Source organism: Daktulosphaira vitifoliae, unplaced genomic scaffold, assembly GCF_025091365.1.
Source record: "Daktulosphaira vitifoliae isolate Bord-2020 unplaced genomic scaffold, ASM2509136v1 Scaffold_1, whole genome shotgun sequence".
NCBI classification, from domain to species: Eukaryota; Metazoa; Arthropoda; class Insecta; order Hemiptera; family Phylloxeridae; genus Daktulosphaira; species Daktulosphaira vitifoliae.
Genome location: NW_026099572.1, coordinates 20,962,770 through 21,034,858, shown reverse-complemented (window position 1 = coordinate 21,034,858; position 72,089 = coordinate 20,962,770). Strand labels below are relative to the sequence as shown.

General features: G+C 25.9%; 5 protein-coding genes and 1 long non-coding RNA gene across 17 annotated transcripts in view; 4 read left to right on the top strand and 2 right to left on the bottom strand.

Moving 5' to 3' along the window:
• Positions 1-8,041, top strand: part of LOC126893519 (guanine nucleotide exchange factor subunit Rich) — a 14,402-nt gene extending 6,361 nt beyond the window's left edge. The window contains exons 11-21 of the mRNA XM_050663814.1: positions 1,532-1,760; positions 1,865-1,974; positions 2,031-2,162; positions 2,443-2,685; positions 2,786-2,900; positions 3,356-3,480; positions 4,106-4,233; positions 4,315-4,727; positions 4,859-5,024; positions 5,111-5,299; positions 7,506-8,041. Coding sequence (XP_050519771.1) covers positions 1,532-1,760; positions 1,865-1,974; positions 2,031-2,162; positions 2,443-2,685; positions 2,786-2,900; positions 3,356-3,480; positions 4,106-4,233; positions 4,315-4,727; positions 4,859-5,024; positions 5,111-5,299; positions 7,506-7,845 — 2,190 coding nt within the window. The 3' untranslated portion in view covers positions 7,846-8,041. The remainder of the gene's footprint in view (positions 1-1,531; positions 1,761-1,864; positions 1,975-2,030; positions 2,163-2,442; positions 2,686-2,785; positions 2,901-3,355; positions 3,481-4,105; positions 4,234-4,314; positions 4,728-4,858; positions 5,025-5,110; positions 5,300-7,505) is intronic.
• Positions 8,042-15,358: 7,317 nt separating this feature from the next.
• LOC126893525 (uncharacterized) lies at positions 15,359-21,069 on the bottom strand. Of its 2 annotated transcripts, XM_050663831.1 has the most exons (4): positions 21,000-21,069; positions 19,668-19,826; positions 18,441-18,597; positions 15,359-17,057 (listed from the first exon to the last, which is right to left on the bottom strand). In XM_050663831.1, the coding sequence occupies exons 2-4, from the start codon at positions 19,720-19,722 to the stop codon at positions 15,920-15,922; spliced, it is 1,350 nt and encodes a 449-aa protein (XP_050519788.1). In that variant the 5' UTR covers positions 19,723-19,826; positions 21,000-21,069; the 3' UTR covers positions 15,359-15,919. The 2 variants fall into 2 exon arrangements, with proteins under 2 accessions (XP_050519788.1, XP_050519787.1); XM_050663830.1 differs by lacking the exon at positions 21,000-21,069 and having other exon boundaries at positions 15,361-17,057; positions 19,668-20,017.
• Positions 21,070-21,954: 885 nt separating this feature from the next.
• LOC126893520 (protein lingerer) lies at positions 21,955-34,931 on the top strand. Of its 6 annotated transcripts, none has more exons than XM_050663817.1 (19): positions 21,955-22,116; positions 22,686-22,883; positions 23,803-23,880; positions 23,978-24,082; positions 24,294-24,381; positions 25,093-25,251; positions 25,323-25,580; positions 25,708-25,931; positions 25,991-26,135; positions 26,209-26,714; positions 26,943-27,308; positions 27,367-27,505; positions 29,265-29,431; positions 29,612-29,788; positions 29,852-29,971; positions 32,659-32,922; positions 33,004-33,174; positions 33,494-33,523; positions 34,304-34,931. In XM_050663817.1, exons 2-19 carry the CDS (start codon positions 22,752-22,754, stop codon positions 34,418-34,420), a joined length of 3,246 nt encoding a protein of 1,081 aa, XP_050519774.1. In that variant the 5' UTR covers positions 21,955-22,116; positions 22,686-22,751; the 3' UTR covers positions 34,421-34,931. The 6 variants fall into 6 exon arrangements, with proteins under 6 accessions (XP_050519774.1, XP_050519772.1, XP_050519775.1 ...); XM_050663815.1 differs by having other exon boundaries at positions 32,659-32,928; XM_050663816.1 differs by lacking the exon at positions 21,955-22,116 and adding an exon at positions 22,212-22,423 and having other exon boundaries at positions 32,659-32,928.
• A 5,815-nt stretch (positions 34,932-40,746) lies between these two features.
• Positions 40,747-45,033, top strand: LOC126893546 (uncharacterized). Of its 2 annotated transcripts, XR_007701207.1 has the most exons (4): positions 40,747-42,244; positions 42,510-42,560; positions 42,635-42,824; positions 44,681-45,033. It is a non-coding gene; the product is annotated as an uncharacterized LOC126893546 (long non-coding RNA). The 2 variants fall into 2 exon arrangements; XR_007701206.1 differs by lacking the exon at positions 42,635-42,824.
• Positions 45,034-45,491: 458 nt separating this feature from the next.
• On the top strand, positions 45,492-61,514 carry LOC126893524 (UDP-glucosyltransferase 2-like). Of its 4 annotated transcripts, XM_050663828.1 has the most exons (8): positions 45,492-45,633; positions 58,753-58,878; positions 58,933-59,078; positions 59,382-59,696; positions 59,763-59,977; positions 60,470-60,692; positions 60,752-60,971; positions 61,227-61,514. In XM_050663828.1, the coding sequence occupies exons 1-8, from the start codon at positions 45,626-45,628 to the stop codon at positions 61,507-61,509; spliced, it is 1,536 nt and encodes a 511-aa protein (XP_050519785.1). In that variant the 5' UTR covers positions 45,492-45,625; the 3' UTR covers positions 61,510-61,514. The 4 variants fall into 4 exon arrangements, with proteins under 4 accessions (XP_050519785.1, XP_050519782.1, XP_050519784.1 ...); XM_050663825.1 differs by having other exon boundaries at positions 59,382-59,977; XM_050663827.1 differs by lacking the exon at positions 45,492-45,633 and adding an exon at positions 58,368-58,492 and having other exon boundaries at positions 59,382-59,977.
• Positions 61,515-61,567: 53 nt separating this feature from the next.
• Positions 61,568-69,985, bottom strand: LOC126893521 (nose resistant to fluoxetine protein 6-like). Of its 2 annotated transcripts, XR_007701205.1 has the most exons (14): positions 69,379-69,985; positions 67,755-67,996; positions 65,927-66,144; positions 65,223-65,320; positions 64,951-65,132; positions 64,734-64,891; positions 64,508-64,676; positions 64,244-64,437; positions 64,034-64,175; positions 63,305-63,500; positions 63,103-63,248; positions 62,876-62,993; positions 62,552-62,748; positions 61,568-61,615 (listed from the first exon to the last, which is right to left on the bottom strand). XR_007701205.1 is itself a non-coding variant. In XM_050663821.1 (13 exons), exons 1-13 carry the CDS (start codon positions 69,869-69,871, stop codon positions 62,675-62,677), a joined length of 2,430 nt encoding a protein of 809 aa, XP_050519778.1. In that variant the 5' UTR covers positions 69,872-69,985; the 3' UTR covers positions 61,831-62,674. The 2 variants fall into 2 exon arrangements, 1 of the variants encoding a protein (XP_050519778.1); XM_050663821.1 differs by lacking the exon at positions 61,568-61,615 and having other exon boundaries at positions 61,831-62,748.
• Positions 69,986-72,089: the final 2,104 nt, after the last annotated feature.

The window sequence follows — 72,089 nt, the reverse complement described above, 5'->3', positions numbered from 1 at the left end:
GGCAGTGTCAGTGATTGAGTTTGGAGGAATATAAGGGTAGTATGATTGCAAATCAGCCAGAACCTTGAGCAGAAATAATAATTTTCAATAGCATTGCACATTCTCCACATGAACATTTACCCAATTACAATAAGTGCAAACTGGAAAAGATTAATTTGAGTTTGAAGAAAATAGTCTAAGAACATCCCAAACAGTCATGTGCTCAAAAGTTTCATACTGAGTTAGAAGATCTTTCTCGTGGTATGCTATACCGTTTTCTTATGAAAAGATATATTATCAAAGATCATAAGGGGGACGTGAGCAAAATTTAATCCTGAGATTGATCTCCTCCATGATTGAAGTCTTGCCAGAAAGATATCAATAAACATTTGCTGACAAAAGATTTCTTATTTTCTATAGATGGGTGAGTGCTAGTTTTTGCGATTTAACATTACTTACAGTTATTAAATAAAAGCCAAGTATGGTTTCTAAAAGCTGTCTCTTCTTGCTATCTATTGGTTTTGTAGAATCAATATGACACCACACTAGTTGAATAACAATAAAATATTAATCTGAACAAAGGATAGAACAACTGTTTCAACAAAGTTGTAGGAAAAACACATCTAGACTTAAACTCAGCATTGAAAAAAGCAAACTCATTGGCAAAGCATGATTAAGCGCTAGAAAAATGGTGACTGCTTCTAAATAAAAATAGCTAGATGTCCAAACAAGATAGTAAAGAATTGTTGAATCATACAAAGAATACTATGAAGAATACATAGAGCTCAACTACTTAAGGTATCTAGGTTTACAAAATTGAGCCCATGTGTGGTTATTATTTCTCTGGTAATGACAATGGTAGCCAATTTTTGAATGTATTTAAGTCCTTTCTTAACTGTAATAAATTTTGTTCTAATCTACCATACCAAGGCATCATACAAAACGATATAATTTATTACTAAAGTGTATATCCACCATATAGCCCATGGTTTTTTGATTCTTACTTCAATATGTGATTTCTATCTTAGCTTGCTGTCTAGAATATGAGTATTTTACCTCTAACTTAATGCCCATTTCGTGTCTGTTAAGGATAAATGTGTCTAAACTATCAAGTTCTGTTCTTCTTCTGTTGAATATAATTACCTCTGCTTTATTTTGATTGACCACTAGGCCATACTTATTACATGTATATAATGTTGAGTCTCTGCGTTGCCGGCTCTAATATTTTGTCTGTGAATTTACCCATAAATATTCATGTATTAAAACGGATATCTTATGAAAAAAATGTTTCAATTAGTTTTCCATTTAATTAAAACTTTTTTAGTTTCTCATCAAATTTTTGTTACTATTCTACTCCTAGCACTGAGTATACTGATTTTTTTTTTTATTGAATTTTATTTAAAATAATTTTTTTCAGAATTTTATATTATAAATAACAAAGTATTTATAAGTTATAAATTTTATTAACATAGCTAAGCTACTCTTTTTTTATTATAAAACAAAAAATTAAAATTATGTTCATTATAATTATTGTAATTGTTATTTTACTTAGACACAAGTAATTCCGTCTCCTATTTTGTTGGCATCTTGTGTAGAAAATGCTTGGGTGTCAAGTCAATATCGCCGTGATAAGCCTCATCTTACTGAAGCATTATGGTTGTTTTGTGGTGCTCATGGTATGAGAGTTTGGCTCCCCTTATTTCCTAAAAATGGAGATAAATCACACACATTTATGTCAAAAAGAATTATGTTGCCATTTCAGCTTAAAATATACCCTTTAGGTAATCAATAAAAGTTCAAAATATCAATGAAATGTATAAAAAAAAACAAGTTAAATTTAAACCTTAAGGTCCAAGTATAAAGTAAATATGTAATTTTTTTTTAGCAATTCTATTTGAAGATGCTATCATGTTGGGAGCTGAAAATGATACGTTTCTTTATACATCTGATTCATCATCTGTATTTTCACTACCTTTTTGTCAAGTTGAACGAACAGTAATAATTTGTTTATGTATTTAAAAAATCAGTACTTATTGGATATCATCTTTTAGAGTCAAGTTTATTTACATCAAATTTTAAGACAATTGATTCGAAGAAATTTAGGATTTCATGCGTGGGAAGTTGCAAGATGCTGTACTAATTTACCTTACTTTTCTCATTCGTTAGAACTGTTATTACACGAAGTATGTATAATGTTATAAAATCATATAGAATTGTTAACATATCGTCAATAGGTACCTGATATGTCGTATCTCAAAAAATATTTTGTGATTTATACATAATAAAAAAGCAAAGAAAAATAACATACCTTATTAAGTTTGTTTCTAAGAAGTTATAGGTTTGCAACCTTGCTGTTACTGTGTTATTAACCATTTATCAAACATTTTTTCTCTTTGGAAAAGTTGATTTTTGAGATAAAAGGTAATAGTTAGCCATCAACAATATGCTTAAAAATTATTTAAGGTTTTAGAAGAAGAAGCTACGAGTAAAGAGCCAATTCCAGATGCTCAATTACCTAGTGTTATTGAATTTATACAAGAATTTCCTAGCCTGTACTTGGAAACTGTTGTGCAGTGTGCTCGAAAAACAGAAATTGCTTTATGGCCTTATTTATTTTCTGCTGCTGGGAAACCTAAAGATTTATTTCAAGAATGCATGAAAAGACAAAACTTAAATACTGCAGCTTCATATCTGATAATACTTCAAGTAATTTTGTTATAACTATAAATTATTATAACTTATTGAGATTTTAAAGTACATAAAGATTTGGTAACTTTTTATCATATAAATTTTTATTTTGATTTAGAATTTGGAGTCTTCATTAGTTAGCTGTAAATATGCAACATTATTATTAAATTCTGCATTAGAAAATTGTAGATGGGATTTGTCAAAGGATCTTGTCAGATTCTTAAAAGCAATTGGTAAGACAATTAATGGAATTTTTAATAAAATACTATAGTTTATATCAGCAAATTAGTGAATTATTTATAAATAATTGATGATTTTAAAACACTATCTTGTTTAAAAATTCCATAGAATTTTTTGTATAATCAATAATAAAACAACATTAAAAATCATTTAATAACTGTTTCCTATATAAAAATTTAAATATGTATATATATATATATATATTTATTATCTGAATATTTTAATTTTTCAAATATTTTTTTAATTTATTTTACCAGTACATGATAAATAACTTTATCATCTTGTTTACTCTAAATAATAAAATAAGTGTAGCTTATCAAAATATTCATTCAAAGCATATCAAAGAGTCCCCCTTTTTAAAAGTTTCTCTTGAAAATTAAACAATTATTTTACATTTCTTTATATTTTTTATTTATTTATTAAATTATACATTTTGAAATGTTTTTAGATCCAAATGATGCAGATTCTCCAAAAACTTCATGTGTTTTTCCTGCAAAATATAGTATGATGGGACAAGGAACAACTGTGAATCCAAATGAAGAAGACTTATCTTTCTTGATGGGAAATATTCAGGTATTTACTGATGTATATTACCTTTGATAACTTATTTTGATGTTTTGTCATTATTTAACTAGACCTATTAGAGTTTTTTAGTCAACTTTCAAAATATTTCATATTTTGAAAGTCAAAAATTGACTAGAACATCAATTTTTTGTTTGTTAATTAACTATAATATGAAATAAAAATCAGATAAATTTGCTTTCAAATTTTAGCTATGTAATGAATTGAAGTTAAGTATGAATATAAAAGTTTATGTTATTTATGACTATTTTTCATATTTTATTTATGTAATATGGTTAACTATTGTGGGAAGAAACAACTCTTGAAATATTTTTGTATGAATATACATAATTTCATAAGGGAGTAAAAATTAGCTATATTATGGCTAATAAACATTTACGAAAGTTTCACTACTTTAGAATGTTCCTTTTACTTTTTTAGTACATCTGTATCTAAAATTTGAGCTCACTAATGATCTAGAGTCTAATTAGATTAACTGTGACTTATAAAAATATAGAAATAAGTTTCAATACTTAATCAATAATATTTTATTTATCACATCTTTTTTAATTTATTCTACAAAAATAATATAAATCATTCTTTATATTAAAACAAAAAATCAAATGTAAAATTTTAGGTTAGAGGAAGGAGTATAAGTACTAGTACTACACCAAAGGTAGACATGAATTCTACATTTGTAAAAACAGAACCCAACAATGCACAAAGAAAAAAATCTGTTCTTTCCACTGGAAAATCTGAAAATGGGTATAAAATTTTGTGTATCATTTTTTTTTTTATTTCATAATCAGTATAATTTAATACATTTGTTTTGTTGATTATTTATAGTAAAGAAAACATTTATACATATAGTTCAATTTCTGAAGAATTTTTCACAGACACAATTCTTCATAAACATGCAAAAAAATTATTGGTTAATTATAAATTAAGAGCTCTTGGGTACTTTGCTGCACATTTAGATTTTCATTTAGTTGAATGGTTAGCTAAAGAGCGTAATGGTGCTGCCCGAATTGAAAATTATGTTTTAGCATTACGTAGCATATATACAGATTTTTCTTCAAATAATTCATCAAATATTACTCAAAAACGATCAACACCACCTTCTAGTTTTATGAACAATATAGATAAGTCAAAATGGATTGATGGAGGAAGTGCAATTGGTGATAGTGGTTACATGAGTTGTCATGATGTGCCACACTTATCACCACAGTATCCTATTGATGGATTTTTAACTGGTATAGGTTAGTGAATAATAATAAATTAGCCTTGAATTAATTAAGCTATTTAAGTGGCCTTACTAACTTACTAACAGCTCAAAGAAAAACATTATGAATAAATAACATTAAAAAAATGTATTTTTTGTAAACTTTAGATGAAGCTAGTACTGTTAGTGAATCTGAAGAAGCACTCTTATGGAATGATGAAAGGGCTCAGTCTAGTATTGATAGTTGGAATATTATTCCAAATGCTCATATTTTGGAACAATTATCAAATGAACATCTATCAATTAACACAACAAAATCTGAAGTTCAGCTTAGGTAAATTAAAAAAAATAAATAGATTTTTTTAAATATATTATTTTTAATTATTTATTCTTAATTAACTATCATGTTTGTTTTAATAGGTATTTGTTACAATTATTAATTGAAGCAGGATGTTTAGAATGGAGTTTCATTGTTTCAGTATTTCTCCGAGATATTTTAGCAGTTCAAAGACTAGTATCTATATCGCGCTCTCCTGATTATAGTTTTGATTCTGTATCTCGATTAAAACAAGCATTTGTTGTTTTATATCAATGGAGTTGTAATGAATGGTAAATATTAATATCTTTAACTTATTTTGTAAATCCAAACAAATTATCGCAATTAGAAAATGGTTCATTTAGCGCTAGCCATTTTATTTCTCTTAAAATATAATTATGTTAAAAAAATCATGTTTGGTGTTTTTAGTTTCATATATTTCTTGATTTATCAGCTATTAATTACTTTTTTAATTCGTCTGTTATACGTTATGAGAGTGTCAACTTTTTTTTTTAATGGCAACATACATACTTAACTAACTTTTAAAACAAAAAATTTTATAATAAAGAAAGTCATTGATTCAAAACTACATTTGTACTTCGAAAGAAACTAACATTTTTAATTATAAAATGGAGGAATGGGGTGATGTATATTATTTTGTCATCAAACATTTCTCTGATATCCTTTTCTTCCACTCTATATTTTAAAATATTAAGAACTTCCGAAGTACTTGTTCAAAAAATTTATTACCAAAAGTTTTCTTAGTTATACCATTTTTTATTTTATTAGCTAGTTAAATATGTAAAATTTCATTTAAAAAAAACGTCAACATTATTAAATATAAGGGATAAGTTTAAAAAATAATTAATAATTGGTAAATCAAAAAATATCTATAAATTAAAAACATAAAAAAAACCCAGCACAGTGGTGACGTGGCTTAGTTAGATCAAGTATAATGATATCTGACAATGGTTAAAAGCACTATAAAAAAAAACGCTTCGATGCAAATCTTTAGATAGTGTTTAATTTTAAAAAATTGGTGGATTATTCCAAAAGCTACATGATCTGCTATTTCCTTATTTATATCCTAATTAAGATAAAGTTTGTCAAATGAAAAAGAGATATAAATATTATTTCTCATATAAAAATTGTGTTGATCCATACACTTTTCAATAAGTTATAGCATTATAAAGTTAAAAATGTAAAAAATAAAATTGAGAATTTTCACACAAAAATAGCATTTGTAGCCATTTTCACCATGAAGACAAAATAAAGTTCATCATTTTTTTCCATAATAAAGTACATTACATTAGCTTTAATTTAATATATATATAAAAGTGTCAGACTTTCCGGAACACTTTCAAAAGTTAAGTTGAAAAAGTAAATTTTTTGTGAAAAAGTTGTCGTTTTGAATCCCCCCCTATAGGCAGGTAAACGGTCAGATTTATTAAAAAATATACCAAATAATAGATAAAGACATCAAGCATCTATAAAAAATATTTATATTGATTTAGTCATTTTTAAAAAAGTTGTGGCAGTTTTAAGTATAAAATTTCAAAAATTAGCAATTTTTAAATTTGTAATTTTTTTGGAGGTTTCCTCATTTACGGGGAACGAGGGAAATTTTTTCAATATTTGAGGGTAATGTCTTCGACTAGATACAATTTGTGATTTTTTGACGTATCGTTGAAAGAAATCGGTCTAGTGAGAGCTGAAAAAAAGTGGTACAGACACAAAAAAAACATCATAGTAAAACCTATACCTTCTCAGCTTCGCATCGAAGCTAAAATAGGATTATTCCTAATATTTATAAATAACTAAAAAATACGAAAAAAAATTTTTTCTTATTTTAATTATTATTTTATGAGAATCTATTAGCTAAAATTAAAATTTGATCCAATTATCATTTTGTTGAATTTGTTCTTTTTAAATACCTTCTTAGACTATGTTAAAGCATATTTTTTATTATTTATCACTAATAAGAAAAATAAAATAAAAATCAATTTTAGGACAACTGCTTATTAAGTTACAAACATTTTAATATATAGAGTGAGTATGGAAAGTGGGCATAGGCATCGATACATTAGTATGGGTTGCACTTACTCGTGTTGCACAACCACTTTATTTATTAAATGCTTATAACTCAATGAATGCTTGTCTTAAAATTATTATTGACTCATATTTATAGAAAAGGACTAAAAAATGGTTATTTCAAATTTTTTCTTATTTATGACAAATAGTAAAAAAATATATTTAAATATAGTCAAGCCAATTGTTATTTAAAAATAATTCAACAAAATGATAATTGTATCAAAAGTTATTGGTTTGTCAAATCTTTGTGACTACTCTGTATATTTTTTAAATTTTTCTTTACACTTCAGTCAACTATATAGATAGTTTGTATAATATAATTCAACATAAAATACCATTTCTTTTAATTGTAATTTATGTATAAATTCCTTTATATAATATTAATAGAATATGAAAACTTGTTTTTAGTTTTGGTTATAGACCTTTTATGTCAACTTGTCAAGCCCAAATTGGTGCATTAAATCGAATTTTAACATCTAAGCAACCAACTCCTGTCGTAGCATCCCAGGCATCATCATCTTCATTATCTAGTGTTCTTACTCAAGCTTCAAGGTCTAGATCTACGAGTGAAGGAACTGGTGGTAGTCATTCTACTATAGAAATTAATGATCATACACAGAATATTGAGAGCAATCGTCCTTCTATTTCATTAGACTTAGGAGCTGATAATCTACAAAATAATGTAAAAGATCTTGATTCTGTATCAGTAATTAGCCAACAATCTCCAAATAGTTGTTCATTAGCCTAATTTATTTTATTATATAATTTTAAGATCAATAAATAATGTATGAATTCTTACTGTAAGAATAAGTGAAAATTTTTAAATGTTTTTATATAATTTAGTCATTAGACTAAATAATGTTAAAACCAATTTAGCAATACAAACAAATTAATTTTATTCCAAAGAATTATATTTAAATAATAACAAAGATAAACTTAACAAAATAAATTATTAAAAATATTTCTGTTTACATATAATTTTTCTAATTAGTTTACTATTACTGTTTTATACAAAATGTGATATATTTTTACTTTTTAATTTAATTTATACTATTGTTTGTTTTAATAATAATATAATATTTTGTATTTTATCTCAAATAACTCTACTGTTATATAGCAAAGTTAAATTTAACTAGCCTTTTTTTTATAATATTGAAAAATGATTAGTTTGATTAGTATTTCATTACTATTTCATGAATAGCAATCATTTTTAAGATTATTTTTTTTAATTATTTCTGTTTTTATCATTATATGGTGAATTATTTATTTTATTTTTTATAGCAGAACAAATTTTGAAGTATCAATCTAAAGCTTCAAATTATATTTATTCAAAAAATTTTTGAATAAATAAATTCTGAAAATTCTATATATTTGTAAATAATATTTTTTATTAATGTTGTTCTCTGTTCGTACTTTTTAATTTATAGATTTTATTTTATTCAACTGATAATAGCTATTTAAAAATTTAATTTGGTTGATTTTTTACATTTTTTTGTACAAATCATACAATAATTTTTTTTTTTTTTTAATTATCCTGAAATGCTCGAAGAATTAAGCTCATGTAGGCTGTGTTTTTGACAAATATTCTATAATGTATTATACAAATATTATAATAGACAATGAATAAAGTAAGTTATGTTTTGAAAAGCTGATAATCAAAATTTTAATGTGTCATACAAGGTGCTCAATTTTTTTTTTTTTTTTTGACACTTATTTTGACTTTTTCTTATTTATTCATTGTTTTTTTAAGTAAATTATTTATAACCTATTTTGTTATTTTGTTATTAAATATATGTTAATAATGTGTTATTTTGTAGAAAATATTACTTTGAGTTAAACTACTGGTAAAAAAACTTAATAATTTGTAATACTTGAGTAAAATATACAATAATGAAGTTTTCTTTTTACAAAATGCATTTTATTACTTACCTGTAAAATTACTTACTTGATGTTTTACGGTTAGCAAATTAAAAAAAAAAAAGTATATTAATAGTACTGAATATTAAACAGTATTAAATACTAAATAATTGTATTTAAAATACTACTCAGATACTTTTTATTAAATGTATTTAAAAATACTATTCAATACCAATGAAAGTATTTGAATACATTTATTCAAATACATTTATTCAAATACATTTACTCAAATGCTTTACGCCTTTGCAAGTATGTTATATAAAATTGAATTTTAGTTCATGTAGGTTTACATAATTGTGTATAATTTCAAATGAACAACTAATGAACTAATGTTCATGCACTAAATTATTTATTATTCTTCAAATTATGATTTATATATATTTTTAACATCATTGTTTTTTTTTTTTTGATATAATAAATAAATTATTCAAATTGTTTTTTTTTATATAAGTAACCTCAAAGCAGGGTTTGATTTGATTTGAAATTAAAAATTAATACACAACAACACTTTTAGTAACCTTATCATAACTTAGTTGAAATATTTATACAGACTGATTAATTTATCTTTGACTACTAAATTTCTCTAAGTAATAATTTTGACATTTTTATTTTAGTTTTTTATAGTATTTATTGATTTATAAATCGTTAAATATTTTAAAGAATAATTCTAAAAAATATTTAAGAGATAATTATTATCCCTTATTTCTTATAAGAATACCACTTAACTTTTAGCTTCAATGCGAAGCTGAGAAAGTATTAATGTTTTTTTTCTGTCTTTTACCACTTTTTCACAGCTCTCATCTTAATCTCGAACCGATTTCTTTCAACGATACGTCAAAAGATCACAAACCGTATTACATTACCCTCAAAAATTGTAAAAAATTCCCTCGTTCCCCGTAAATAGACGTAATCTCCAAAAAAAAAATTACAAATTTATAAAAAGCTATTTTTTTAATTTTTTAAAAATTTATTTTGTTTTCATGGTGAAAATGGATATCAAAGTTAATAAAAAAATACCATTTTTTAAAAATAAATTCTTTTTTATATTTTTAATTTTATAATGCTATAACTTTTTTGATAATGTATGGGTCATTATAATTTTTTAAGATAAGTACTATTTATATTCTTCTTTTATGCAACATACTTTTTTTTTATTTCGGTCCCTTTCCCTTTTATATTATAAATATATGTATTCATATATTACACTTATAAATTATAAAACTTGTAGTCTGAATATAAATAAGAAATCATGTAGCTGTTGGAATAATCCGCCTATTTTTTAAAATTATCACTATCTATAAATTTGCATCGAAGCGTTTTTTATTATAGTGATTTTAATATAGAATTATTAGAAAATTATGCGATTATGAAAATGAAATGTCGATAACAACTTTTGTTTCAGCATTTTGGGAAATATTAACAATTTCAAATATAAACTAAAGGCGAAGTTTGTATAAGAGATAAATCTTAAAAATAGTTCACCAATTATAAATCTAGAAATAAAATAGGCGTGATATGATGCAATGGATCATACGGGAGCCTTAACAGTGACGACACGCACCTTACTCCCTTACTAGTTCCCTGGGCCACAATGAGTTGTATCAGATCGACAGCGTGTAAAAATCCTGTCAAATCGTGAAGTAGGATCCCAAATATTTAGTGTGGAGGCTAAGAAAGTGATGATAAACTAGAACTGCACTCAGACTAGATTTTTATGTGCACCTTAAAACGACATTCGCAAGGTATCATATTTTTTGTGAATATGGCTGTTAAACGGAGAACATTTTAATTGTGGTCGGTATGGAGAACAGTGTATATTGAGTTTCTCTTATTACAGAAAGGTAAAGCGTATTGACTCTTTTTATGCACTCAAAAAGTATTTAGTCTACACTCTGATACCGTGTGCATAATGTACTATTAGTACAGTACTTAAACACCGACGTAACACGTTACAAATGTTACTCGGGACGATTATATAATTTATTTGATACAATTATTAAACAAATCAGATAATTAATTTTAAAGTTATTGATTTTTTTTTTAACGTCAAAGTTCAATTAATTAAGTTTTATATTTAACTGATCGATTAACATTTTTTAATGGTTGTGTATCGTTGGACAAAAAATAACCGATAATTTTTCAAATATACAAACTTAAGATATTCTTAATTAATAAGATCTACTCTATCTTCACTTAAATAAATTATAATATGCTAAAATATATAATTTAGTAAGCATGAGGGATAGAACCCCGCCATAATGTTTTACAACCGAGTGATAACAGACTGCGTCACTCGTTCTTAATAAATTCTATATTTAACAAGACAAGCTTGAAAGTAGATAACTTAATGTTCCGATGAAATTTCACACACTTTTCTCATTTCACATTATTTTATTTATCCTTGTAAAATTTTAAAAGTGATGAAATCTGCTTTGGATACTAAAAAGACAAATATCTCTCTATTTGCGCATATGTTTAAAATCAAAATACAAAAACAGACAAACACTATATTTTATTTAATAGTAGTACTTTTATAAAAATAAATGACAACTTTTATTATTATCTTAAATTGTACGTGTTGACAAATATTTCTGCTTTTAATTTGTCAATATTATCGTCCAAACTTATGTTTGCTGTTGTATTTATTTTTAATATCATTTATTTACACGTTTTGGTTAATCAGCTAAAATTTTACACATCCTTAATAATTATATGTGGTATACAACTAATATTTATCGTTGACTTTCATTCTAGTGGTCTTGTACAAATGTATCAAATGACTTTCCATAACTATGTCACTAGTAGTGCACATAGTTACTAAATAATTAATTTTATATTATATTCTTCATTTTTACACTTGTTTGAAAACGCAAATTATTTAAAGAACATTATTTTTCAATAAAAGATAATATTAAAATTGAAATTTTTTCGAGAATCTACATGAAAATCATTAAAACTTTTTTTGATATTAGTATTAAAAAAGTGAATGATCACCTTTGATATTTTTCTAAATAATATATTATGTATAGTTTATAATTATATGCATGATTATAATATGTTACATGTATAATTTATAACTATAACAATAACTTTATTGATCATTTGTACCAAACATATTTTTGAGACGTCGATTTACATGTATTATAAAAACTGACTTCATAATCAAACAACACAAGAACATATTTTTAGGTTTAAAGTGATATCATGTATAATATTATATTATTTTAAATAAAATATAATTAATGTGTATATCGATTTAAATTAAACACCAAAACTATATTATTTCTAAGTAAACATATTTTTTAAATAATTTAAGATTATTTACATAAAAAATAGTATAAAATATTCAATACAATACGTATACTTTATTTTCTGTGTATACAAGTAGTTAATAATATTAAGCTAATTACCTCAACGGTTTATAATGTACATTTTACTAGTACAGTTCATTTTTATTCATTTATCTTTCGCTACAACTATATCGAGTTCAAATAACATAAATTTTGACCAGCTCAATGAAATTCTCAGTCAAAGTGGTTGGAAATCGGTAAAAGAATTCAGAGTCACCCAATGCGATGATACAACTAAAGAAAATCAAACTTTTATGGTAGAAGATTTAATTAGGCTAAACGAACATGAAAAAATTGTCACTGAAATTAATGGACAAAAAAAATTAGAGCAATGTTCGATTTTGCTGAGTTCAATTTACTATATCATTTTGGAACCATTATACCTTGTATACAATGAAATGTTAGGTGATTATAAGTCATCGCATATCCATGATACTGATAAAAATGAGGCCTTCCAGCATTTCTACATACTTGTTCATTATTTAAATCCCTTGATAAATTGTATGATTGAAGCATTGAAATTCTTCAATAGCCAAATGCTGTTCTCAAGACACTTAAACAATTGAAAAAATTGCATGATTATATTTACAAATACACTGTAAAAGTAAATTATACTAATTTTGATACAAAAGACACTACGCGTTTCTATAAAAAATTATCATCACTACATATCTTTGATAATTTTTTTCAATTCAAGAATCATTATGAATTTGAAGGTAATGAACCTGAAATAATAAAAATGTTTACATCATCTATTTTAAATAATTTCCCATACAATATTCTTAAGAAAGTAAGCAATGGAGAAGTTGATCAGGATGGCGTTAAAAAATTCTGCCACGATTTTGGCTTCAAAAATAATTCAAATTTATCAAGTCTAAATAACATAAAATTTAACCAACTCAATGAAATTCTCAGTCAAAGTGGTTGGAAATCGGTAGAAGAATTCAGTGTCACACACTATGATAATACAACTAAAGACAGTCAAACTTTTACAATAAAAGATTTAATTAGGGTAGACGAACATGAAAATATTATTGTCACTGAAATTAATGGCCAAGAAAAATTAGAGCAATGTTCGATTTTGCTGAGTTCAATTTACTATATCATTTTGGAATCATTAATATATGTACACTCTAAATTGTCAACAGATATTTGGTTAATGACAACCCGTGATATTCATAAAAATACGATCTTCCGGCATTTCTACATACTTGTTCATTATTTAAATCCCTTGATAAATTGTATGATTGAAGCATTGGAATTCTTAAATAAGCCTAATGCTGTTCTCGAAGCACTTAAAAAATTGAAAATATGGCATAATAAGATTTACAAATACACTATAAAGGAAAAATGTGATTATTTTATTATAAAAGAAACTGAACGTTTCTATAGAGAATTATCATCACTACAAATCTTTGATAATTTTTCTGAATTCAATTATCATTATAGATTTGAAGGTAATGAACCTGAAGTGTTAAAAATGTTTAAAAAATCTATTTTATATGATTTCTCACACAATATTCTTCAGAAAGTAAGCAATGGAGAAGTTGATCAGGATGGCGTTAAAAAATTCTGCCACGATTTTGGTTTCAAAAAAAAAAATCAGTAAGGTAAAATTGCCAGGAAAATACTGATAAATAAATATCTTTGTTTTAATAATATTTTTATTAAAATGTGTTAAGATGTTTTATTCTTACAATTGTATTTTTTTCGAAACATTTATTTTTGATTAATAAATATAAATATTCAATTTAATAAACCATTTTTTTGCTTCTAATATCGGCATTATTGAGTGAAACAATATGATTTATGACATCATTTTTTTTTTTACATGTAAAACAAATTTCTCAGAATTATAATATTATATTCGCCAATTTTTTGACTTTCTAGAGAAATAATAATTGCACATATACGCACATATTTTACCTTGAAATTCAATTCACGGGTATAAAAATAATAATTTATAAAATATTGTTCCAACAGTTGCTATTGACCAATCATTATGTTAATTCATTCATTGTATAATTAATAAGCATAAGGTAGTTAATTATATATGTCGCTATTTGAAAAAATAAAATTGTTTTCCTTAAATTTATAAATTATAAATATAAAATAACGGTAGCACAGTGTAGTCGTGACACTGAGTGTAAAAATTTGGCTAAGTAAAGTATATATTGGTCTCTAATCATTAAAAAATATTTTATTTTACTGTGTAATTCAGTCTAAAAACGAATTTCTACTGCTATTAACTTGGAGATATTTAATACAAAAAAATGTTTTGAAATAGCCATTTTTTACAAAAGTCTAATTTTAAGATATTAGTCTGAATTTCTAAAATTAAAGGATTTTTTCCAATAATTGGTGATTATAAGTTCAACAAGATAAAAATCGTGTTCTTTTAATGTAATTGTTATTAAAATTGGTCAAGTGAGAACTTAGAAAAATTAACAACAGGCACAAAAAATACCATATAGTAAAATATTTTAATATGAATAGGAAATTTTTTCTCACTAGGGGAGACCACAGTTATGTGAAAACATATATGTCAAAACAATCAAAATAAATATAAATTTATATTTAATGTAAGTTAGATTCATGTAAATGTTATAAATATTGGTCGACTATGGCAAATTCTTATAAAATAATACAAATTAAATACAATTTGAAAATAAATAGTATGTTTTTAACTACGGCAATCATTTGCAAGTATAAGTGATATTAATACACCCTCCCAGCTTCACATCGATGCTAAAATGTAAATGTTCACAACAAACAAAATTTGTTAAAAAAAAAAAATATATATACACACATCAAAGTGTGTGATATTAATATATAATTATAAATAATATAGACTTCCAAATAATAAAATAAATCCTGAATAATATATCACTTCAAAAACTTCATGTAAATATATATATACGTTTATTTATTTATGAACTAAAAAAATTTTAATATCAGTGCGTATGTACTTGGAAAACAATGTTACTGTTACCAACGATAAACACATACTGACACACAGATTAAAAATTGCTTCCTCATATAATCAAGTAACATCATCACATAATCGATTGTAATCAGAGGCGTATTATGATTCTGCTGTCTAATGATTACATAGATTAATCTCTTATAAAATTTACACTTCTTTGGGTCAAATATAATTGAACAAAACAAAACATGGTCTGATTAAGTTAAACTTAACTTATCGTTTAATAGGCATGATAAACTTTCGACTTACAAAATCTTTAACACTTAAATATTAATCTACAAAATAAAATATTTGTAGCATTCATTTAAAACAACTAAATTTAAACTTATTCTTACTTAAATAATATTAGTCTTTTTTGTTAATATTATCAATTGATTATACCTAAAAAGTGATTGGCCAATCAATAAGTATTAAAATAAAGTTATATTGAAGAGTTTTAAAGTGCAAGAATAATTTTTATGTGAACGAATAAAAACCTTAAATAGGCGGAGGAAATTTTCGTTGAAATTGATTCGAAGTCACTATATTATAAAGTATCGAATTTTTTTTAATTAATAAATGCTTTCATCTCAAAAATCATTTATCTGTAGATTATCAAATTTAAACTTAGAGTATTTATCTTGTAATCTACGAAGCAATATTTTTACTTTTTGCTTCATTTCTATAATACCTCTTTTCGGAAGTTTTTTTGTATTTTTTATAATATTTTTGAAATACATTTCAATTTCATCATCTAAATCTATACGAGTTAAATACAAACAATCATTTTCGCGGGAAAATGACTGTTTAATGTCTGATGCAATACGATTTTGTTTAGTACAAGTATTATCTTGAGTATATGATGCTAATTCAGTTTCATTTCGATTAAATGACAAAAGCGTATCATTTTCGTATTCATCTTTTTGTACGGATTGTTGTGGAAAATAGTCTAATTGTTCAAATAAATCAGTTTTTCCATGAAATGACGAATCATTAGTTATCTTTTCACGAGAATATTTGCATTTATCTTGAAAATTATTAATCAAAAGAGTATCATACTGTAAATAGGAAAACTTATCTTTTAACCTATGAAGTAACATTTTAACTTCCCATTTCAGTTCTATAATACCTCTTCTCGGCAATTTTTTCGCATTTTCTATAATATTTTTAAAAAACATTTCTATTTCATCATCCAAGTCTAATTCAACTGGAAATAACAAAATGTTTTCCATCCGATTGTGTGTACTATAAATATTGTCTTGTATGAGTGATGCACGTGCATTTTCATTTTGATCTAATGACAAAAAAATATAATTTTCACTTTCATTTTTTTGTATAGATTGTAAATTACAACTGCTTAATTGATTAGACAAATTGACAAAGTTTGTGTTTATATTAGAACGATTAGAAAAATTAATGTCACTATTTTTTGAATTTTCTAATGTACACGAAGCATCTTGAAAATCATCTATCAGCGGAGGATCATATTGCAAAAGTGAATACTTCTCTATTAGTTTATTAAGTAATATTTTTATTTCAAATTTAATTTCAACAATACCAAATTTCGGTAGTTTTTCTACATCTCTCTTAACAATTTTGAAAAAATGTTCGATTTCATTATTTAAATCCAATTGAGTTGGAAACAAACAAACATTTGTCTTCCGATTAATTGTAGTATAAGTATTTTCTGATGTATAATTATCTTTATTATTACTTGGAGATACTTCTCTGAAATTAATTTAAAAATTAATTACGAGTAAATAATAGATAGAAAAAGAAAATACATGTTATCACAGTCTCAAAAAAATTGATTTATTTTATTTTCCAATTTTCTTCAAATGTCTTCAAAAAGTCATAAACTTTTAGAAAAATAAAAAATAAATATACAGTAATGTATTTTTTAATACTTAAATTTCATAGAAGATTTGTTAATTCGTAGAAATTTTCAAACCAAATATTATTTTTATAAATTATTACATAATTATTTAATACAATGATGATGACGATGTATAATATAATAAAAAGTAGATAAACCTTAAAAATAATTGATATTATAATATAATATTACTCAATATATTATATTGAATAATATTTTTATTTTATATTCCAGTTATTTATCACTTCTATCTTTAAAAAAAAAGTGTAAAATATTGAGTAACGTTAGAAACTGTTAGTTACAGTACATACAAAGATAGTTTTAAAGTTTCTTATACAAATGAGATCAGTCACTTTAAGTTGATGAACTTTTTTTATTACACAAAAATGTTCCTACAATAGGATAAGTAAAGGGCATTCCCTGCATTCTCTAATTTAATTCTGAGTATTCCGTTTACTATTTCATAAATTTCGATGCTGTAGTTTATAACTTTAACTCGTTTAATACATTTTTTTTTTTAGTTCTTAGTAATAATTTGTTTTAAAAAATGAAAAAAGATTACGACAAAAATAGTTTTAAACGTAATTAATTATTTTTATGAAGTAATCAAAAAATCACAGCCAAATATACAATTAGGTTTTGACCCATTACTTTTAAAGTTAAAATTTTTAGTTGTGGTTTAATAACAAGACAATTTTATTATAAATTAGTAAACGATTTTTCTTAAACTGAATTAATATATTAATATAATATTATTATTAATATTCCGGAAGTAGATATCCACAGATGACCTACAGGTCTGAGAGCATAGGCAGTTCTTGTCCATAACTTTAACAACTAAAACTAAACAATTTTTCTTTGGACCCACGGCAAAACTAAATATAACGTACTTGCCTATTTTTACCTAAGTTAATTAATTTAAATACAAATTTTTACTTTTTAAATTGAAACTCTTTAACCGTATCAAAAAGATATTTTCTGTTATATAGTTACTTTTAGTACTATTATATATATTGTCATATGTAGGAATGAATTTATAGAATGGGGTTCCGCTCATTCCCACAATGTGGTCATGCGATGATATCAAAATAATATATTTCATGAAACAATAATAAAAATTTCTTCAGCCCTTTCTCCTGAAAAATTTCTATTCTAAATATTTTTGAGATAATTTCTCTTCCTCTATTACTCATTTAATCTTTTATCATTACACTGCACCCATATATTTAACTTACTTTTCTGAAACTTCTGATACTTCCGTGTAAAAAGAAAGTTTATCCCATAAGGAACACATTGACCATTTCGTTTTTTGATATTTTTTATTAACTTTTTTATATTTACTTCTACTTGCAGTAGACCTTATTGACTTCCATCGTTTTTTTACTTCGTTTTCTACAACAAACAATTGAAATTATATTTTAGAGACAGAATGATCGCTAACCACTTAATTTGCTGCAAAAAAAAATAAAAAATTAAGGGAATTTTTAGATTTTATAAGTAGCAATAATTCTTGATTGTTATCTATGTCTAGATATTGTCTATCATTTATATCTTGTATGCACAACTGTTAATAGGTGAAAGTAAAATGAAATTTTTGGAGTACTAAATAAATTTTTTTTCTTATTCTAAAAATATTATTATGTAACAATACTTATAATTATCTAAATATTTGGGATGCTAATTCTTCGATTGTGAGAACTAAGCGCTTTTGTTGCGCTTACAAGTGTATCAACTTTTTTTTGTTAATCGTACAATACATAGGGGAAAGGGTACACAATGAGACACGAATCACAATATAATATAAATAAACTATAGATAACTTAATATAAATATAATATTTTATACTTTGGTAACTTTATATATTATGAGTTATTGAGCGTAACTAATATGAAAAAATGCCTAGGCGTAATAGAAAGGCTTAAAAAAATGTCTCATGATAAAATTAGTCACAAAAAATGATCATAACTTGTTTTTATTTTAAAATATTAAAAACTTTATGAAATATTTGTTCAAAACACGTTTTTGACCAGTCGTTTTCTTTATAACACTATTTTTAAGTTATACATTTCTATCAGACGTCATAAAGTGAGCCATGGAAGCACTGTCACTCCAAAATTAGAATTATTTTCTAAATAATGATTCTCTTAAAAAAAGAAAAAAATAGCTAAAAAATCACTTAAAAAAAAAGGTGAAATCCCCTTCCTCAAAATATTTATCTGGATCCGCACCTCCTAATTGTCTTTAAATAATTTAAATTTGATACCTTTACGAGGCATAAGGGGTGAACTCAAAAATGACATTATATCGTTAATTAAAAAGTCTAACATTAAATATTGTTAAAATTATTTTATTTTTGAAAGTATTTAAGCGATTAATGTTAATATAATCATCCTGTATTGTAGTTATTTTTATTATTAAAATTTTTTAATAAATTTTCTGTTACGTATTTTGTACGTACTAACCTTTTTTATCTAGTTTTTTCGCAATTTCTTTCCATATAAGTTGTTTTTGGGACATAAAATGGGCACATTGATGTGATTTATCTCTTTTAAATAGTAATGAGTGTTTATTTATCTCATTAAGTAGCTTTTCATCATCACTTAATGAAAATCTTGAATTACCTGCCATTATATCAAATCTATAAATATTTATACTGTTAATTATTGAAGACGATTTTCACTTTAAACTTTTCGTTAGAATCGACCAGAAATTAAAATTAATTGATAAACTTATTACATAATAGAATTTAATAAAATAAACACAGGAAAACGGATGCTCTTTTCTTAGGTATTTTTAAAGACACGTATGTGATACAATCTTACTCATTATGTGGGCAGTTATTTTTCGCGCCAATTATTAAGAAAGAATGTCTAGACAACAAATGCTCAATGGATTATACTATGGTTATCATTTACTATTTATAAATAAAATGGATTTTTTACATATTTTTGAAAAAGTATTAAGTAATGGATGCAATCGTAAATTTTAAACGTGTATTTCGTGTATTAGTAACTATTTTCTGCCTTTCAAACTAAAATCATGTTCAAACCTAGACTTAGCTTTTAGATCTCATATATAAAGAAAGTCTAATATATAATTAAACCTCAGTTACTCTTTGCAGACTTATTAAATTTTTATTGATTCTTTCTATCTAGTAATGTCTTTAAAAAAGTAATAGTTGAAAATAACGTATTAGATAATATATAATAGATATACTCTGTACTAATTTCGAGAAACAAAAACAAATTACAAATCTTCGTCAAGACGATATTGTAATATTTTTTCTTTTACTTATAATTTTTAGTTAGTCGGTGTGTTATTCAAAATCAGATTTAAAAATTGAGCTAACAAGGCATCGACAGACATTTGACAAAAGTTATGAGACTAGAGTAATTTAGAGTAAGGCCCGAGGATCAACATATAATAACAATACAAATAAAATTTTGATTTAAAATCTAGAATTGTTTTTTTATGATGGTTTGTTAAAGGAATATATTAAAAATTGAAAAGTCCTTTGCACTCGTGAACATTTTTTTTCTAGAATACTATAACTATGACTATATGAAAATAGAATAATAATAATAAATATATAAGAATATAAGAATACATATAATATTAAAATATAATGATGTACTTTTTGAATATAGAAAAAAATGGTCGAAAAATTACGTCTGCAAAGAAAAAATAACAGAATAATATACTATTAAATAATATTAAATAGAATAAACAAATGATCTAATTATTTTAAATCATTGTCATGCCTTAGCTCTACAACTATTTGGGGTTAAATTTACCTTACGATATGACAAGATTTTTTCTCTGTCAACCTGACACAATCTCATAATGACAGAAAGTCAGTAAGGGGGCAAAATGTGTGTCATGGTTTAGGCTAACCTATGATCACCCATCCGAAAACCAACAGCAAACAATGCAGCTTAACATCAACGCTATGGCAGCGACTAAATGATCTACTGGCGTTACACCATACACCTTATCTAAACAACTTATATACTATATATTATTAAAATAAAAATAATTCAAAGAATACTCTAAAGCTTTTAAAAAGCTCTTATTTTTACTATACTGTTTACTACATTCAAATTTTGCCAACTGTTTGTAATCCACAGCAATTTCTTGACAAATTTTATCAAATGTAACCCAAACATGTTAGGTGATTATGGCTAATAACTTGAAAAACCAAAAAAATTTGCAAGCGCACTTTTTTAATTCATGATAATTCATTTAATATTCGGATATTTTTCCCCATCTTACAATGTGTTTTTATTTTATAATACATAAAGTTTTCTAAATTTGAAGGGAGCTAAGTCGTTTTAAGAATATACTCTTCTCTTCTACTCTTTTAGCCCGTATAATAATGACTTGTAATAAAATAAAAAAATTAAAAACTAATTTAATAAAAAGATGAAATTAAAATCTTATCATGATGCGGCACAAAAAAATGTTTTTTCACTTATAATAACAATGCAAAAGTTGGCATGGATAATCATCGACCATCGTTTCGGTTTCAAAAGCCGGCACTTGTTTACCGGTATACAAAATACATATCAAAATATTCAGAACACTTAACAATCTTAGTAAGGCACCACTGTCGTCATAAAGAGAAAAACAGTGGTATTATTGTTTTTTCCATGACAGTATCGCTCTTACTCGTTCTCACTTTATCCACCGGCAAAGTAGATACTTTATCTCGTTTCAACCCGAAACAAACGCACCAACACAAATACAATATTATTGTACACATTCATACTAAACACTCACACTCGCAGTACAGGCGCTGTATATTTTTATTTTATTATTTACATTTTGTGTACAAAAATAATGTTACTCTGATACTAAGGTTAAATACATTGATCGTGATTTGTGTGTTGTATAAATGTGTATTGTAATTTGGTAAGTATGGATCATTTATTTGACATTAAGTTTATGTGGAACTATTGACCATCATAAGAGATGATTGCTACGACATAATGGGATATTCGGGGCTGCTGATCAGTGAAATTCCGCCGATCCGTGTTCCAAAACGTTGAAATGGCGTCGTCTTAGTGTGCAGTCCCCACCACATGTTCTCGTTTATTCACACAAGATTGTTTTGTTCAGCGAAATTGAAATTTCCTGTCAACCGTATAAAACACCCTAGTCTCGCGCCAAATTTCTGTTCACATGTAATCGCATATCTATTTTTTAAATGCCGGCATTGGTACGTATATTACCATAAGCATGACTTTTGGTTTTCTTACCTATGCTACATTGGAAAACTACGAATGCGGATTTCTTGATATTGATATATTAAATTTTATAGTATTTATCGTGTCTTTTTTAAAAACTGATCACTAGTACCCTGAATAATTTAATAAATTTATCTAATTCATTTTTACACTTATTTAATTACATTGTTGTTAAAGTCATTAATGGTCTTTAAGTTTCTGTGATTATGTACTGAACTGTTTTTTTATTTTTAGATAGCCCTGTAAATACTGTTGTACATAGGGAATAAGTGGAAGACCTGTTAATAGATAAATATTAAGATGAGCGGCGTTAAAGGGGTTGTAAACCGCAGCGCCAAGACGTCCAGCAAGAATAATAGCACAAACACGTCTACACAAAATGAAATAAAAGAGGTAGCACCTCATAAAGTTCATGAAAAAGAAAAGCTTCAGGTATAATATAATTTTTATTAAAGAATATTCAAATTTTTACAATAAGGAATTCTAAACTATAGCTTATTTTAATTCTTTATGCTTTAAAATCTATTCTATTCTTTACCTTTTATAATACTAGTATTATCTTATGAGTAAAACTATATTACACTAAATTTAGCAACTATAATTTAAAAAGTTGAGTTGAATATTTGTTATTACTGAATTGTTTTAAATAATGTGTTCTGACAAAGAAATTTTTTATTTATAGTAGAGTTTTTGTTAAATTTACTTTACCTGGCAAAAGTTCACTTGCTTTTTTTTAGAAATCTACATAACTTATTCAATGTTCAAGTAAAATGTTTATGTAAAATCTAATAAAATAAAAAAGATGCTAAATCTGTTTAAAATTTGACACTTTTGTTTATAAAAATACTTTTTTTTTTAATAATGCTAGTAAATGACATAAAAAAATCTTTGTTTATTTACATTTTATGATAATTGTCAGGAAAACGTAAACTTTTGACCAGTACTGAAGGTTCATTTGTTTTATTATTTTATCAAACATTTTCTAAATAATGATTATTTTATATCTATTAGTTGAGTCGCTAAGTTTTATTTAGTTAAATTATATCATGATAGGTAATTATAAAGAAACTCAACTTTTTCAAGTAATATTACTGTGTTAATGTTTTAATGTTAAGCGAATCAAGTTTTAATAATAGAGTTTTAGTTTTTTAAATGAATTCTTTGCTCCCTTATATCCATTGTACTAAAGTTACTGTGACATATTTTGAAAATATAAATTTGTGTTAAAATATTTATATATTTTTTTAAAAAACAAACACATGACATTTTTAAGTATAATGTTGATAATGTTAATTGAATTTGTCTATTTTAGTTGCAAAGATTAAAAAATACATTTTATATTTTATTTTAGCCTACAGCAGAACAGCTTAGGATTGCTAAAATCATTGATTTAAAACCAGATGATGAAATTATAGATAAAGTAAAACAGGTAAATAGTTTATCTTTTTAGTTAATAGTTTATCATACATTTAATACTATGTTGTAACTTAGTATTAAACATTTAATACTTTTATTTATTAAAATAGGTAATGCAAATAATACAAAAAAGTGAAGATGAAATTGTTATTGCATTACATGATAATAGTCTTGATGTAGCTTTAACTATAGATGCTTTATTGGAAGGACCACAGGTAACAAATTTATTGGCTTTTATAAGGTTTTTAATGCCACTATATATTAGTTCTATATTTCCTAAATTATTCTTTTAGTTTGAAATAAATGTTGAATTGATAATGAAAAATTAAATTTTACAGTTAAATTTAAATTTGTTTTTAAATCCTAAATGTTCAGTATTTTTATTATGCTATTATGCAAATATATTCTATTTATAATATGTTTCAGGAATCGTGGTCAACAACTGGCAAAAAAAAGAAAAATCGGGCTAATAGTGTGAATAAAAAAGAAATAAAAAATGGTGATGTTGATGGAGGTAATTTGATTTTCATTTTATATATTTATCACTTCTTTTTTTCAGTTGTTTATCTTAAGTTTAAACTGTTATGATTTTAAATTTGTGATTAATAAATTGATTAAAGGTAACTAATATTAATAATTTTTGTTTTATTGGAATAATATGGAAATAGTTCTTCTAATAGTTGATAACTATTAATGAGGTACTGGGTTTAGTATAGTAACCATGTTAATTGGAGATAAGCTCTAGTGTTAAACTGCATCTGTCACTATAGGCTCATAGATGGGTATCTATATTCAAATTTTTACAGTGGTATAAAGTACCATCGTTCCAGTGTACTAGACAATAGGACACCCTACTGCATTTATTTCTTCCCTTAGTACACACCAGTTTAAATGTAGTTGGATAGTTTTAAACTATTAAAGTATTTATTAATCTTACAATAAACATATTTATGTTATTAACTTTGTTTTCTTTGACTTAAAATCAAATAATACATATAGTTTATATTATAAAACAGATTTTAAAATTTTGTATATAATTATTACAAAATATATATTTATATTTTATGTATTTTACACATCTAATTATTAAATATTGTGCATCTTTATGAAATAATATGAAAGATAAATTAATGAAATTTATTTATTATGTTTTAATATTTTTTGTACTACAAAATATAACAATTTTTGAATTTAATAAGTTATTTTTTTTTATTGTTCCTTATAGAGGGTGATTGGGATGAAAGTGTCACTCCTGCTACAACTCATTCTGGTCAAAATGTTGGTGGGTTCAGTGAAAGACGGGGTCGTGGTCGTGGAGGACGAGGAGGATATAATTCAAGATCCAGACATAATGATGGTCAGAAATATGGGGAGTCTCGTAAATGTAAGTTTAATTAATTTTTAATTGATTATTTAAATTATGGACTTAATTTTATTACTAAATCTTATTTATAGGGCGAGATCGAGAGAATAAAGAAAATGAAAAAAATGCTGCAGATGATAGTATGGTTGGTGAAAGCCGAAATTTCCGTTCAGACAGCAGAGGTTCAAGAAGAGGCGTGAATGGTACACGTTTCAATGGTCGCTCTAGAGGTACTCGAATGTTCCAAAATAGTGAACGTAGTACTTCTGGACCTAGTCCAGGAAATACTGGTGGTTTTAACCAACCAATTGATACTTGGTTTAATCCTACAACCAAAGAGTCAAAAAAAGGTATTTGTTTAAAAATAAAGTGATTAATAAATAACTAATTAATCTATAATTATTAAAATGAGAAAATTTAAATGACATAATACTTTACTTTTATTTTAAAAGTTTTTCTTTTTTATATGAAAATTAGAGAACTGGGGAGATACATTTCCTTCACCTGAAGACTGGGACAATGAAGAGTATACTGGTTCATTAGCTGATACCAAAGTGTTTACACCTAGCGGTGGTACTGAAAATGTTTCTAACCATGAACCTGAAGCACTTTCAAAACCAAATGAGGATTCCTACTTGGAAGTTAGTGATTGGAATGATGCAGTTCAGGCACCAAGTCAACAAAATGTAGTTATTAATAAGGTAAGTATTAAGTTTAATAATTTTCAGTGAAAATTTTATAATATACCTCTTTGTTTTAGACTACAATTTCTGACAAACATTCAGTTACTAGTAAAACTCTTACTCCTGAACAATCTCAGTATTTATCATCACTGACTCAAGAAAGTCAGTTGAAAAAAGTAACTACTCAACCAGTACCAACTGCATTTAATTCTCATCCTCCAGGTTTGCATAAAATTCATAATTTACATTTTTTATATTGAAACCAATTTTTATTGACTTTTTTTTTAATATTTAGTGGAATTTGTTTCTTCTCCGTATGTTGATAGCTCAATAGGCCCAGGGAAAAAACCTACTTTACGAGCTCGTATTCCACCCCCTTCTAAAATACCTTTAAGTGCTGTAGAAATGCCACCAGATGATTCTAGTGCAAATATTAACTTCTTGGATGTTTCTTTTGGTGCTGTTGAAATATCTAATGATACACATCTAGGAGATAATTCAACAGTAATGGACCAAAATTCCATGCCTGTTAAGTATGAAGAACCAAGTGATCAGCAAGTTGATTCAGTATTAGGGTCAACTGAATATTCATCACTTTCTAACCAAAGTGTAAACCAAAATCAACGACCTTCACAAGTTAACCAAGCATCTCAACCTTCAACCAAGATTGGACCTCCTCCAGGAGTGCCTCCTCCTGCTGATTATTTATCAAAACAAAATGCAGCTGGTAGTCCCTATCAACATGTTAATTCTGGTCAGCCTACATCTCTTTACAACTCAGTTTATTCAAATACCCCACAAGTATGTAACAATTGGTTAATAAATATACAAATAATAAATGTTTACCATAAGAATAAGGTAAAATTACAGTTTTTTAAAAATTTCTTTAAGTTAAAACAATAGGATATTAATTATTGTAAGATAGTGTAATGGTAATGCTTAGTAAAAACTTAAAAAATAAAGTTTTTAATTTAAAATTAATTTTCTTTGTTTTATGTATCCTATTGAATTTAATATTTTATTTTTCAGGGTATTACCAGCCACACAAGTTTATATGGAACAGCTTCATCTAATATTAGTGTTAATAACACTAACCCCCACATTCCTCAGTTGTCACAATCAAATCATTCAATTTTGAATGCCAATTATCCCCAAACAGCTGCACAACCTCAATTTCCATCTTATTCGTATCCAAATCCTGCTCATTCGTACCAGGCATCTGGAATTTCATACCCTCCTTTAGTTTCTGCTGCAAATTTAGCATCAATGTATACACCTTCTACCTATTCAAATTACATCCATCAAAACTTGCACCAGACTGGTAGCACAAATAATTTATCTAAATCAACTGCTGCTTTAACATCAACAACTAATTCTACCACAAAGGATAGCCTGGTAACATAATTCTTTATTATAATTAAATTTATTATACTTATATTAATTTTTACCGTAGTATGAACAATCACAAACATCAAGTAACTCACTTACATCAAGTGCTAGTAATTCAACTGGAAATAATATTAGTGGCACATCATCAAGTATAGGACTGACACAAAATACACTGTTAACTTCTAAAACAACAACTCCAACAAGTAAATATCATAAATTAAAATGTAACTTTGTTTCAATATTAAATTTTAAAATAATATTAGCTCGGTTTGACAAAAGGTTAAAAATCTAAAGAAATAATAAAAATTTTTACCAACATGAAACTTACTATAAATAAGAATATAAATCACTACCATCAATGATAAGATTTGTAACTAAAAATTATCAATTTTTCTGATTATCACATAAAAACATACTTTTTTTATATCTCAGCAAAAAAACAGTAATTTTTTTTTATTAATTGAGTAAAAAACTATTAAACAAAACAAAAAATTATATAGAAGATATATGTTATTAATAATTTATAGTTATTCTCCTAATCAACTAAACATTTTATGGTTACAATCCTTTTATTTGAGGTGGTAGTGTATAAAATACATAGGAAAGCCCACCCTAAAAGAGAACATTTTATTTAAAAAAATTAGGTTCTGATCTTTGAAATAATTTTCTTTTTTGAATTAAATAAAACAAAATTCAAAACTATATGTAATTTAGTTTCAAGGTCATATAATAAATAATGTAGTACCTTGTATCAAGTATTTATCCTAGAATATACAATTCGCAACAATCCATACTATGAAATAATATGTACTGACAGGATTTACTGTGCTTTAAGCTTATGTTTAAACTCAAAATGTAAAACAATGGATTTATAAACTTTGTAAGTTATTCTGAACACATAATAAGCCAGTATAAATTTTTATTGATTGGCATAAATCATAGTAATGTACTGTAACTAGGGGTATAATTTTGGGATGGATTTGGGGTTTTTATTCCCCAAAAATTAAAAGTATTTCTATGCTACTATAAAATGCAATACATTATATTAAAATTATATTGTATGGTATATTGTTACTAAGTTACATAAACTTTGACCCCTTCAAAAACATAAGTTACAAATATGTTCTTAACTATAGTTCTCTTTTTTTTACTTTCTTGATTTTTAAAAAGATAGTATGGTATTCAAAATAAATAAAGTTAAATTTTTGTTGACTTTAAAATCTTATGGTTAATTAAAATATAATTTAAATTAAATTTATTAAAAATTAATGTGTATTTAATTAGATTTACTTTAAAATGAGATATTAGGAAAATACAATATGCCAAAACAGTAGAATAATTTGAATACAGAATAATGTCAATGTGAATATCCTAAATAATATTTATTTTTTTGTTTTCTTTAAAACTATAAATTCTAGAAAATTTTGTTAATAGCTCAATAGAAAGAAAATCTATTTGAGTAAATAATTAATATTAATTTGAAAATATAAAAAAGTGGCCAATGGGACTAATTATTACTATTAAAAATGTATAACTAACACAAGTAAAGATATATGATAAGCTAAAAAAAAAATCTTATCACTTAAAACAGTGGCTATATCACTGTTCAGGATCACATAACACAAAAATCTCTTAATTGTTTTTTTTTTATTATTTTATTTAAATTAGTAAAATATTTTTTAATTCTAATATAAATTGAAAATTTATTGATAATTGCAATTTAGATTGCTCAACATTGTGTACAGTTCTATTAGCAACTAACAAAAAAATTAATGTTAATAGAGAGATACATAAAACAATTAAATTATTTGTATGTTAAGATTAAATAAAGTAATAACATTTTAGTATTATAATAAAAGCTAATAAAAAAAATAATAATAATAAATTTATTTTTTACACTTAATATTTGAATTTCATTCTATTTTTTTTATTTTATTCTTATGTTATGTTTTGTTTGTTTAGCTAATAAAAGTGGCGTATTATCTAGTATGCCACCTGGTGTTGCACCACTAGTTGGTGCTCAATACATATTGAGTCAGCAGGGTATACCTGGATATTACCAATCGCATCCAGTTATGTATAGTGATGAACACTTACAAATGGTGCAATCAAGGTTACCTCATCATATGGTAATGAACAAAATCCATTATATATTTAAAATATATTATCATTATAATTTCAACTGTAAAATTCTTTTTTCAAGATATTGAATTTTTAAAAAATTATCTACCAAAAAAAAAAAATTCATATAACTTTAAAAATATATAGTATTTGTCAAGTATACATAATCTTTTTTATTAATATTTCAGACAACTAATTTCTATTCTCCTGACCCTATGTATCCCACAGTTTCAACTAGTCTTAGCGGAAGAGAAAATGCTGGTGCTGGTATTACAAATGTAGCTGGATATTCATCTCTTACAGATTCTAGGTTTACTCGTACAGATAATAATGCTTCACCAGTTCCATCCACACTTTCACAACAGGTAATAAAAATGAAGGTATGTAAATAACTCATTTAAGTTTACTAAGTTTTTGTTGTTTTGTAGTCTGGAACATTGGCACACCAGCAAACATTGTTAAACCCTACCATTACTCCAAGTTATACGTATTATTATGGTCAGTCTGTGATACCAGCAAATCCTTTCCAATATGGTACTATGTACCCGGTAAGTTTTCAGGCTATTTAAATTTATTTTTTAATTTATTTTAATGCCTATTTTAAAAATTTAATGCATTGTTTGTTATAAAAACGTTTTTTCAAAAATAAAAAAATAAAAATTTAGTGTAATTAACTAATGATTAAAGTTTAATTAGTACTTAAAACCATTATAAATCAGTACATTTTTAAATTTAATTTATGATTTAAATTTGATTTATTTATACACGAATTTTTCATTAAATATAACAACTATGTTGGATACTTTTCTATGATAAACATATTTTTTTACGAAAGTTAAAATATTAAGGTATAAATCAAATATGTATTATACAATAGTCTCCTATGTGTAAAATACAAGGTGGTTTTTTCCACATTACACCTTTTGTATATGCAAAATGTCTGTCTTCAGTTGCATCTATGTCATTATTTAGATTGTTAATATTTTAAAGAAGTAATTTGATATTATCAAATTGTATTATGCTTTTAATAACATAAACATTTTCTGTTTAACATTACTCAATTAATTAATTAGATCAGTTTCATAAATTTCTCTTTTAAAATACTAATATTTTTTACAAGTTTTAATAGTGTCTTCAACATTTAAACATTAAATAAATCCTACCACTTCTTATTAGTATCATTATAAATTAGGTTATAAAATGCATGAAGGAAATTTAACAATAATAATACAAATTATCATGAAAAGTAAACTTTAAGATACCTATTAACAACTAATTTTGTGTATCCATTTTGTTATTCGCTCTAATTTCCTTAGGTCTCAATAAAGTATGTGTTATCTTATCATTAATAAACTTGAATACTTTTTATAAATAGTAAACTAAAGTTTATTTTTGTTATTAATATTTTACTTTTATTTCTAATATAAACAAATTGTTGTTGCTAAACAATTAAGTTTAAAAGATGGGTTATTTTTATGGAATCACATAGGTAATAAAATTGAAAAATTAATAAATGAATAGTTTAAATCTAAACAAAATAGCTAAAATCTTATTTATTTCTCAAGATTTACTATGTAATATTCTTTAAATGAAATATACTTTTTTGTTAAAGTTAGCGCAAAATAACATGTTATATTGTTTGCTATGAATAAATTTCCTAAATAAAAATAGTATCATTCAAATTAAATGAATTACACATAATAACCAAGAATATTTTATTAATATTTTCTTTTAAAAGCAATCCAATCACTAAAAGATATTTGACTATAGAAAATTGTGACAAAATATATTTGATTTTTAAATATTGGAGGATACTCATCTCTCACTTAATTAAAACATTATTTAATTAAAAAATTATTCGAAATTAAAACTTATATTGTCAATTGAATTTTATTAGTAATAATTGGAAATTGAATTGAGAGGCCAATGCTGAATTATCTGTTGAGACTCCAATGAAGATATATGCACTAAAATTTAATAGCTTTTGTGTAAAAATGAAAAAAAAACTTCTTTAAAAATTCATTTTCTTTAAATTTTATTTAATGTTTTAGTTAATATAAAAAAAAAAAAAAGCTTCATTGGTTGTTAATTAATAATATGTATTATTTTATGTATTTATGTTTTTATCTTTACATTTCACTGTTTCACCTCTACTTATATTTGGAAAAAAAAACTTAAGTTTTAATATGTGTATTCTGTTTTTAAATATAATGAATTAAACTTATTTGTTTTGTGAAATATATTACTTAAATTCAATAAAATTTGATAAAGCAAAAATAATAATAATTTGTTCAACCAACATCATATAGGTTAAGCATAATCAACATTAATAAAACAGAAAGATATACATATATATATATATATATATTTGAATATAAAACAATACCATTAAATAATATATAAATGTTAATGAAACTTTATGTTGAATGTTAATAATATAATATAGAGATAAAATAAATAAATTTAATATTTTCTCTTGCTACAACTTTATCGTGTTACTGTTGTATTTGGCTTCTTTGAATAGTTGGTCTTTAAAATAATAAATATAAAAAAAAAAAATTTTGATTTTTTCAATTTTTTTTTTAGTTCTTTATTTGACAATAATAATTTTGGCTTTTATGTTTTCCTCAACTAAATTTTTAGTGTAAAAATTTCTGATTTATTTGGTCATGAGATAAAATATTTCACTGTAAAATATAATAATTCATAAATGTTTTGTGAACTACATAATATTAACTAGATATGCATTTATTAACAACATTTTAAGATCCAATACTAAGAAGAAAAAAAAGATGTAATAAGGGTGTGTATCTAAATTATTACTATAATTAATTACAACTTCAGGTCAAGCATGTTTTTATATTATTATTTCTTTTTTTTCTTTTTGTTAGATCTATTGCTACACAGAGGACGAACAAAATACTTGATGAACTTTTTATCTTTCAAAACACTTTATCCAATTATAATTTATTGTGACGTCCTATCCATTAGTATTAGTAGTACAAATAATAGATAAATATTAGGTTACAGGGGGAAGCTTAAATATATTTTTCCCTTTCAAATAATTGAATTTAATGAATGCATTTTACTCAAAGATTTTCTATGAGTTATTTATTAAAATGAAATATTAAAAAAGTAATACACAAGTCTTTTATGAATATATATTTTAATGTATAAAATAAATAAATAATAAAATTAAACACTGAAAAAACACATCGACGCGGTTCGTTATCAGATGGCGCCAGCAGCAAATGCAACCAGTCATGGCACGGGACCTAATAACACAATGTCTGGATATAACAAAACTGCGGCTGCACCTGCTGCCTACAATAATGTGTATGAGACACTGGGTTCATCATCTGTTTCTGGTGGCTCAAGTACAGATTATGGAAGTTCAAGCAAAGTAGGTGTATCTGGACAGCAAACATCGCAATCTCAGGGCAAAAATAACTCATCTGATCTCGCTGCTATGTATAGTAACAAATCATCAATAAACAAAGTAAGTGTGAGTTAATTTTACAACTTATGCATGCAAATTATATTTTTTATTAAATAATAATAATATTATTTATATGTTTAGCCTTATGACAAACAACAGCAGTCTTTTCAATCACCTCCTCCATTTTCTGTTAATTTAAATAATGGCGGAGTTGGTGGTCACCACAGTGGTGGTAATTATGCTCCAGTATTTATCTCTCCATTGCCTCCTGGAAATCCTCAGCCACACCATATAGCACCATTACATCATCAGGTTAGAAAATAAATGAACAATCAATTAAATATATCACAACATTGAAAAACTAACAGCATAACTCAAGGTCATTTTTAGAAAAATATATCATTGGTATTGGTAGTAATTTGTAATATATAGACATTTTTTACTATTAATTTTGCTGTTTATTATTGGTTACATTAGGTAAAAAAAAAATTAATAAGAGTATTTAGAAATTTCATATCCTTATTTCTACTATTTTTTTTTTTTCGAGTTGCACTGTTTTAATTCTAATATTGTGATTAAGTATAATTTCGAGAATAATTATGTATTTATTCTTAAATTTTTGATGTTGTAGATTGATATGAGGGTTCAAAATAGACAAGGGGTATGTATGAATTCTTTAAAAAATATAACCTAACTGGTATATAATATTTAACTTGAAACACTTTTTTCTTATAAGTTGATAAAGTATAAAAATTATTAAGAACAAATAAAAATTTCGTTATCCAAAATAATTTCAAGTAAAATTTTTAAATTGATTTTGGGACTGCTTTCATTAAAAATTTCCACCATACTATAGTAAAAATATGCTATATTACTTACAATAACAAAAACTTTTGTTCTTCTATTAGTCTTTATGTCAATCTAGAGCCATACTTCTAATACTCTCTTTCTTTCTTATACCAATTTTAAAAATAATTTTAAGGGTTCCCCGTATTATCACTGTAATTATAGTAAAGAATATAAATAAATTATAATGTTTATATTATTTAAAAAAGAGATAAATTTGTAAATAATGGATCTATTAATACCATTGATGAGGGAATTTCCTTACAGTGGTGGACAAAGAGTTTACAAATTTTATTATACTAATGTTATAAAATATTTAACATAAAAAAGGACCTTTATGAGATCAATGTATCTACTCAAATAAGTTAAAATTAATACACTTTTATGTACTAAATTGTTGATTTCATTTGTAATGTAGACAAAGGATGTATACTATGCAGTATCTTGCTCTATACTAAATGATTATCATATTTATTAATATAATATTATAAGTGACAGCTGTTTATAATGTTGTAGAACTTATTTAATTAAATTCTTATTTTGGTTAATTTTTATGCTGTTGCAGTTTGCTAAAAATTAAATTAAAATGTTTCAGCAAGAACTAAGTAATGGAACCACCAACAATATAAACCGTAATCAGACTGCTACTAATAAGGTAAACGTAAAGCAAACATATGGTCAAAGCACTACTCCTTATTGGAGCACAAACTGAATTATTATTCTTATTTTGTCTGTAAAAACATTCTTATGGCCAATCAGAAGTCAATGAACATAATCCCTATTAAGTTATTCTAGGTAAATGATCCATCACGAGATGTTTTATTTTTCCTTTCAACTGCATTATCTTTTTGTTTTTCAATAGTTCTCAAATATTATATTTCCTAAATAATGTTTCAACTGTTCATTAGCTAGAATGTAATAATTTATTTTTTGAATTAAATATCATATATATATACATATATATATAATTTTTTTTTTGTAATATTGTTTATTTTATACAACATGGAAATTGTATTATATGCTCCCCTCCCCACCTAAAGTAATTTTTTTACATTTTTTTATGTTTAATTCATCAACAATGTAATATTATATGGGAAAATGATTATGTTTTTAATATGATTATTTACATCTTTATATCTTCTTTTAAATGTAACCTATGGGTGAAATATAATCTGTCTATATGTAGTTAGTAACTTCAATAAAAGAAAAAAATTATCATAATATTATGCTTTCTTTTATTTATAAACGGTTACATGATACACTTTGTTAAAACGCGTATGCTTAATTATATTTATTTAATTAGGCTTAGTGAGCTTGTTGAAAAATCGGAAATTTGTTCTATGATTTTGGTAAGTTGATTATAGTGTTTCCAGGTATATTATAGGGGACTGATTCCCTCTGATTATCTCAGGGTTACAATGATTTACCCATTTTCAGAATTTTTTTTTTGTTCGTCATGTTTTTTTAATGATAGTTTTATGGAAATATGTAAAAAAAAATTTCCGTTATCACTAATGCTTAGAGAGCACCCCTTATAAAAAATGTATGAACTCATCAATAGTGAAGCACGTCTATAATTAGTATATATATATATATTTGAGGTTATGTAATATTTCTACTAGTTTAGGTTATAGTTTTAATTGATAATGTATTTCCACACTTTTCAGGAATATTTGTTTATATATATTGGCATGGACAAAAGCTATTAATCGGTTGATTCGTCCAAGTTTTCTAATCAATAAAAGTGTTAAAAAAATTATGCGGGAATCTTTTTAGAATTAGTCATAATAGATTGTTGACAAATAAGTTGAAATTTTAGTACTAGGAATTCTTGAGTGTCATTGACGAGTAACGTCATTATTCAGATCATCTTATTGAATAATGTTAGTAAATTAAAAATGGTATTATTTAATCATAATTATTGAAAATTGCTAGCGAGACACGATAGGCACCTCAAGGCTAACTTTTATAATCGTATACGCTAGTCCTTATAAATTACTGGTACTTGATTTTGATATTTGGTATAAAATACTGACATCGGTCTTAAATTTCGGTGTATAATAAATGTTTAAAACAAGTGATGTAGAAGCAAAATTTGGACTTGAATTTACAGATATCCTACACAAGAATTTATCGAGGGGTAAGATACAGGCACAGATACAAGAGGACCATACGAGGAGCAACGTCGTCTCCCTCTAAATTAGAATTATTTTCTACAAATCTATGATTTCTTTATTAAAAATAGGTCACACGTTAAAAAAAAGAGTAAAATGCCTCGCTCTACAAAAATATTTTTTAAATGTATTTAAAACAAAAAGTTCAACATTTACATTTGTCTATATTGAGACGTTTTGAACATGTCTTTTTTTTATACATGTTTTTTAACAAACTTTAAGATTCAATTTCTGAAACTAATAGAGAACCGTAACCAATGTTCATTTTGCTTGCGGGTTTGACCCGGTCCTAATGCTACTTACAGGGTCCGTTCAATAAATATCGGGACTGGTTCTTTGTAGCCTCAACGAAACGGTGGATGGAGTCCGACTGATCGGGCTCGGTAGAGGGACCTCCACCAGTCAGGAACACCTAAGTTCAATCACCTGCGGGCATTTGTTGTGACAGAAGGTGGATTATGTGACGTGTGATCTTTTAAGGTGTCGTCACGCCAGCATAGATCGCGTCGTCGAACAACGTTACGCTGTGTAATTTTGTTTTAAACTCTGTAATCCCTTGAACTCGTTAAACAGGCTTATGGGGATGATGCACAAAATGTTTAAGGAAGGCCAGGAGCTCGTCGAACCGATGCTCAGGTGGCCAAAGTGAAAAAAGTTTTGGACTCTGTCAAGCATTTAACCATCGTCTTTATCAGTGAGGAGACCGGCCTTTCAATCAGAACCGTCCACTTCATTGTAACAGACGATCTTGCGATGAGGAAAGCGTGCGCCGTGTCTCGATGCGATTGTTGTGCGGCAGTTTTTAGCGAAATTTGGCGTGGCGATATTTCCCCTTCCCACCCTACTTAAAATCCACCTGACTTTTTCTTGTTTCCGTAAATGAAAGAGGAGCTCAAAGGATAGTTAGACTCCATCGAGGCGGTTCGAGCGGTGACGACAAAGGTTCTCAAAAGTATTCCAGCGGGTTTTTGACGAGAGGCAGACACGCCGAACTAAGTGTATCGATGCAGGAGGAGTGTATTTTGAAGACTATTAAGTAATTGTAGTGATGCCGGGAATAAATTTTGATTTTTGGAACTAGTGCCGATACTTATTGAACGGACTCTGTATCATCTAGTTTTTGAACTTTGCTTATTACAGACCATTTCGTGATCAGTACGGAGTAGAACTAAAGTTTTTTGTTTATCGTCGTAAATGTAACAAACTATAAAAACGTAAAATTTTTACCCACATTACTTAGTTATTTAAATGTATATCAGGTTAAATCATTGTAAGACTAGTATTGAACTGTTAACAACAATTATTACTCCTATAGACTGTTGATGAAATTTTTCATTGTAAAATAGAATAGAGTTTTCATGAAAGCGGTGAGTTATTAAATTAATATTAGAATTCAAATTAAGAATCAATACTAGAAGTTTACTCAATTTGTTTCATTGCATTTAGACGTTAATGAGTGATAATTCTGTCTGTAAATTCTGACTGCTTTGGGAATTTGCATTATTAATGTACTTGTAATTGCCGCGAAGATTTACCTAGGCGCTGCTATTTACAATTGTCTCAGCTTATGATTTCTTCTTCTTAATATTATTCCGTTGTTACCTGTCGACTTGTAACGTCGTTAATTAACACGGCACGTCCTAGCGCAATTACTCGGGCGCTTATTTCGGTGCGGTAAACAATTTATAAAGTTCACACTGTCGTTTATTAAAAGTTGTACGAGTTTTGGCGCTGCCCGTACAGAGGAGAGTACGTTTGCCCCGAATTTCGTTTGCATTCAGTTGTTCACCTTAAACGTGATGTTTACGCGTCGTAGTAACAACACACTGGTCGTTTGGGGAGGCTTTAAACTCGACCTTGCCCGTAGTAATTATACACAAGTTCTGGTGTTGCAGGTGTAATCGTCAAAAGAAACGCCAACATAATAATACACAAGCGCAGAAAACGTAAAAACTACCCTGCCAACTTTGGATATGGCTCGTTTGTTGGCTAGGCAGTTAATAGGGCCCTGCGACGGTATATATCTTAATAAATGCGGGTGTTCGTTAAAAACAACACATAATTCAATACTCTTTTGGGATAGCGTGTTTTCGGCAAATATTTAAGTTTATAGTTAATAACGTTGAAGCACAGTTTTGGAAAGTTTTAACGCGGCTCTTTAAACAACTGCAATACTGAAAACAGAAAAGTTATCATCTATTTAAACGTTATTCTCTGTTCAGTAATCCTTTCATATTATAACAATATAATTTCCAGCGATATCCGCTTTCATGTCGCGAAATTTCCGAAAATAATTACTCACAATTTAATGGTTTCCACCTATCTTGGCAAAAACGTCGAAGGAGAAAAAAAATGTCGTCTTTCAAACTTTCTCGTTCAAGAAGAAATCTTTATGAAAATATACGTGATTTCCGAATAATGTTCGCGTATATTTTCATTGAGAGCCTATTTTGCTGTGGTGAGCAAAAATAACAAATTGACGGACTAAAAATCACAAGGTTCTTCGTTGATTCAACACTCGCGAAGCACATTATTTTTATAATTTAAAAGAAACTTTTATGCGTATATATTTAAGAGTCACGTTTTAAAAAACTACAAAACAAACAAAATTATCACGTACAATTTTGATTAACTTATTTATTTAATATTATTTATCTTAACTTCAAAAATATAGCCATTAAATTTGTGTAAAATGAACTTTTCTCGGTATTTTCAAAAATAACGGCGAGACACGCAACGACCTAAAATAAGACGATGAATAGGTTTAAAACGGGTGTCGTGAAATAATCCAAAATATGAATGAAAGAGAGGAAGGACAAAACTGTGATAACATTTGGCTAGGTTATTATTTGTTGTGTCTATCAAAGTTGAAACTTTTGTAGACACTTAAAGTCGTAGAGGTTCGTGGGTTAATAAATTATATATATATGTATTGTAATAATCAATCAAAAGACGTCCCTAATAATGTTCAATATATGAATAGCAAAAGCTTTCAATTGAATGTTGCCTTTAATAGAGACACGACAATCGCAAATAAAATACAAAAAGTTGAAAGGACTCTGCTAACGACGCTGAGGAGATTGATCTTCTTCCTTTTTCGTGGTCTTAAAATGCACCTTAAGTTCTTGGGACACAAGCTGAGGGTGTAAGTCGATTGACTGGGTTGCTCTCTTCACTCATTTGAATGGTGTGCTTTTTTTTTGACCTTTTTATAACGCAACTAATTTTTGTCGTGGTCTTATTAACGTAAACGGTTATTAACTTAGGTACATAGCAATTATATGTAATTTTCACGGTTTAACAGGTTGATAACATCAACTACAATTATTTGTATTTTATGTTACAATCAAATCTGATTCTAAAAACACGTGCTATTTACCACCTATTACAATAGACACTTCTGAAATTTTTAACAACTAATTCGAGTTAATCAAAATACAACTGAATAATGATTGTTTAACTTGAAAATTACTTTAGGCTATAACGAAATTGCAAAAAAACAACGTTATTTTTTGGGACTATTAAATTGTGATCTGCGGTAGGTGGGTTTGGTTTTTGGAGTAATTAATTTATACGGAAATTAAATTCGCAAAGAAATAAATTTATGTTTATTGGTCGACCGGCCATTCAATATTTTGTAATTAAAGGCTATTGTATATTGTACCTACTCAAAAAACAATGCATAATAATTTTTATTAAGCAAACAATAGCACAATGCCACGATTTAAATCACTATAATTGTTTTATTTAATGTGGCGTGCAGTGTTAAATCGAATTTCATAATCAATGATAGTTATATCCTACTGTTGTACATTTTATTAATTTATTTCTAATTTAAAGTGTTAGGCTAATTAATATGACTGCACTGTAAACGTCTAAAAACATTCAAGCGTATTATAACACTTATTCAAACATACAGAGAGTAAAGTTTATATAATATTTATAAATTGAAATTGAAATTTTTTTAGTAAATTATTTTGAGGTTCTTTTGGTAAAACTTAAATGAAATGAAATTAATCAGAATCAATCACTAAAATCAAGGACTATTTTAAACTATGAGTTTTTATGTCTATTTATTCATATTTCAAAAATACTGAAGAATTAAAAAAATTTAATTCTTATACCCTATAATTAATTTTAGTATTTTAAGAAAAATAGTTTCTTTATATTTTTTTACAGCATAAACTAAAAATAATTAAAACGTTTGCACATTTAGGTATTTTTATGTTACATGAAATATTATAGAAATCAAAATGTTGAATGGTAAAGGAATTATTAAAAAACACCCATATCTATGTTATTAATAATATATTAAGTATTACTAGGGTTGTATTTAATAATAATAATAGCTCAGTTGTATGTATATTTTTTATTTTTCTTTATAAAAAGTATTAAAATTAAGGTATTTTAATATATTTATGTTAAATAGGGAAGAATTAAATAAGGTTGAATTAATACTGAATTTAAACTAAATCAACAATAAATACGGTTAAATGAACTTTGGAATTAATAATGTCCATGTTATTTTTTCAGTTCATATTACGTCACGTTGCAGCTTAGGCTTTTGCAAATAAACCAACTATGTTATTGATTACTGTATAAATTTGGTATTTTTATTTTCCAGGGACCAACTCAACAAACTTTTAAAGTAGTCTAAAAAATTCTCGACTGCAATTGTTTTGTACGATAGCAAGACCTTTTTACAATAAATACATTCATTAGATTTCGTAACTATAGTTAGAAAAAATGATTCCCTGTGGTTTTGAATCCGACTAAGAAACTTGATAAAACAAAATTAGAATTTTTAATAAAACTAAAATGAACGTCCAATTCAGGTACTAAAAAATATTTTCTACGAAAAAAACTCAGTAGAAACTAAGTCGTATACAGCGTAATGATTACCGAGGGCTATTGCGTTGGCAATTTAAAATTTAGATAATCTCTATAAGAGGGTACTTGGACCACATTATATCAGATGGCAAACATCGGCAGCATTTGCGTGGCACATTATTCTATTAACTTAATGGTTAGAAGTCGGAGCACGAGTGTAAAATAAATTAGGGTCTTTTATTAAGGTAGGGCTAAAAATAGGAAAGCTCATTTACGTTATTGTTAAAGAATTTGAAGTTTTAGTGAGTATAAAGTCGAACTTAATTTTTGCATTATCGTCTGATTTTTTCCAGGCAAACTATAACAGACAGCATCTTTTATATTGAAGAAATCTTTGTTGAACATGGTAAAACAGAGTTGCGTATAGTTGAGACAATCGTGTTGAAGTAAATATCAATTTGCACTCTGTAGGGTGTAAACATCTAAAGTGTTTTTTTCAAGACATCAGAATAAAATACAGCATTATTAGTGATGATTAAAATGATTTATTCGTTAAATCATTAAAATAAAACTGTTTCATTATGTTTCGATTCAAACGAATTTATGTTATTGTTTGACAAATACTTTCAGGATAATTATAACGATTTCATAAATTAGTGTAAATCATCTTTTTAGCGACGATATTATTTTGAATGTTTCATTATTTGGTAATTATGAAAATATAAATGTCTAATTTAATTGTCAATATGCGTTTTCTGGGGTAAACCAATATTTTACAGTCGCTAGTAATATTTCATCAAGTTTATGGAAATATTTCCTTTATGGTACGTTTCTTTTTTCTTCTGCGAAGAGTTTGTGGTCTTTGTTGAGTTTATGTTACAATCGTTTACGGGTTTGTGCTTAAATGACACAAATGATCCTTTTTAGATCATTTGCGAAAGGGAAAGAAAGAAGGAGTTGCAGGAATTAATAAATTCTTAAAATAAAACGTGCTATGTTGAGTAATTTATGCTTGAAAGTTTATTGTAAGACAGAAAACAAATAAGTTCAGACGTTATTCCATTATAAATTATGTAAGTACGATTAAACACCTAACTTGTAAGCTATAAATACTTGTATTAATTGCCAATCTAACAAGGTCTGAGTAAATATACCATTGTGTTCGTATTTGAATAAAACATTTATTAAAAGAACATTCAAAACACAGCTTTAATTGTAGCGAATTAACTCTTATTGAATTTCATTTTTTGTAATGAAATAATTAAATGTTATTTAAATTTTTAGAAATTATATAATATTTATCACTCAGGTTAAAAGTTTATAGAATTACAACGGAATGAATTTCTAGTGAAATATTTCTCAGTTTCTTTGCAGATTACTAATATGTAAACTCAAAGTTCACGCTACTGAATATTTTTTTTTTTTTTTTGGAATTCCAAATTGTTTACGCATTTTACATTCTCAATTCTTGTGTATACACTCATAAAAACCTTTCACGCTATGTTTTAAGTATCCTTGAAATTTTTGTAAAGGTAAGCAATTTTAAACAATATAGTTGAATTTTAACGTATCATTAAAATTCATCTTATTCTATCCACTGAATTCTTAGGATTTTTACAGTATTGTATACATGGTAATGTTACGTTAGGTTAAAGAAATTAACATTTGATCTTCACTATTACAACGTTATATTTCAACAAAGTAGTCGTTAGAGATGACCAATATACATATTGATATAAAATTGATTAAATTTTTTCTACGATATATTAAATATCGATAACATTGATATGTTTCTAGTTGTGGTGTGTAATTTACGAATGATTCGACTCACTGAAACGACTCGGTCAGGTGAGTTCAACCCGTCGATTTGCTGATGATAAATTAATAGACTCTGCGATAACACTGTTTAATTCTGTGATTAGGTTTGATGAGCTTGTTATCATCATGGATTTCGATTTTATTATATTTAAATCGATTTCATTATTTAATATTACTTCAATTGCTAGCGTTGACTAAATTGAAAACGTTGAGACTATATACAAACAAGATAGATTTTTAATATTCAAGATTTTGTCAAAATGTTTTAAAATTATTTAATCATTAAACATTTATGTAAGTTAATAAAGATTATTGTAAAAGCATTTATTTTTTGTTAAACGTTTTTCGTTATTCTTAACAATTAGAAATAAAAAAAACGATTAATCTAGATTTCATTTGTTGAATGAATATTTTGTAGAAGAATTTCTAGAAAAAGTGTAGATTTCGAAACAAGTATTAAAGACAATAATTATCAGTTTTGGATAGTAACTAAACTTGTATTACATGTTACAGTAATGAAATTACCTATAATGTAATTTTAGTGTAATTAAATTATTGAAATAAATAATAGTAATATATTAATCTAAATTAATTATTTAAGTATAATTTAAAAAAAAATATTGGTTACTTAATTTTGAGCGATTTATTTTAAAAGTTTCCATTACGCTTTAGTGGCTTATTTAAAATTTCATACGAAAGATATAACATTAAAAAAATGTTCTTATTTTCTCTTCATTGAATTAAAATTTAAGTATTTTTAATCTTTCTTCCTAAGTAGGGATTTTTCCATCAATTTTCCCTTAAATACACCTAAAGATAATAATCAAGGCTCAAATAATACTCTTTAATTAAAATGTGTATATTTATTAAAATTACGTATGTTTCATGTTTATAAACTCCACTTCGTTTGGGAAAATGGTCAGATTTAAAAATAAAAGTATGACATATGAAAAGAACATGTATAAATTACTTATAAAAATTATGATATTAATCCATTTTTCAAAAAGTTATAGCAATATAATGTAAATAATATAAAATAAAATATCGAAAATTTCATCATAAAAATAGTGATGAATGAAAAATGAAAAATTAAGTAGATGTTTATAACTGCGAAATGTATATTATTAACTAAACTTTTACTATTATGAATGTGATTAATTTCTATTATAATTTTAATTCCGATGTTTATAAAGATAAAAGGATTAAAAATATTATTGTAATAAAATTCAGGGAACGTGCCAAATATATATTTATTTAAAGTAAAAAAGAATGTAAATAAACAGTGGAAGAGTAATAAATGGGTTTCTTGTAGTGTAGTAATTTTTAGCAGAAGAATAGAAGAATAGAGGCTACTTAATTATAAACGAAGTATAAATGATATCTGGTTGTAATTAACAACACTATCCGGATTATTTTCAAAATTGAGTTGAGAAATGTTGTTTACATACGTAGTTCTCTTTCGATCATTTCTGTATCTAGATTTTTCATTATATTTCCATAAAAAGCATATCAAAATAAAGCTCATTGACTGTAGTTTATTTTATTAAAATTTCATTTGGATCAATGAATATAAAAAAAACTTAGCGCAGTGATCATAAAAAACGCTTCAATGCAAATCTGTAGATAGTGTTTAACTTTAAAAAATTGGTGGATTATTCCAAAAGCTGCATGATCTCCTATTTCCTTATTTATAATTCTTATTCCTGATTACAAGTTTTATGAGTGTAATATATAAATAAATATATGTAAATATATATTTATACTATATATATATTTTTCAAAAAGTTATAGAAATATAAATTAAAAAATATAAAATTGAGAATTTTATCACAAAAATAGCATATGGAAGCCATTTTCACCGTGAAGACAAAATAAAATTAGAATTTTTTTTTTCTATATTAAATTACATTACATTTACTTTAATTTAAGATATATATAAAAGTATTTCGGAAAAACTTCAAAAGTTATGTTGAAAAAGTTGTAATTTTGAATCCCCCCCTTTGGGCTAGTAAAGGGTCAGATTTATAAAAAATATATATCAAATGATAGATAAAGACATCATACACCTATAAAAAAAAATTATATCGATTAAGTCATTTTTGAAAAAGTTTTTTAAAAATTAGTGATTTTTATATTTGTATTTTTTTTAGAGATTGCCCCCAATTACGGTGAACGAGGGAAATTTTTGAGGGTAATGTCCTTCTCAGCTTCGAAGCTAAAACTGCAGAGAGATGTAATATATTTTTTCATTTCATCATCCAGCAGCGTTAATGGATAGCTCCAGCTTATATTAACAATGTATTTAATTAACTTTACTCTTGTAAAATCAATTTTTGCTATGAAATGAAAAATATTATAATTGGCTTCTATTTTTGAAGTATAATAATGTACAATTACATATTTTTCTTTATTTATGTAAATTATTTTTATATAAAAATTTTAAAATTATCAATTATCGTCATTTAAAAATAAATGTATCATTTTTTCAGTAATCAAACGGAATAAAGACGGAATAATTTTTAATATAAATATTTTAACCTATTAATAAGAATGAAACAAAAAATTGTATTACATATAGTACCATTCGTTAATAGGTTTTAAATTGATTGATAATTTTTTTTTAAAAGCCATTAAAAAAATGATTAAGAAAAGAAAACTTTACTGCGTTTTAACGGTTAGGTGGCTCAAAATCTGTGGATCCCGAGGACCACCCCCCTAAGACTTCCCTTTAATCTGGGCCTCTATTAATAAAGCAACTAAACTAATTACCCGTACATTTGAATTTACTAATTTAAATCATTGTTATTACGTATAGTATAACAACCATAGCAATATAACAGGTAATTTATCTTATTAGAATCTCGACACTTTGTCTTGCAGTTAACGCCCATTTTTAGTAAAGTCATTAACGTTATTTGTTCATTTATCTAAAAAAAAAAGAACTGCAGTTTCATCAAATTAGGTTCTGTACTTTTGGATACTGCTTACAATGTGGTCACATTAACTAGATAATTTAGTACTATCATTTACTTAAAAACAGCGTGTTGAGGTTTTTATTCAGAATATTTAGACAGCAAAGTTTGGACTGCAAATAAATGCCTACGTAAGTATAAAATATGAGTATAATTCAAAAGATGTGCGTATAAAACTTAAAGCATAGCAGCTCGTGTTATACGAAAATAAATCACTGAAATAACGTTATATTGATGAATTTTCTTCGCAAAAACAACAAATAAATTAAATATCTAATATCTTATTCCTGGAAGTGTTTATACCTTAAGGTGATTGGGTTAAATCTGTTGATTAATTTTTACAATAGCTTCATTTTATATTTAAGATGTTTTAGCAATAAATTAGTAACTTCATACTAAACATTTATATTATATTTAATTATATTTTCTGTGCGACTTATAAAATCGAATACATTTTTGAACAGCACTGCTTATATTATTTATAAGGTTTGTATTTTTATTAAACATCGTAGTTGTTATAAGTAAAGGTATTTAGTTTTTAAGTATTGTTCATTACTTTGATACGATTTAATGGTTTTTTCTACATTCAAAAGTGAATAGAATAATATGTGAAAAGTGTGATTTTTTAGTGGTAGTTTGCCATTAATATTGGATTGTCTATAAAAATAAATAACACCACTGTTAAACACACACGGATATATGATTTCTGTATTCCAACAGATGTCATACACGTGCACCGAAAAATTGTTATATAATAAGGTCAATAGACGGTATTTATCATTACATTTAAGAGAAATCGCGGCACGGCCTTCGAATCAAGTATTATTGTCACAATTCATAAAAAATGGTTAAGAACACAAAGAAATAAACTCGAAAATCAATAAAGTTAAATTACTTCATCACGCCGCTTGTTCATCGCTAAACATTTTTGGCGGTCGAGTGTCATTACAAACGGCTGTGTCGACTTACACGGGCCGCACTAATAATTTGCCTATTGATCCTTTGTACGCTCAAGTCAATTGACCAGCGTGTCTTTATAATCAAATGAATACGCGATGGTTTTTATGTACAAACCACTGCGGTCGCCACGTTGACAGGACGTGCTTTGTATGCTGCAGAAGAACACATAGTGATTTGATAGCCGAGAGCGAGTAAGCGTAGAGCTTATTGAATAGGCGAGTAGATAAAATGGATAGATGAAGAGATTGGACGGGAAAAGTTTGTAATAAAAATCCTTTCACGTATACGGTCTGCCGGCGGTTTATTTTCCTTTAGAAAACTCGGTTCGACATTTTACTTTTGATACATTTTTCGTGCGAATGGTGTTGTTTTTGTTACAATTCTTCGGCACGATGTTCACATCCAAAGGCAAAAATTGTTGCTTTTTTGGACGTTACACAGCGTATGAACACGTTTTGTGTCGGCCGAACAAGGGAATAGCACTTACGTGACTCGAAACACTGTCTAAATATAATTACGTGTAAACGTTTAGCAGTCAACCTTTGTACGACTCTTGTTTAACTCGGAATAGCGCGAGCAAGTGTATATCATACATAATAAGCGTACCATGTCCATGTACTTACATATATACATGTTATATATATATATATATGTGTGTGTGTGTGTGTGTGTGTGTGTGTGTGTATATACTATTATGGAAGCGTACGTGCTGGAGGCTCAGTGAGTTTTTATGTTAAATCCACGAGACTTACCTCGAAAAAGTTTTTTTAAGTTTTATAGAACCGCTGTGGCTTCATAAAATGTAACAGATATTTCTATTACATAATGTATCAAACGTAAAACTGGATATTTCAATAATTAATTGTTGGTCATTGCATAATATTAAAATGAAAACGTTGATTGAATTTATAAATATTTTTAATAAACTAACAAAAGAAAACAATAAAGCGAATAATCAAAGAGTTGGTTGTTTTATTAAATCAATTCATAAGTCTTCGTGATTACATTATTTCATCGTTTATATTTTTCCAACTATGCTGTTAAACTTTGCCCAAAAGATAAAAAGTTTTCTTTTAAATCTTACAACGCGCAGGCTCGCAATATTAAATTAAAGAGAATTAATTATGGATTTTCAAAAATTAATTATTATAAAATTGAGCCCGTTTGTTTTATTTATTTTAGAATAACGTTCAAGTCGAGATATTGCATTATGTTGGCGAGGAAATAATGTCGATAAAATAAAATGACAACTTTTCAACTGTTCAATAAGTTGCACATGACATTTAATAAACGCATATATTTGAAATAGTAAATAGATATTGACGTACAAAAGTTTTATTTTATTTTTTTTAATTGGAAACCTTGGAGTTGAAAATAAATTGAAAATCTCAACGTTTCAGCTTTTAAGAATTAAAGTGATTTTTTTCTTAGTTTCGTGTAATAATTTTTACACGTGTCCTACTCAGTCTAGGCTTCGGTTTGTATTTATTGGCCACGAATTCTTTAAGGTTTAAACATTGTCGGCGGTACATGAGCATTGAAAGAAAAATGGAGATTGATTGACATAACTCGTTTGAGCGTTTGTACATGTGCCATGAATATAAGACGGATAAAGAAACGAAGAAATAAGGACAAAACCTATCACAGAAACGTCTTTTTTCCATTGCCATAAACATTAAGGTGGTTTATAGTTTTTTCTCATTTTAAAAGCTCAGTGAATTCTGTTATCATCTATTTCATTTAACGCGCACGCAAAAAAAGGCATCGACCAAAATGTGTTTTTCTTGTTGGTCTAGTTTACAATCTCGTCGAACACGTACAGGCATCTATTGATACTCTTATTTAATGACACTTATACGATTCTAGAAGTGAAGCAGTGTAACATGAATGAAAACTATGTCACATGCGAACATAACAAGGTGACTTAAAAGTTTGGTCTACGTTATAATAAAAATAGGTAATAAATTAATCCATTTCCCTTAGGAAAATGATAAAAAAAATATATATAATACTTGGCTTAGTCAATTAGACATGTATAACAAATGATCACTGTTAATAATATTTGTAATTTCATTTAAGTGCCATATACCAAGGAAAATTTAATACTAATTATTCTTGACTGTTCTCTTAATTCATTATGAGGCATAAAATTCTTTATAAGCTTTATTTTATGAGACATTTCATTTGTATTTAACTCAATTAAGTTTTTAGTAATTAAACTTTATTTCCTTTTTGGCGTTAAGTGTAATTAAGATAACGGGTTAATAAATTATTCTGAATACTACTTTAATAATGCAACTTATAGCTATATTAACATGAGAAATATTGTAAAATGATAGACAAATTATTCAATAATAATGTAGAGCATATATATTTATACTCTATATAGTTATTGACGCTTTAAAAAAAACATTTAAATTTAATTCAATTAATTTATTTTGTCATTACAATAGTTTAATTATCTATAGTTTTTATCAATAAAAATATTAATGTCATTCGAGTTATTCCATCAGAACTGACACGAGTTTAATACAATTTTTGGATAGTTTATAATTTACTAGTTTTCTAATAAATTATAAAAAAATAAATATATCGGTATAAATTGATTATTCTATAAGTTTTAATATTTTTCTGATCGAACATTGTTTCCCCTAATTACAGTAGCGCCAATCCCTAAGATACACTAAGGCACCTGAGCCCAAATTGGGTGGGTGGTTGTTTGATTTTCATCATGTAAATCAACCATTTTAAATAATTAAAATATTAATGATTGTTTACTGAAGTCTTTATAAATTTGAAAACTTGATAATCTATTTAAGTAATTAAAAAAATGTTTGATAAAACATTATAACCTGTTAAATAATTTCTATTTAATAGAATTTTTCATAATAGTTATCAAAAGATTACTAGGCAAAATATACGAATCATACCGATTTATTAATCGCTCGACCGATTGCAATTGAATACAAGTCTGTTATCAGTTATTATTTGTTTAAAAATTTCATGTCCGAGTATGCAAACTATTTGTATACTGCTATAATAAAAAAAAAAAAATAGGTTACCTAAACTTTGTGAAATATATTAAACTCAAGCCAACCATTAATTTTTTGTACACATTTTTTATAGTGAGTGGCTGAAAATTTGTTGGATATCTACAACATTTTTTTCATTAATTACTAAAAAAAATCATCCAAAAATAAATAATTTAGTTTTGTAAGGAATTTATGCCCCTAACAACTTTTTTCAATTGTTGACAGATAATTATTACAGAAAATTAGTAGAAGTGAAGAACAAAATAAAAGGTCATGGAATTCTTGAAAAATGGAATCGATTTAAAAATAAAAAAAATTATTTGTTCCATCTACTATTTTTAACGTTAATACCTTGCTTCATATTGACAGATTTTTAAAATTAAATGATTTTTTCCTAAAAAAATCCTACTACAACGGAGACGCGACATAGTTGAGACATGTATAGATGACAGTGATATCATAGCAAACATTAATATTCGATGCGAATCATTTTCCCATAGTAGACAAATCGTCGAGACGTTTATATTTTGTAAATAATAACGTACGTTTAATAGAACTTTAATTTAATATAGATTTCGATTTGTCAGACATCCCGGAATATTTTCAAAAATTTTAAATAAATATAAATACATAAAGAAGCCAAAGACAAAAAAAAAAATAGAAGACATATGAATACAAATTATAAGAAGCCATTGAAATGTAAAAAACTGAGAAGCCATTATATTACAAACATATTAAGAAGCCAAAGCAATACAAAAAACTCGAGTAGCTATTAAATACAGAAACATTAAGAAGCCAGAAAAATGCAAAAATATTGAGAAGCCTTAGAAATACAAAAAATAAGAAGCCATAGAAATGCAAAAATATTGAGAAGCCTTTGAAATACAAAAATTGAGAAACCATAGAAATACAAAAATATTGAGAAACCATAGAAAAGCAAAAATATTGAGAAACCATAGAAATGCAATAATATTGAGAAGCCTTAGAAATACAAAAAATAAGAAACCATAGAAATTAAAAAAATGAGAAACCATAGAAATACAAAAACATTGAGAAGCCTTAGAAATATAAAAACACTGAGAAGCCTTAGAAATGCAAAAGTTGAGAAGCTTTAGAAATGCAAAACTATTTAGAACCCATAGAATAATTTTGTGAATTATTCTTAGAAAATGTTTGATATATATATAGTTTTTGGTTATCATGTGACTATCAACAAAATAAAAGATGATTATTTTTCCAACATACATTCAATTAATGAATATTTATTATTCATAACTTCAGATAATTTTTAAGTTTTATGAAATATACTCAAAGTAATTATTTAATTATATATATATATTTAATAAGCATATATTCTCACGTTATAATCTACAAAAGAATATTTTCTAGAATACCATTACTGAGAAAATTTTCTTAAGACTATTCTTTCGTTTCATCTAAATTATGATACAAAAAATCAACTATTTCAAAACAAAAAAACTTTCCTAATAAATCAGGGGCTTAGCCACGGGAAGACCAAGGCGGCCGGACACCTCATAATATTGACAGCAATATTTATTTATAAAATGAAATGATGAGAATAAAAAATAATGGTTTAAAATATAGAAATTTGAAGATTGTTTTACTATACCTCCCCATTATGAAATTCTATTCATACTATTTTAATTTATTACGGTTAAAGTATTTAAATCTGTTCAGAACACAATGGAAAGTGTTAGCAGATTTGTATTAAATGCTGTCATATTTTGATATTTGGGATATGTGCATATGTTCCAAATATTTACGAATAATCACAATATTCGTGAATATTGTGTTTTTTATACATGCGATCACTTTAATTTAATTAGTCATTTAAAATTTTATCATACTTATTATAAGGTTATGTGAGAATAAATTTTGTATATAAAAGTTATCAGTTTTGATTGATTATTTTACGCATTCCATTAGTTTTAAGTATAAATCAAATAGTTATAAAAAATTCCAGAATTTTCATAAAAATGTTAAGTTTCTTAATTAGACACCGAACAAATTATTGTATTTGATTGCATATAAATTTATCATGTTTATTCAAAGTTTGTGTACTAGATAGTGTTGGGTTAATATTTGTGAAATATGAAATATTCCTATTGTATACTTAATACACTCAATTAGCTAACTAATTAATTTAGTTAGAATCGTTAACGCTCTTGCTTATTTTGCAAACAAATGCACGTTAGTGTTTAGATAAATGCATTAATGGACAGACAAATTAGATTAAACTTAGACGAGTATTTCTCGTACTAGTATAAGTTAGTAGGTTTGTAAAATTTCCATTGGCATCTTCATTCTCGTTGTGTGCTAATAATATAATGAGTTTTAATGTCATTAATGAAAATTGGGCCAATTAAATAATAAACATTCAGAAAACAAACTTAATGCAGGAATTTCTCATGTGTTAAATATAGAATAAATTAATTTTATGACAGCTGTGACATGTCTAAGTCGACTGTTAAATGGAAACTATAGAGAGTTATGTTTGAAATAATCTATTTCGTAGTGTCGTACTGGATAATTCAATAATTGAATACAATTATTGTACTTATCAATGTATTTTTATGGCAAGTTAATTTAATTTCAAACGGCACTAAAACGTGTAATAAATTATTATTTAGTCGATTCGTCCAATATTTCCGACGAAACCGATGGAAAATAAACTTTTGTAATAAAAGTACCAAAGTTTGAAATGTGTTATTAGTCTGAAATAATTCAATGGGTTTAAAAGATAAGTTAACATCCGAAATGGTATCGAGTTTTAATGAAAAATGTAATTCGTTTGGAAATTTCCATAATTTGACTTGGGATACTTTTTCAGCATAGTGTTGGATTTTTTAAACTTGTACAATATTTGTTATCTGAAGTTTATATCAGGAGTCTTTGTAGTACACATTGGCCAGTGTTCATTGTGTTTTACGTTTCGATGATCGGAATATCAAAATTAAAACTTGCGATATAAAAAGTTAATTTTGAAAATTATTAATTTTTTTCGGATTATGTCCAATATAATAAAAATGGAAATATTGTAATTTAAGCGCTGGTAGTTTGTTTTAATGGAAATAAAGTTTTACAGTTTTCTTGGTCCTACCAGTGTAAAAGTTTCCAACAAAGTTTGGCGTGTCATTCCCAATTAGTTTTGCCGCATATTGAGTTGTGCCGTCTGTCAGCAATCATCGGCAACACAAACTACAGTCGAGATATTTGTACACATTAAGCGTTCCGTTGCCGTAAATATTGTATAGGTTTATAACGATGCTCCTTCGTCCGAAAGTCGTTTGGTGTAACGGGTGGGCTGGTACAGGAGACCTCGAGTAGTAACATCATTCATTTAGTAGTTTGATCTTGTAGATCGATTAAGGTTTTAACATGGCCACGTATAAAACAGGTATTATGTTATTTAGCACGTGCACTGCATGTGAATTATATTAGTAAGTAAAACTAGTAAAAAATGATGAACACTTTTATTCACATCCAGTATGAATAATATGAGCTCTTATTATTCATTTTTTCGCACATCGCAAGCTATGGTTTAGCAGTTGCTCTAATTTACTCACAGAAAATCCAATTAAATAAAAATTAGTCGAGGTCAGTAATGTATGTACGTAATTACGCAAACAGAATCTTTGTAATATATTAATAATTTAACAAACAAATTCTAAACTTAACCCAAACTATACTAATAAATAACGAAGACACCTCCAGGAAAATGTAATAGTGATAAAAAAATTATTTTCATCGAGGAAACCTGTGAAGGTGCGCTTTAATACCTTCGCAAAAGGGTGAAATACGAGAGTGTAGAGTCTGCACCCTTTTTCGTCTTTTTATTATTATTATTGTTTGATGATAGTGTTATTGTAAGTTAAATGTTTAATTTTTGCTATTTTTAGTACTCTATATTTTTATAGTACATAAAAATTATCAAAAACTTTCAAATCAATTTCTTTAATTTTTCAAATGATTATAAAATAATTTAAATTAAAATCGTAACTAAAGCAAAACAATATTTCTAAAAACTTTTTTAATATAACTGACGTAGCCTATTTAGGGAATTCCGGGAAATTTGAAATACTATCTAAAAAATTCGTTCTTTCCATTTCTTGGAATGTTACTTAGATATGTACCGAAATGAAAATCAACGAACTCAATAATCTAAATCAACGAAATTCAATAATAACGATTTTTGATAGCAATCTAATTAAAGGGGACTTTCTCCCAAAATAATTCACTGAATGTCCCCGAGTAGTTTTTCTTTACATATACTATAAAAATTTCAAAATCCCAATTTTGTCAATTATCATATTTTGGAAAAATAAATACAGAAGTGTATTTATTAATGTGTATTTTAAAAACTGTACTATTTTTTAATTTGTCGCTTATAGAGCATCAAAAATTTATTATAGTTAGTAATTTTGTTAAAAAATATTCTTTGCAAAATTACAAATTTTGTAAATTATTTAAAGATAAAAAAAAAATAAGTATTTTCGTCAAAATTAGAACAACTATAAGTTTATCTATTTCAAATATAATTGATAATTAAACTTATAAGATCAAATAAGAAAAGTTTTTTTATTTAGTTAATTATTCTTTTTTTTTTTTTAAATATCGATAAATACAATTGATAATTAGGCGTTCTGACAGAAACACGTCGGGGAATACTAATATAATGAGTATGTAATGTGTGAATAATCATCACGTGGGGTCATCTCCGTAATGCATTAATGTTATATGGGAATGCGTAGAGATCATTGCGGCAATACAGAACAATTAACGATTATTATAACGACATGCGATGCTGGTAACGAAGCGTTTAATAGACTCCGCTGGTAAAAGCAAATTTGCATTTTAATTTATATTAAACACTCAGATCCATACGTTTAGAGTACTTTCGTGTAAAATACTTAGCTATTAATAAAATTTTAATGTAAATGTCATTTTAAATTATGACTATAATACGTGTATTATAAAAAGAGGTAACACTTGATATTGCTCGTAAAGAATAAACAAAATTATAAAAAAATATTATGGTAGATAACAAATAAAATATTAATTATTATTTTTTTATCAGAAGATAAGGTTTCGATAACTAAGGCCATTAGTCTGCAATATAAAATATATTTAATAGTCAAAATGTATTAAGACATTTTTGTATTTGATATACACAATTTTTTTTGTAAATTATTTTTATAATTTAGTAATAATATTAATTCTATTAGTTATGTATAAAATTGGTATTGTGTTCATCCAAAGCTTCTTTCGTGTTGTATAGATAGTCTAACATGTGTTATGCTTCGTCATATAATCTAATGTGATATGTTCGATTGTCTGGGTTCCTCTCGATGGAATAAATTGGTTAGTCGAATGATTCTTACACGGTTTATTAGAGTATCCTATTTTTCTGTATCTAGCTTGTGTCGTTGGCCATACTTTTATAGGTTCTTTAATGTTTTCAAGTCGATGGTTCGTCATATCGCTTGAGAAGCTATATGATGACCCATTTAAGCTATCAATTTTGAATGGTGGTAATATGAATTTTTTGGCTATATGTTTATATGAGAGTGTGTTTATGAGTATAGAGTTAAAAGAGGATAGAGCTTCATTGGCTAGTGAAACCGCTATTTCATTACCTATGATACCGATATGATATGGGACACATAGAAATTCAATATTTTTTATGATTTGGGTAAAACTCGTATACTAATTTTATTTAATAGATTCATTTGTGTGATTTTAGAGTGCCTAACGAGTCAAAAAAAGTGATTTTTGGACATTGGTTGATTCAGCATATAGTACCGCTTTTTGATAGCATTGATTTCAGATGTAAAAGCATAAAATTATTGCTATCATTGTTTAAATTTAATCTTATGCTGTATTATAATCGTTAATCATGAAGATTATTGACTTAAAGATAGCAATTTCAATTTTAATAATGTAATATTTAGAAATTCTCAATAATGATTCATATATATTAATTATTATTATAATACATATATGTACTTTTTGTTATTTAAATGTGTTAATTAAAATATTTAAGGTTCAATGAGAAGCATAGTAGTGTCTGAATTACTCGTGTTTTTGGACGTTTAGCATATATTTTCCAGTGGTGTCCCCTAAAAGAATATTTATTAAATAAACATAAGTAGGCAGATTTTTTTATAATCTTCAGAATAAAGATCAGTAGGAGTATTATTATTCCACTTCAGGAAAAATGAAGGAAAGTGGTGGTAGCCTTTAGTTTATGGGTTCTCAATAGTGAAAAATATCCCATAGCTCCTTTTCATTGTTTAGTAACAGGATTAAAAGACATGTTTCTATTAAAAATTAATAGAAAAAATTATTGTTATTTATTTATAACTACAAATAAAGATATTAAATTTATATATAAATAAAACGATTTTTGGTTGAAAGATCTGCATTTTTATTGTTTATAGGCTAACATCATTTGTGATTTAATAATATCTAGTTGGTTCTCTTTTACGGTTTGTTACACACAAACTTTACATTATTATTCAGTTGTCAATATAAATAAATATAAAAGTAAAAATTGGATGTGTGGTTACCATTTGGGAGTTGAAATATTGAGTAAAAAATATTTTTTATACGTACAGCATAGAAGTGTTAATGTATAGAGTTTATTGTGGGTATTTTTTAAACCTTTATTCCTAGAAAAAATCTTTATATTGATAAATAAAGTTTTTTGTTAGTATACCTTTATAAATTGTATGTAATGGCTTAATGGTTAATGGGTCAACACGTGTTTGTAAAGATATTTTTTATAATAGTTCTGAAGATATCTTTGTAATATTTCGAATTCCTGTGAAATGATTGATTTAACTTGTATTTTATCTGAAATAAAATATTTTTCAACGGTCATACATACATTTAAACTGTTTTAGTATTCATTGTCTTATGATTTCAAAGTTTGTTGTAAATTTCTGTTTAAATACTTTTGAGTATAAAATATAAATTAAACTTTCGGATTGAAACAAACCTTTCTTATTTTTTAATAATTTGATATTAAAATAATATGATATTTTATTTGCTTTTTGTACTTATGCTAAGTTTTGAATTGTACGAAATAATTTAACTTTTACTCTAAAGAAAGAAAGAGTTGACAAGGTTACACTTTAAACATTAAAATTTCAGAGTGTCATATAATTTATGCGATGCCATTTGAGCATACAAGTTGCTTTAAGAGTAAAACCATTAAGCCATCTGCGACGTTTACGTTAAACGGTTGCAACTGAACAAGATAACTAATGAAACTCGAGTGATATATTTTTAACACTGATATGTGTTTATGGAGCATATGACACATTCATATTTATTATTAATTTCTTTCAAAAAGTCGTGCCTTAAAAGTTTGCTTAATTACTGAAATAGCCTTGTAGTTGCAGAAGAAGCCGTCATCAAATATATTTTATTGTTAAGAAAATTATACTTTTTACTAAATATTTAAATAATCAATAATCGCATCATTATTTAATTATTAAAGCTATAATATATCCGAAACAATGTATTGCCACATAGCAATGCAAATATGCAATTTTTTTTAAAAATGAATTAAGATGGCGAATTACATCAAATACGCGACAACCGAATTAAAGTATTATACAATATAAATTGTACACTTGTTAGGAGTACATTTAGATATAAATAAATTAATGAAAAGCGATGGGGTCATTAAATTTAAAATCACAAAATATGTCGACTGTAATATTGATTCGGTTGATTTGAAGTATCCATAAGTTACTTTTTAGGAAAAAAAAATTAGTTGATAAAAAATGTTGCTTACGCCAATTGGTCTGCAAACAGACGATATGTTGTGTGGTGATTTTTTTAGAATAGATCAGGTAAACATTCTATTATCAAAGAATGATGGTACTCTGTGAGGAGTAATATTATGCTATTTATGCTAAACGTGACTATGATTTAAACCAATGTAAAGCAGAACTAGACTACTTTTTTAAGTATTGAACTAGACTGTTATATTCTTCTACTATACTACATAAATTCAATAATTAGTTTTCAAGGGCAAATCTCGAATAGAATGAATGATAACCTTAGGTTAGATATCACTGATTTATTTTTTCAGTTATTTATAATTTGATTTTCTTTAGACAAATTTATTTTATTAAAGTATGTAACATGTATACATTTTTCGTGCAAAAATGGAGTTTTAGCAATATTTTAGTAATACACATATTTAGATTAACATTTTTACTAGTTTGAAACAATTAAAATTGTATTGTAATTTCAATCACTCTGATGATTGTACAAATTTGTTAGCATAACATAAAGACTTATGATTTTAAGAGAATTTAAATTAAATCTCGTCTTTTGAAGAAATTTTTTTATCATTAGTAACATATGAGACGGTACAGACTCAATTTTTGAATGTAATACGTAAAATTTAAAAATGGAAAAAAAATTATGGCTGCACATTTATTGATACATAATCACTCCACTAATCCATAATAATAATTAAAAACGTAACTAATTACAAAGAACTTAATATAAGGAAAGCAATAGAAATGTTTAAGAATAAAAACAATTTAATTAATTGAGATCTTGGGCCACTGAAAAATTCATTATTAAACTCGTGTAAACTAGCAAAATGTGATAATATTGCTTAATAGTAACGTCACTATAAAGGCGATTTTTATATTTTTTAGTTTTAAATCTATATTTTTAATATAATTTTAATAAATATAAGATTACCATCAATACTTACAATTTGGTGTACATATAATAAAATAGTTAATATAATTTATCGTACTGATATAATAACAATGGTGTTTAATTACGTATATAAAATCACAGGTTAAAAAACCTACGAGCTGTTTATATCCGTCATCCAATTCATTTAGTTATATTTCATCCGTTGCCAGTGCACGTGAAAATGTGAGGTTACTAAACTCGTGAAAGATATGAGTTCTATCAGATAAGTTTTTAGATTTTAATTTAGGTATAATTTTCTTTTGAAGTATTAATTCACTGATTGAAAAAACATCGATTACTTTATTGGTTTCTAATATATCTTATCAATGGTTAGTTTTTATAGTTTTAAGATGCAAAAAATACTGTAAACAATGATACACAGGCTGTTGTGTAATTTAATTTAATAAAAAATTGTACTAATATTAAAAAATGTGTTTTTCGTAAACTATTATAGTATATAAATAGTTACTAATTAGTTTAAAGTGATTGATTTTTATAAAATTTCAGAACAATGATATTTAAAAAAAAACAGCGCTTACGATTCACCACGCAGACTTTAATAGTGTTATTTTTAATCTGCTTTCATGGAATAGAACTAATTGAATCTGCCAATATTTTAGTATTTACTCCGTCNTTTCATGGAATAGAACTAATTGAATCTGCCAATATTTTAGTATTTACTCCGTCGCCCTGGAAGAGTCATGTTGTGTCATTTGAACCACTTTTCTTTGAATTATCAAATCGAGGCCACAATGTAACTATTGTCACAAAATTTCCGGCTAAGAATCCACCGCCAAACTACAATCAAGTGGTAGTGACTTATGACTTTGATGGTAAGTACACTTAATGTTGTTGTATGAAAATCTACAGAAAAATGTTATTTCACAATAAAAGCTGATTGTAAGTGTGGTTGATTTGTTATTTTTAAATCGTACTAGCAATCGATAGCGTTTATAAAAGATCAAATCACAAAATAGTTGTCATTTTAGAACACTTATTAAAAAGTACTTCATACGCAGTCGTAATTGCGACTACGTATAAATAAAGCAAAATTTTCCGTCTTAAATTTTTATTGATTATAATATCAACTGTAGTTGACGTAAAAAATTATTTAACAAATATAATTGAATTTTTAGCATCAAATTTTTTGATGAAAGAGCGTGGAATGTTCTTTTTTTTGCTCGAGTTGTATTTACGGGACCAAATAGCCGCTTTCAATACTAACTTGTATTTGTCATCGAAAGACATTCAAGCATTTATAAAGGAAGATAAATCAAGATTTGATTTGGTTATATTAGAATCATTTTACCAGGAATGCACAGTTTCTCTGGGCCATAAGTATGACGCTCCAGTGATAAATCTGATTCCAGTACCGCCATGGACAACTACATCACAGTGGGCTGCAAACCCATCAGATATTTCATACATTAAGGATTTTGTGATTAACGCTGGTAAATTGATGAATTTTCACGAACGATGTATAAATACAATTTACAGTATGTACAATTGGCTGATAGAGCCCATTAGTTACTTTTCAAAAATGGAAAACACGATGAATAAATATTTTCAATATGCCGGATTTGAAAATCGACCCTCAATGAAAAATATGCTCAAGAATGTTTCACTAAACCTAGTCGATTCCGATGTTATGATACTCAGTCCACGTCCTTATGTTCCAAGTTTTATCGAAGTTTCAGGTATTCATATTCGGCCGACTAAATCAATGAGCAAGGTTAGTAGTTATAACATTTACACAAATAATTTTGTTCAATGAATCTTCGTTTTAACAAATTATTGCCTTGTAAATGTATTGTAAAATTCGCAGGTGCATCGAAATAAGACTTAAAGTCAAATTTCTGTAAATTTATCGTAGCAACCATAAACCATAAATTATTGTTTGTTAGTTTTTTATCTATTTAATTAATGCCTACAGTTTTCCAATTCCATATATATTTTTGTCATGACCGAAAATTGATCTCTAAGTTTGATCATCCAGTGATTTTAATAGTGAATTAAGTAGCTTTTAAAATTTTTTTAAATAATTTCTGTTTAGATTTTTTTTTTTTTGTAATAAATTTTGAAATCAATGTTTTAAATTAAATAAAACATTTAGTTTTTACATTTATATTTTTGCTAATAAAACGATATAAATACTATATTAGTGCGTACTGTGTTGGTTGTCGAACAATGATAAACTAATTGGTTTATTGTTTTTAAAATTTAGGAATTAAAAGATTTTATGGATAACGCGACATCAGGAGTAATATATTTCAATTTTGGCACTATATTAAACGTAACCGACATACCAAAAGATTCTTTTGATTCCTTAGTTACAGTGTTGGGTCGTTTGAATCAAAAAATTATTTTTAAATGGATTAATAAAGATACTTCAAGTTTTCCTAATAACTTTTACGTCGACTCTTGGTTACCACAGATGGAGATTTTAAGTATAATTTTTTGCGCTAACTCATCTTTGGTAAAATTTATATTAGCTTTATTTTTATAGATCATTCTAATTGTAGGCTTTTTATCACACACGGAGGAGTTCACGGGTTAATAGAATCCTTACTGGCCGGTGTACCTATAATAGGATTTCCAGTTTTTGGGGATCAATTTGTGAATATTAGAGCTACTGTTGATGATGGATATGGAATAATAGGAAATATATTTCATTTAACTGAAAAAAAAATGGAAAATTATGTTAATCGCATTTTGACTGATAAAAAGTAAATACTGCTATACATTTTTATTATTGTTTTTAATTTATACTTTTTTTAAAAGTTTTGAAAATATCATGAAAAGTTTAACGACATTTTTACATGAAAAAAAAACATTTTTTAAGTATTATATTTTATCATGTCGACCATTGTTAATTTTACCTACCACTTTGTATAATTAAACTAATTGGTACTTTCAAAAAATCTTAAAAGAAATATTGTATTGTTTTTTCTATTACACTAATTTACAAAATAATTATGTAGGTATAGTGAAAATGCTAAGAGAGTTTCAGCTATTTTTCGAGATAAACCCATGTCAGCAGTTGATAAGGCAATTTATTGGGTAGAGTACGTTATCAGACACAACGGCGCACATAATTTAAAAACAGCGGCTGTACATTTACCTTGGTATCAATATTATTTAATAGATGTCATTGTACTTATGATGTCTATTGTAGTCATCATAATTTATTTTGTTAGTTTAATGTGCAAGTGTTTGAAAAAATTATTGGTATCATTTATAAAAAATAAACAAAAAAAGCTATAATGAAATTATATTTTTATTCTATTGAACAATTTATGCAGGTATATCTTTTATAAAAAAATTTGAATTATCGGTAAGGTCTTGTTGAAAATTACCTAAATTTTTTTACCTGAAAATAAAAAGACAACATGATTAAAATTTAAAAGAAATAACTTAAAGTGAGTAAAATATCTTGCTTCTTAAGTATTTTGAAACATTAATTGAGTGCTTATATTTGAGTATAAATATCACATCATATCCGATAGCTTAGTAAAAAAAAGGTGTTTCAAGTGTTTTTTAAACAAAATTAAGTTAATCGTGTAATTTTATTAACTATAGAATAACATTTATTTTTCAAAGTAAAAACTTAATATTTAAGACACCAGTAGATATTGTATTAAAATCAACAATAATTTTTGTTTCAATTTGCTCTTCTTAAAAAAAGTGAAATTCACTTTACCTACTTTGAACTAAGCTTATATCTATACCACAAGTAGAGTAAGTGTAAAAAATTGGCCCTACAGTACAAAACATAAAAGGCACCTTTCTAATCGATTGTAACAGGGCTAGTGATAGAAGTAACGGGTAGCCATATTTCGCCTTGCGCGAAATATTTTTGAAGGGCTTTTTATATTTTTAGTAAAAAAGAACCTTTATTCTTTAGTTATCAACTAAATTTATGAGGCTCCTTAAGTGCGCGGCCTCGTGTAAGGGCACATATTAAAATTTAAGGTTCTAATGCAGCAGTACTCTCCAGATTCCCCTTATTTACGTCACACTACATGACTTAAGTATTTTAAAATTTTTAATTTATATGCTATAATAGATTTATTTGGAACTTTTATAGAAATGAACAACACATTTACCTCCTGGTAAGAGGTTTAATTTTTTTATTTTGACAATTTTTAATATTTAATTAAGCTTCATTGATATTACCTATTTATAATTTATGAATTTCTTCAATAAAAGTACAGCAATTTTAAGCTTAATCAAAAAAACTATTTTATCATGCCATAAATCCTTTAAAAAATAATTAAGTTTAAAATATCAATGATTATTTAATTACGTTTTAACAGTGTTAAAATACAATTTACATTATGATTTCTAATCATATTTTGTAAATACATAATTGTATAAACGATAATTTACTGTTGTATCTATTAAAATAAATAAAATTTCAGTCAAGTTTCTAAGATCTCATTTCTCTCAGTGTAACTACTTTTTGAATACTGGATGATTCCGTTTTATTTTTGATAAACAATTCTGAAAAAATGAATAATAAACATCGTAAGCATTGATCTGACTGCTGTTGAATTGTATTGTACAAAATTTGTACAATTTTGTTATATAGTGAAAAAATCATGATCTCAAACTAAATTTTAAAATTTACCTCCATTAAATAGTTTCATCACATTCTTTTGAAGTCTGTCACAAGGAGATTCAATTGTAACGTTAACAATAAAAGCATAGATTATGGCCATAAATAAATCTCCACCAAACTTGAATCCCTAAAAAAAGATTATTTTATTATAATTAAATAACCTATCCTCACTACAGTTATAAAAATTTACCAAAAAAATTTTATTTAGTAAAAGTATAATAGTACTGATATCTTACAAGTGTTGTAAAGTCTTGATAAATTGGTGTCTTCATTGATGCTACCGTCTGTATTTGAATTATTTCTTGAAAGACGTATATACAAAATACTAATTTTGCTAGAACTTGAAAAGATCTGTGGCCTAAAAAGCCGCTAAGGAATACTCCTAAAAATAAATTTTAAATTTTAAATATAATCAAATATTATTTTAAATATTCTTACCTGTGTTAGATATTCCGTGTACAATAATTGCATAAGATATAGCTAAAGATAATACTAGTCGAGGTATAGTAAAGAACATAGCATGCTCAAATGATGAATAAGGTCGACTAAAGTCAAAGACAAAGAATAAGGATGGAGATAAATATACCATAAATCCAGCTATAAAACAGGTTGATAGCCAAAAAATTCTTGTTTTCTGTAAAAGTATAAAAGTAATTTTTTGAAAACATCTATATTACTTTTAAAACTAGTTTGGTAACCAAATGCATATAAAAAACAATAATCTTAATCATAATAGCATTTCAAGTTCAAATTTAATTTTATAGTACAAATATTTAAACTCAACTAATTAAATATTGGTCGTAACTCTATGCATCTATAAATTATTTACTACAGGCACATGGACTTATGACACATTTGAAGTTACGATCAAAATATATTATATAATACTAATATATACTAATACTATATTATCTAGTAATATTATGTTATCATTTATAATATTAGAATGTTCTATGATGTTATCTTTTGTACATGTGTGTCACATATTATGAAAATATTCTTGTTTTTGGTGATCTTATAGATTCATAATATGTGACATACATGTTCAAAAGATAAAATCCTAATATTATAAGTTATAACATAATATTACAGTATTATAAAATTAAAATTATAATGACTTTTCATTCGAATCTATCATAGAATTTTTTTTTGTAAAATGTTATTTACCAATGGAAATTTGTATCTAGATTCTTTTAATTTTTCATAAATATAAGCAGCAACCATTCCTATAAAATATGGCATAGCTCTCATATGACTTTTAATATAGATATCTCTATAATATGACGTACTTGCTAAATCTTTGAGACTCCTACAGAAAAAAAAAATTAATCAGAATAACTTGACGAATAATTTTTCTTATTTACTAGTTATACTTACGTTGCATCAAGGGGAGCAACTGCAATGTATTTATGGGTATAAATCAAATATCCGGGTAAAATTGTAGACATTCCTAAACAAGTATAAAGAACCCATATGCCCAATGTTTTCCATTTCCAAATTGCGTAAGTCAACAATACACCAATTATGAAGAAATGCATGTCACACGCCAAATACCAAGCATTGATTGTACACTGAAATAAGAAAACAAAAATCATTTGACCTATTTATTATGCGTTAAATTATAATAAAATCAAGTTGTACCGAATTTTCTGTGTTGACATAATTGTTAATAAATAATAAATTGGTCCACCAGTTATTTTTACATCTATCTGACTCTTTATAAACTATGTTCTGCCAATAAGGGCCATTATTTGAGTATGGTAGTAGAAAAATGTAAGTAAGTAGAAGGGCTCCATACACGGGAAATATCCTAGACAAATAAATTAATTGAAAATAACAGAATTATATTCAAATTTCATTATTTTACCTTAACCATCGATAAATCATAATTGGAATGAAATCTAATCGCTTTTTTGAAGCTAATTGTTTCATAAGCAAGTTATAAGTTAAAAATCCACTTATAACAAAAAATGTTTCCAAAAAGTTGACACATTTAAAAACGCTGGTAAAAAAATTGTGTAACATCTAAAAAAAAAAAGAAAACTTTTTAGTCCTGAACATTTAACCAAATAAATAATTTTTACCCAATAGTTAAAGTCATTATTCATTTGAGGATTTCCAAATTCTCTTATATTTCTATGTCCGTGTATTACTTGTAATATGCACAAAAATTTAAATCCATTCATTATTGAAAATTCATCAGATTGGGAAGGTTTCATAAGTCTGTCCAAATTCGATATCAAAGAAAATGGCTTCATGATTTTTTCTGATAAAAATTGTTGTGAAATAAATTAAAATCTACATTTGACTATTATAACTAACTTATTTATGATAAAATTACAAAAAATAAGCATACTTAAAGATCCATGCTCAGATTTTGGTTTGTAGTATAAAAATAGAAAATCGTACCAAGTTCCAAGAAATACCATACTCACCAAAATTAGAAAAAAAACACTAAAAATAACAAAATTATTACATTTAATTATAAACAATATATAAAAGCCGATAAATCTTAATGAGCTTTATCTCTGTAAACTATGTAACATAATGTGTAACAGGAATCATGCAGAATTTCTCACAAACAAAAATAATACACTTTTTATGAGTTTTTTTTAACAATTTTACCATTGAAATTTTCTAATTGAAATTTATGAGTTATAATCAAGAAGTTTTATTTGTTCAAATTGATTGATTACGATACATAATTGTATCAATTTGAATAAAATAATAAGCTTTACATAATATGTGTAGTCTATCATTCTGCAATAAAAAAAATTAAAGTATGGAATTATTAATCGTGTGGATATGTTCTCTAAATATTGTAAATTTTGAACCAGATATATCCTATTTAAAATTATACTAGGGGGTTGAGTATTGTGGTTCATAAATGACTAGAGATAATAATAAACAGACCCGCACTACTCTTTTAGCCATAGTATAAAAGTAATAATATTTAAAAATTTTTTATTAAAAATTATAGAACAGATAATATTTTTTACTTTTATTTAACTTATATCTAGTTAAATTTTATCACGGAAAAAATATTTTTATATTATTTACCAGGTCAAATAAAATCCTACTGTATATTCACGAAGAGTTAATTTAGAAGTATGTAAAGTTGGATCTACACTGACATTTCCTTCCATTCCATAGTGTTTTAATTGAGGTATTAGGGTATTGGTTACTATATTTTGAACGTCGTTTGGTTTACAAGTATTCGGTAGACATATAGCCCATTGATAATGATGTCTTTGTATATAGTCAGGTTGTACTCTGTGCTAAAAATGAATGATAGTGAATATAAAATTTAAATACTGAATTGTATAAATAATTAAAATATTTTAAAAGGATTCATATTGAGGGTAAGTTATTACTCTAATAATAGTATTTTGTACTTATTTAAAAGGTTTAGTTGTAATAATAATTTTATCAAACTAATTCAATATTCTTTAATACTGGTAGTAGCTACTATTTTTAATTTAAAATTATTTTGATTTATGTATTTAATCATTTGATTGTTTATATGGTAACGAGGATGTTAAGTAAGCCAAATGGTTTGATCTATTTAACAAAAAATGACTTAAACCGTTTGATACATGGTGGTATCAGAAAGAAATTTTTTATCACATTTATAAAATGTATTAGAGGCTAAAAATTTAGATTTTATAATTAAGTGTTAAAAAAAAAAAATACTAAATTATTATACACGGCTGACTTAGACATAACTGACAACGCATATTATTATTGATACAATTATCATTTTTTTTTTGAAATTTTTTTAAAAATATTTCACATGAAATTACAGGTGATTTTTTTATCATAACCCACTCAATTACTTCCAGAAAAATATATTTAATCATTTTTTTTTTTTGGTTATCTTTAGTTACACATTATTCTTGAATTATTAACTATGTAATACNTTTTTTTTTTTTGATTATCTTTAGTTACACATTATTCTTGAATTATTAACTATGTAATACTTTTTAAGTTCATCCCTTATGCCTTGTAAGGGCGTCAACTTTGTTTTTTTAATGGAAACCCATATTTTTAATTTAATAAAATGTTTGAGTTTTTAATTTAATAGTAAATGGCATTTGAATTTTTAATATAACTTTATTCGTTTATTAGATATAAACATTTTAAATTTCAAATTTCAAATTTTTGAGTTAATATACATGTATAATACACAAGGTATTACAAATAAATACAGGTAGCTAAATGTTTTTTATGACATCGCTGTCACAGTAACGGATTGTTTATTATCAATTATGTCTATCAATAGATATACTTTTTATATAGTCCGTTAGCGTATTTATGAACTCAAAACAATGTGCCTTTCTACCATTGATAATAACAATGCTGTGTACTTGCGAATATTGTTATCATAAAAAACCAATTAGCTACCTGTATTTGTAACACCTTGTGTTATATATATATTTATATGTATATTAACTTAAAAATTTGAAACTTTTAATATTTATATCTAATAAACGAATAAAGTTATATTAAAAATTCAAATACCATTTACTATTAAATTAAAAACTCAAAAATTTTATTAAATTAAAAATATGTGTTTCCACTTTGTTTAAAAAAACAAAGTTGACACCCTTACAAGGCATAAGGGATGAACTTAAAAATATTACATAGTTAATAATTCAAGACTAATGTGTAACTAAAGATAATAAAAAAAAAAATGTTTAAATATATTTGTTCTGGAAGTAATTGAGTGGGTTATGATAAAAAAATTATCTTGTATATCACGTGTCATTCTTATAACAAATAACTATTTTTGCGTTTTAACTGAGTTTTAGTTATGTATTAATTTTGTTTGAAACAGAACAAATGTATAGTCATACAAAATCCATCAAAAACATAAATAGAAACTTACCTTTATAACTTCCCAAATAGATTCATCATTATCAATAAAAACGTCATAGTCTTTAGAATGATCGTTATCGTAAAATTTTGGGTAAATATTTTTAAATGGTCGAAAATCTATGTCTACTAAAGTATATCCACCGCTAATTCCAGTACTTTTAGAAGTAGCACTCAAACACTGTTCAAAATTTCCAAAACTAGCTGTATTTCCCGTTAATAAACCATCAGGACCTTTAGCTGAAGAATCTAACACTAAAAAAAAAAAAAAAAAATACTTTAATAACACAATTAAAAATGGATTTTTATACGTTAATGTCTTTGCTATGTTATATATGTTTAATTTAAATCAACATTTTTTTTGTTATAATAAAATTGTATTTTGAATAATTCATCAAAAAGAGATTCTCGTGTGTTTCAAAGTTTGCATTTAATTTTATATACTTTTTATTACAAATCTTAACCTCCGTTGATTAATTTAGATACAAATATTGTTTATCTCTCTTATCGTGAGAAATATAATTGATGTAGAGTAGGAAGTGTAAGAAGTACCTGTATCGTGAGTATCAATGTTCGTATGATACAAACAGGTTAGTTGAGTATCAGTCATTTGGTATAGTTATAGTAAATAAAACATATTATTAAAGGCCATCAAGTTAGTCATTATCTGAATAGAAATAGTTAAATAATACGAAAAAGAAAAATCATACTGAGGACACTTGTCTAACCTAATACACAGTTAATGTTGAATGTGTCAGTATTTTGTAAATAAAATATTAAATTTTTATTAATTTTGGAAAAAAAATAAAATAAATAACAAAATAATAACACATTTTATAAACTAAACCAATATTATGATATTTAAGTGAATTAAATAAAATCATAACAATTTTTTCTAATTTTTTTAAGTGATTTATTTAGCATTGTTAATATAGATAGAACCTAAATTATATATTATGAATTTCTGAAATTTGTATGTAACTGATTTTAAATGTTTTGTATATATTAAATGGTATGGTTACTAGCTATATCAAATATTAATATATTAATATATTTTTATCGAAATTGGTGAAATTTTATTCATAACAATTATGATAATAAACACAAAACTATTATGATTGTTGTGTTAAAAAACAATTTATATCATAGACCAAAATTATTAAAGTAGTTTTTGGAATGCTTTAAAAAGAAGTTTTTTTGAGTACTTAGTTTACAATTAACCGTTTACAAATTTATGAAACCGATATAACAATTTATAAAATAAAAAATTTTATGGGGAAATTTATATTGTATTGTAAAATACTAATGATTAATCTAGTTATCAAATTTGTAAGTACCTGTTTATTTTGTTATAATTCAATTAATTTATGCATGAAAGAAAAAAGTTAACAAATTACAGAAACTTTTTTTTTTTTTAATAAATTGTAGTAACCACATATGACAGCGGAACGACAGAACTGTTTTTGTTTAAGTAAAAGGATACTTGTTAACATTTAGTAATAAAAAACTTTGTTTATAAATGAAACGTATTATTATTTTCATATGCTAAGAAAAACGGGTACAGTTCAAGAAGCGGCGACAACAATTATTATTGTTTTTAAATTTATCATAGAAAATAAATTGTAAACAACTCTTACTTTTTATGGCCCATATTTTAGATTCTCTAATGTGAGCTTTATACGTTATCAAATCTTTTGCACAATTTGCATTGATGTCTACTAATGACCATTCACCGTATAGAAATTTCGATACAATTTGTCCGAACCATAGTGGACTATTTCCGGTACCTCTTGAAGTAAATTGTTCACGTGATTGAAATAAACGTCTTTGTTTAATTTTTTGCACCCAACTATTTTTAAAGGTATCATTTTGTTCGAATGTTGTCGTACTAAAGGTATCGATGAGTATTGTTGTGTCTGGTATTGTTTCTGTAGTTATTTCCAATGACGATGACTCTGATACTTCTACATCAAATGCATCGGGTACGGTTATTAACGTAGAATTTTCATTGTCTTGTTCTTCAATAAGCGAGTAAGACGATTTTTCAATTTGTTTAATATTTTTCGCTAAACAAATCTGTGTCACAATAATTGCCCCAAAGACGGTTATTGGAGTTACCCAAAAGCGCATGATTAAGAGTACAAGATTGCATGCGTTACTGAGTTTTGATTAAAGACAACTAATGGAATGATTGAAATGTCCTTTGTGTATATAGTAACGAGGGTGAAGTGATTCTCGATAACACTATTCAAGAGACAAGTTTGAGAAGCTGGTTTAAAATGTCATAAAATAACTAGTTTTAAATAAACTTGCTACACGTGTATTTAAGACTATTAGCAACAATACTTGATTTAATAACATTGAGTAAAATGTCTATCTTACTAATTATATACCTACCATGAATTCAAATTATAACTTCCTATTAAAATTACTTTTTTTTGTATACCTTTATCTTAAAAAATTGAAACATACGTTAAAATACATTTTTGTTTAGTAAATTATAACACAGGGACGAGTTAAGATTAAAAATTGAAACATCCTCCTTTTTTCATTATTCCATTATCATTACACAATTAAATTTCACTATAGTGAGGAAGGGGTGTATTTTCAAATAAAACATTGTATTAAAAAAAAAAAAAAAATTGCATATACTAGGCTAAAGATGAACGTCCACGTTGTTTAATGACTACGAAGAATTCTTTTAGTTAGAATGTAAGCATAGATTATAATTTGTAAAAATATTTTAATTGTTTTTTCTACATGTTACTTTTATACTATGAAATATACAAGCAACATTACTTTCGGACACATAATGTCGTTTAAAACAATCACGTCACGTGCTTTTTGGCTTTCGTTTTCTATTATACATTCTCATAAATTTAATACAAAGAGAAAATAGCAAGACACCAGCTATTGTGATATCCGACGTGGTTCTTTTAGTTTAAGTGACACTCAAATTATAACGCCGCGCTGAACTCGTAANTTTAGTTTAAGTGACACTCAAATTATAACGCCGCACTGAACTCGTAAACCTCTGTGATTCTTTATGTGACAACCGGTGTATCTTATATTTCAAGTATATCAAAATGTATATTCAAATTTATATTCTTGAAATGTAAATTATTATAATAGTACAATCCTCAGAAAAATACATTAATAATTATGAGTGTAGTTTTATATTATGTTCTATTTTATACGGTATGTACATTTTAAATGACACTAAAAGTAAATACTATATTGAATATTTTTGTATGCTAATGAAGTCATGAAACTTAATACAAAATAAAATTCAGTAGTCCAGTTTTAAAAGGACGTAAATTCAAAGTTTGTTTTTTTTTTATTCGCTTTTTCCAGTCTATTTGTCCAGTAATAGCAAAGTTACAAAACATTTTTGTTTAGATTTTCGTTTGTTTGCAACTGAACGACTTAATTGTTATTTTATACTAGTCAGCTGGCGGTTATTTTATTGCCGGTCAATTCATTGCTAGTTAACAAATCGCCTTGGCGATGATAAGTATTAAGTTTTAACTTAATACTTATTTTTAATTTAATTAATATTAATTTTGACGCTTTAGTAATTGCCAGAACTAAATATTTTAATTTATGAAATAAATGTGCAAATTATGAAAGATAATAACCGTCTATTTGAAAAAACTTTCATAATATAAAGACAATTTTCTTCGTAATAACAAATTTTATATGCATAAATTCATTGATTTTTGTTGATCCTTAATAAATAGTAGTATAACAAACTGCTGCAGTAATAAAGTAGAGTAATTGGGAAAAATAAGTGGGCAAGGGGATATTCTTACATATATTTTATATAGTTTTAAATATACTCTGAAATCTATAAATTTTAATACATTTTTTTTGATGGTGGGAGGTAAAAAGACATTTTTTATTCTCCTAATTTATTTAATTTAAAACCACGATTCATTGACGGAATACCATAATAGTATAATTCACGAGATTTAAATATAGTTGAAACATGTTACAGTTATTTTATGTTTAATTGTAATTAATAACTATAATAATGTTTTTATTGCACAAGTAGCTCAAGATGAAACATTAATACTTTTTAAACAAGAAAACATATTATTGTAATTATATTTCTATTTTTATATATTCAAATACAGTGTTCACATAAAAGTTCAAATTCAATTTACTAACTAATAATAACTTACTAAATGTAATTTTTAATTAATAATATAAGCTATCGATTAATAGCTTAGTTCCTTACAGAATAAAACAATTATAACGTATAATACATATACTGTGTTCATTTTAATATCATTTAAAAAGGAAAATTTTTAATTTAAAATTCGTCATGTTATAGTTTTTAAATGTA

Coding starts and splice junctions, on each gene's coding strand:
- LOC126893525 (XM_050663830.1), bottom strand. CDS start 19,833: ATGGCAGGTAATTCAAGATTTTCATTAAGTGATGATGAAAAGCTACTT. Junction 18,598..19,667: donor GAAAAAACTAGATAAAAAAG/GTTAGTACGTAC, acceptor TGTTTGTTGTAG/AAAACGAAGTAAAAAAACGA. Junction 17,058..18,440: donor GTATCAGAAGTTTCAGAAAA/GTAAGTTAAATA, acceptor AATTAATTTCAG/AGAAGTATCTCCAAGTAATA.
- LOC126893520 (XM_050663815.1), top strand. CDS start 22,752: ATGAGCGGCGTTAAAGGGGTTGTAAACCGCAGCGCCAAGACGTCCAGC. Junction 24,083..24,293: donor CTTTATTGGAAGGACCACAG/GTAACAAATTTA, acceptor AATATGTTTCAG/GAATCGTGGTCAACAACTGG. Junction 26,136..26,208: donor ATTTAATTCTCATCCTCCAG/GTTTGCATAAAA, acceptor TTTAATATTTAG/TGGAATTTGTTTCTTCTCCG.
- LOC126893524 (XM_050663825.1), top strand. Junction 59,978..60,469: donor CGACTAAATCAATGAGCAAG/GTTAGTAGTTAT, acceptor TTTAAAATTTAG/GAATTAAAAGATTTTATGGA. Junction 60,972..61,226: donor CGCATTTTGACTGATAAAAA/GTAAATACTGCT, acceptor ATAATTATGTAG/GTATAGTGAAAATGCTAAGA.
- LOC126893521 (XM_050663821.1), bottom strand. CDS start 69,871: ATGCGCTTTTGGGTAACTCCAATAACCGTCTTTGGGGCAATTATTGTG. Junction 64,438..64,507: donor ATGTCAACACAGAAAATTCG/GTACAACTTGAT, acceptor TTCTTATTTCAG/TGTACAATCAATGCTTGGTA. Junction 63,501..64,033: donor CTAGATACAAATTTCCATTG/GTAAATAACATT, acceptor ATACTTTTACAG/AAAACAAGAATTTTTTGGCT.